This window comes from Phoenix dactylifera, unplaced genomic scaffold (assembly GCF_009389715.1).
Source record: "Phoenix dactylifera cultivar Barhee BC4 unplaced genomic scaffold, palm_55x_up_171113_PBpolish2nd_filt_p 001058F, whole genome shotgun sequence".
Taxonomy (NCBI): domain Eukaryota; kingdom Viridiplantae; phylum Streptophyta; class Magnoliopsida; order Arecales; family Arecaceae; genus Phoenix; species Phoenix dactylifera.
In genome coordinates, this window is record NW_024068407.1 from 28,470 (window position 1) to 100,558 (window position 72,089).

The window sequence follows — 72,089 nt, forward strand, 5'->3', positions numbered from 1 at the left end:
ACTAGAACCAACCGATTGTTTTCACGGGCTCACAATCCAACCCAGTTGGTTTTCCCAAAGGCTCACCAACCACAACCTTACAACGATTGTTTTTCGGGTTCACAATCAACCCAGTTGGTTTTCCCCAAAGGCTCACCAACCACAACCTTACAACGTTGGTTTTCCCTTTGGCTCACCAACAAACCTTAACACCGTTGGTTTTTCCTTTGGCTCACCAACAAACCTTAACCTCTTGATTCAATCCCTTGATTGAATCAAGTTACAAAATATTAGACTAAGAATTTAAAGCAAATACAAGCTTCTTAACTAAGCAAATATATCAAATATAAACAAATGGAGTAAAGAGAAGCTCTCAAACGAATTTTGAAGATGAAGGAACTCGGCTTCTTCTTTACTTGACCCTCTTCTGATTTGGCACGAGGTAGAGGATGATTGAGGCAGCACACGGATGGAGAGGAAGCTTTGGGATTCACTTGGATGCTCTTCTTCTCTCTATTTCGCTTTGGATGGCCCTTTTGTGCTTATGGAAGATTTCCCTTGTAATCTCTTTGAAATCTCTTCCCTAAATGTTTTCTCCCACTTCCATGCATTCTCCCCTAGCTCTCCTCTTGATTTTATAGCTTTAGAGGGAGTTCCAACAAAAATCTAGCCGTTAGAGACAAAAATAGAGCCGTTGGAATCAAGAAAAAACTAGCCGTTATGCCTCCCAGCGTGCTCGAGTCGACTCGGCTGAAGGAGGAGTCGACTCGGCTGAAACAGGTTCGATCTGTGAATAGTAGTCTGCCGGCACTGTAGCTGGGAGTCGACTCCTGAAAGTTGGAGTCGACTCGAGATCACTGTAGCGCTGAAAATCAACTTTCTATTTTTTTGTTTGTTCTCAGTCGGAGTCGACTCGTAGAGTATTGGAGTCGACTCGAGCACTGTTTCTTGAAACTCTAGAGTGCCAGAGTCGACTCTAAACTTCCAGGAGTTGACTCGAGGACTATTCTTTTGAATTTTTCTTTGAATTTGCTCCTTCAACTTGAATTCTTTGAACTTGAAACTTGGGCCAATGAATTGTAGCTTTCTTCCAACTTTTCTTGAGAACTTTGGAGGCCTTCTTGTATTCTTCCAACTTGCTATGTTCCTTGCAAAATAAATATCTTTCTCCTTGCAACACAAATATTAGTATTTATACTTCAAGGTTTTGTGATCATCAAAATCAATCTTTGAATCAATCTTTGGGTCATCAGTCTCCCCCTTTTTGATGATGACAAAATTTGGAGTATATACAATATAATATGTATTGTGTTCTAGGACTAATGCATAGCTAAGTTGCATGAAGTAGAAAACATATATATTTAAAACCTACTTCATGATAATGCTTTAGATTTAATCAGCTTAACACAATCAACATATTTCAATTTAAGCTGATTTGTATTCAATTCAAAACATAAAGCATTATGAGCATATACTCTAAGATATTTCTCTCCCTTTTTGACAACATCAAAAAGATAGTGAAATATTAAGCACAAAGATAAGAATACTCAAATATTTCTTTTTCTTATTGTACTCTGATTTGCATGTCAAATTATTGCAAGAATATGAGTCATATAACTCAAGGCAATAATATTGGAAAAAGATTAATGAGCATAGATCAGAGCCAATTAAGAACACATCGAATGTGATTTCACAGATAGTTTTCTAATCAAATGTAGGTGGAATCTTTCTTAAGTTAATTCAAGAAGTACCATAAATGATATTCAAGGAAAGCACGAATGGAAATCTAACCTCTCTTCAATAATAAGTATGAAAGCTTGTTCATTTAAGATCTTTTGCCCAATATATATTAAGTATTTTAGCACCATGAGAGCAATTTAACTAATTTTCAGAGTATAAGAGCAATATATTAAGTATGATTGCAAAGTTCTTTTATGATGTAAAAATATTATGGCATAAATACCAAAACATGAATTCATGAAATTTATGATATATCTTAGAGCATATATAAAATGCAAAGCTTTGAAAGATCATTTAGAGTTCTTTTAAAGATTTTCTTTTATTCAAAAAAAAATAAGCACAATTTGATACATAAAAATATGAATTGGCACAAAATTGAAGTTCTAAAGAGCAAGCCAATTAGAACTCATTAGTGAATTCCAAAATAGATTTTCTAAGAGATACTCAAGAAAATTCAACACATTATTCTCCCCCTTTTTCATTAAGTTAGAGACTCTTAAGATGAACTGTTGAATTGAAATTTGGTTCATGATTTATGCATAAGATATATTAACCAAATAACAAGCCTCAAGGTGTATCATAAAGATTTTCAGATTTAGATTTCAGATGATACATATTGGAGAGTATTAGGATCACTTTTTATTTGGACTTTCTTTCTCCCCCTCAATTGATCATTCCATTTAAGAGTTTAGAATTTGTATATAATGTTCAATAAAATTGTCAATCTCAAAAATATATTTTCTATAAGTTTCAACTTATTTTCATAAGACTTCAAGGTTTGAGATAAGACAACTTTTATAGAACTCATCTCAAGGTATAACCTTATTATATGATTAAAGCAAGTCTTGCTATATAAGGAGGTTCATCAAAATCAATCCATAAAAATCAAGTTATGCATCAAATTAAAGTAACTTTAGGATAAGATACTGAATATCTAAAGCTCCCCCTCAAAAGATGCATTCCTCTTTAATCATTCTTTTCTTTTGTTGAATTTCAGATTTTAGTGACAAGCGTGAATAAAACTGAAATTCTATGATATCGAGAATGTAGAGTGATCAAGAATTATTCAAAATTTATAGCAATTACTCTTTCTAATCCTTCAAGAACAAGTTATGCTTTCTCTTAATCTTAGAGAAAACGTATAGAAATATTAATCAGAAAATGATTCATTTGAAGCTCAGTTTCTTTCAAAAGCATTTACATTTTCTTTCTTTTAGAATCGTTTGAGTGAGCTGAAATATTTCTATCTTTAAGATCATCCACTCTATATATATTCTGATGGAAGTCTTTAAGAATGTAGGAGAGAAAAACATATAGATTACCATTGAGGTATATATATATTTATAGAGCTCAAATTCTTAATCATAGTTTTTTTTTTTTTTAGCAATGTATACATGAAGCACAATAAATCTTTTTAATATCAAAATAAAATTATATGTTTAAAAATATTTGTTTGCAATTAAGATCATTGAAAGACACATCATTTAGACTAATATTAGTACATTTTAAAGATAAGAAATGATATGTTTCGGATGCGTATCGGAGCAATCAACCAAGGCATCAAAATTAATTCTATTTTTCTTACATTAAGAATTTATTTAGAAATCATATTGAGTTTAAGCTTTTATACAAAATCAGATTCTGAATTACATAAGGATTTTCAATAGAGGCTTTCAAAATTATAATTTTAGATATGTATCTTCTACATTGTAGCTCATCTTAAATCACTAAGATTGAAAATACATATTTCAATAACATTCGAGCACTTTCAGAATCTTTGTATTTAATATTGAGTTTCGATACAAAATAAAGGATATTTTAACAAGTATTAGGACATTATGTATCAAAGTTAGGCAAGTAGAAAGATAGATCAAGATCAATTCATTTTGCCTAAATAGAAATATCCTTCTCTTCTTCTTTTTGTAAATCTATTTAACTTTCAAAGTTAATCGTGAATGATAAAACTGAAATTTCTTTTTAATATTACTTTTAAAAAAAAACTTTATGTAATATTTTAAACATTCAAGCATTGGAACACAAGTTAGTTTGAGGCAAGAGTGAAGCAAAGACTTGTGAGCAAAGTTAAGACATATTCCAAGTTAAGACCTATTTCAATCAACTTATCCAAACATAGGGCATTACAAAATATTGAGAACTCATAATTCAAAATATCATGCCACATGCAAAATATATTATGTGTTAAGTCATGCATAAAAATACTAAGAACAAGCATGTTAAGGATCAAAATCAATTCTTTTTAAATAAACTCCCCCTATTTAAATATAATCTTGCATTGATTTCATCCTTAAAGTGTGTTTTCAAGTGATAAAAAAAAAATTGACTTGATTCTTCTTATATACTTTCATTTATTTTGTCTTTCATTTTTTTTTTACTTTCTTATGCTCTATACTCTATTTGCTCCCTATCCGGTGGAGTTGGAAGGGGCACGAGGTACTACCACTAGCCTCCCTCTTGTGCCGTCCCTAATATGCCCTACACCGAATAGTTGGGTCAAATAGTGCCGGGTACTACCACTAGCCTCCCCATTGGCACCATCCCTATGATGAGCAATATAGAAATGTTAAAATGTTTACTTCAAACTCTCCCTGTTTAAGTGTAATTAATTGCGGATTTTATCCCTTTCGCGAGTCTCATAAATGTTCCAAATATATTATGCTTGTTTTGCTTTTCCTTAAGATTGAAGTATTTGCCTTTACTTAGATTTTACTTCTCTTGAATAATATCTATTTTCTTTTCTTTATCTCTCTCTCTTTTCGTTATTCTCAAGTAATTTACATGAAAGAGCAGAATAAAGAAATAATCTTATGTATCATATAGATGTATATCATGTAAACAACATTTTCATTGTGCTCAAGGATTCATAACTTCTCACAAGTTATTTTACATCAAAAATTTTAAGCATATACTTGTGTATTTCATGGTTATGATATAGGCAAAGAAATAATTTAGTTTGGGCAAACCATGAAACAATTTCTAAAGTATAAGTCAGTCAATACATATATAGACATGATATCAAAAATTAATAATTAAAGAATTTAATCATGCCATAATAAGATTTAAGTTATTGACTTTGCTCAATTAATGTATGAGAGAGGTATCTAAAATTACCTATTCATTCTATATTCTTCAAGCCAAATACCTACTAGATTTCTTATGTACGAACTTTTGGCTGAAGGAGGTCCTCTCTCTTGTTTGCATGTGAATGTTTATTGTATCTTACATGGAGATATCCTTCAAGTTGAAATCTCTCATTTTCTTGCTCAAGGATCCTGCATTATTAACAAACTTCTTTTCTTTCTTGAAAGAAAGTCATTAGTTTCTTCAAGATACAAAACATTCATCCAACATATTTTTTTAACTAGATGACTCAATATAAGATATGACAATAGTTGCATGTTGAGTCACTTTACTCAAGAGATTGCCTAAATATAAGCAAGCACATATCACTTGAACTAAAGAGATAGTTTCATTAACCAAGAAGGTTCAAGGACAAGCGTGTGAAGCAATAGGAAGATTTATCAAGGTCAAATCAATTTTTTATTTTCAGAATCAATTTAGCTTAGATTCTATTTGCTTAAGATAATTATCAATAAGACATGTTAGCTAAGTTTTAATCAATTTATCTTAAACAGTTGTTTCTATCAAAATTCATATTATGAATCATTAGAGTTAGATTGAAGTCTTGCACAAGGGCACATAATGAGTATACAATCTGGTCTACTGCTGTATGATAAAATAATTATTCTATCATGCTTCAATACAGCTTTAAAACAATAGATCTACTTTGCTCATCCTTTTCAAATTATACAAGATGGGGTCATAGACATACCTTCTTCATGCCAATCTTCTATAAGAGTTTTCTTGTGGACTAACTTTGGTCAATGAAGATCCCCTTTCTTGTTTGTCTTAATTTGGAGTTTGAGAAAGAAAATGTTAATTCATTCATTATACATATTTCAAACTCACTTTGTATGAGCTTAGTAAAATCTCCATATAAATTTTCATCAGTAGAACAAAAATGATGCCATCAATGTGTGCTTTGAGCAAGCAAGATATCACAGATTCATCTTTTTAATGTATAGATTTATCATTATTACTTTCTATCAAAAAGGTTACTTAAGCTTTTATATCATGCTTTTGATGCTTGTTCCAAATTATAAATTGCTTTATCATATTTGTAATGAGTGTTTTCAAATATGGTGGTTATTTAACATATATCTTCTTTAATAAAATAAGCACCTAGGAGTGCATTCTACACATTCATTTGATAGAATATAAAGCTCATAAAGCAAGCAAATGATAATGGTGATCTTTACTTCTAATCATGCAAGAATCAAGATCTATTTCATCTTTTCTTGATTTAGTCTTTTAGTAGTCATCAATTTTTCTTCATTAAGTGCATTTCTGAAAAACTCAATTTGGTTATAATTATTAACAAGTTTTCAGATTGTTATATGTAAAAGATTAACCATATACATATATAATTTGATTTTAGTATTTTGATAATAAATCATTAGTCTCATAAAGAATAAAATGAATTGATACTTCTACAACTAGAATCTTTTCATAAATGTTCTATATGCATTGCTTGATGAATGATATCCAAGGATAGAGATATCTTTATGAGATTTGGCATTATTTTCATAAGAACATATCAAGCATAACGTGTATGACTGAAAAATATGAAGGATATGCAATGGTTCATTTTTCATTTTTCAGAAGATCAAAAGGAGTTTTCATCAAAAATAGATCTAATAGAAATCATATGTATGACAAGCGGTGATGATAGCTTTTAAAAATCATTTAAGTAGATGACTATCATACACAATTGTCTTTTTCATTTCTTCAAGAATTCTATTAACCCTATTTTACTTAAGGTGTCCTTGGTGCTGAAATAATTAATTTCTGTATAAACTTTATCAGGATTTTGGTTTTCAACACTGTGCCATGATACTCTTTATCTTCACAGTTTGGAAACCTTTATCATTTGAAACACTTTTACATGATTTAGCAAATACAGAAAATATTTCAATTTTATTTGCCAAGAACACATCCAATGTAAGCTTTTGAAAACTTAGTGATGGAAACAACATCTTTAGATTTAGAAATTGATTTTTGTTTGTTTCCTTAGTTAGCATGCATAGTAAACTTTGACCTTTCAGAAGAATGGCAAGGTCTTTTGAGATTAAGTACATACTAGCATGAGTTGATTTTATATGCCAAAGATGGTTTCTTTAATCTTAGTATTCATAGTGCATATATTCAAAAGCACACCAAGTACACATTATCATATCTATGATCAATAAACAATAATGCCATGGATAAAAACTCTCAATCAAGCATATAGAGAATTCATAGAGTTATTCTTAATAAATTGATTAATCTTTTAGCAACTTATCCAATAGTGAGTAAAGTATACTATAAAATGAAGTGATTTGATTATATTTCCAAAAGTATTTTCTATATCACAAAATTGGTCAATACTTGCAATTCATATTTTAATCAAATACTAAAGCAAAAATAATGATGAAATGCAAGGTTTACTGATTTCATTATTATTATTATTATTTTTTATTATTTAAAATTACTTTTCATAAGTATGTTTTAAGTTTCATTTTTTTTGACGTGTGTCTAGAACACCCATTTATATGAAAGTTCTATTTGTTCCATGGGTATCTTGGCACACCTATGTCTACATCCTCATATTTTTATTTTGGGTACCCAAGCTTGCTTGGGTCCTTGAAAGTTAGGACATATGGTTCCTTTTGGAACCCAAATTTGTTTAATTGTAATAACTTTACCACTTGATTTAATTATGTTAGAACGATAGGTAAAGTTGTTATGTCCATTCTTTTCATGCTTGAAATATGTTATCTTATTTAATGGTTTGCTTGATGCATTGATAACCTTTTTCTCTAGAGATTTATTGTTAAGTAAAGGAGTCAAGCCAAGTTTTGATTTATCATAAGCAACATATTGGCTTTCAAACATCAATTTTAATCGTTCTGAACTTACAGTAAATTTGTTAATAAGAGATTTTGATTGGTTAATTTCTTCACTTAAGTTTTGATTTTCTTTAATTAAATTCTGATTTTTCTGAATCAATTGTTCTGAATTTAACCTTAAGCTTTCATTTTTAGAATTTAGTTTGTCATATATTTTAGCAATAGAATTTCTTTCTTTTGAGATTTCGAGATTTAGCTTTTTAAGATTTTTATTTTTGATAGCTAATTTTCTACATTCACTATACAAATCATGAAAAGCATTTAATAGTTCATCATAAGAATATTCTTCATGAAATTCATTTGGTGTAAAATTAGATTCAGATTCTACTTTATCTTCTAATGCCATAAAACATAAGTTAATTACCTCTTGTAGTTCATTGTTGCTTCTAGCTTTCAATTTTTTGCTTGACTCTTCCTTGGTCAAGGCTTTCTTGCTTTTTATCTCTTTCTTCCTTTCTTCTTGCTTCCTCTTCTTCTTTGTCTTTAGGAAGCTTTTGAATCTTTCGGTGTTCGGGAATGGATCCTTGTTTCCATCACCGTACTCTTTGTTTTTTGAACTAATCTGCCTCCGAGTCGACTCGGGCCTTGTTGGAGTCAACTCGGCTAACTTGAGAGTCGACTCGGAAATACTTGGAGTCGACTCGTTCACAGAGTCTTCAAGACTGTGTCTCTGCCTTTCAGACTGTTCTTCTCTAGGAGTCGACTCGGACAAACTGGGAGTCGACTCGGCTACTGTGGAGGATTCTGCAATCTCATTGTTAGTACGCAATTGAAGCACATGTGAGCTAATCTGAGATTTATCATAAATAATTGTTAAAGTATCCCAGATTTCTTTAGCAGATAAGCATGCAGAAATCTTATGAAATATAGATTCATGGATAGCACAATATAGAAAGTTCATAGCATTAGCATTCAATTGTGCTAAGTCTTTTTCATTGACATTTTGAGAAAGTGTGTGAGGTCCATTTATAATGATATTCCACATTTTATAGTTTTGTGATTGAACAAAAATTTTCATTCTAGCTTTCCATTGAATATAGTAAGTTCCATCAAACAGTGGAGGTCTGTTTATGGAAAGTCCCTCGGCAAATAGTATGTTATGTGGGGTTGTCATAATCTTTAGCTCTAGTCGGTTAAGACTATAATTAATAGAAGAGCACCTGCTCTGATACCACTTGTTGCCCAAGATGACAACCCAAGAGGGGGGGTGAATTGGGTTTTCTAAAAATTATGCTCCCTAATTTTTACTTTGAATAGAATGCAGCGGAATAATAAGATGTTATTTACTTAAGCTCTAGGCAATTATAAGTAAAGCAGTGGAAAATTAAGCTAGAGCGATTATACTATGGCTTTAGGGTGTAATTGATCTAAAATTAACTTATAGTTGTATGATCAATTTTAATCTATGTGTATGGTAAGGATGGAATGGAAGCTAAGCAAATTCTAAACTATCACTTATAACTCTATAGAAAACAAAGCTAGAGATATTACACAATCAAGCATGAATGTAAGGCATGAAATACAAGAGATAAGGCATCACAAACACAAAGATGTATAGTGGTTCGGTGCACCCCAGCACCTACATCCACTCTCCAAGACCTCTTGGGAATTTCACTATAATCCCTCAGATTACAGTCGGTTGTTTTACAAGCTCACAACCTAACTTGTTGTTTTGCGAGATCACAACGAACTCGGTCGGTTTTCACAGGCTCACCAACTAGAACCAACCGATTGTTTTCACGGGCTCACAATCCAACCCAGTTGGTTTTCCCAAAGGCTCACCAACCACAACCTTACAACGATTGTTTTTCGGGTTCACAATCAACCCAGTTGGTTTTCCCCAAAGGCTCACCAACCACAACCTTACAACGTTGGTTTTCCCTTTGGCTCACCAACAAACCTTAACACCGTTGGTTTTTTCTTTGGCTCACCAACAAACCTTAACCTCTTGATTCAATTCCTTGATTGAATCAAGTTACAAAATATTAGACTAAGAATTTAAAGCAAATACAAGCTTCTTAACTAAGCAAATATATCAAATATAAACAAATGGAGTAAAGAGAAGCTCTCAAACGAATTTTGAAGATGAAGGAACTCGGCTTCTTCTTTACTTGACCCTCTTCTGATTTGGCACGAGGTAGAGGATGATTGAGGTAGCACACGGATGGAGAGGAAGCTTTGGGATTCACTTGGATGCTCTTCTTCTCTCTATTTCGCTTTGGATGGCCCTTTTGTGCTTATGGAAGATTTTCCTTGTAATCTCTTTGAAATCTCTTCCCTAAATGTTTTCTCCCACTTCCATGCATTCTCCCCTAGCTCTCCTCTTGATTTTATAGCTTTAGAGGGAGTCCCAACAAAAATCTAGCCGTTAGAGACAAAAATAGAGCCGTTGGAATCAAGAAAAAACTAGCCGTTATGCCTCCCAGCGTGCTCAAGTCGACTCGGCTGAAGTAGGAGTCGACTCGGCTGAAACAGGTGCGATCTGTGAATAGTAGTCTGCCGGCACTGTAGCTGGGAGTCGACTCCTGAAAGTTGGAGTCGACTCGAGATCACTGTAGCGCTGAAAATCAACTTTCTGTTTTTTTGTTTGTTCTCAGTCGGAGTCGACTCGTAGAGTATTGGAGTCGACTCGAGCACTGTTTCTTAAAACTCTAGAGTGCCAGAGTCGACTCTAAACTTCCAGGAGTCGACTCGAGGACTATTCTTTTGAATTTTTCTTTGAATTTGCTCCTTCAACTTGAATTCTTTGAACTTGAAACTTGGGCCAATGAATTGTAGCTTTCTTCCAACTTTTCTTGAGAACTTTGGAGGCCTTCTTGTATTCTTCCAACTTGCTATGTTCCTTGCAAAATAAATATCTTTCTCCTTGCAACACAAATATTAGTATTTATACTTCAAGGTTTTGTGATCATCAAAATCAATCTTTGAATCAATCTTTGGGTCATCACTATGCCAACGCCAGAGGCATCACATGCGACCTCGAATACCTTAGCCCTATGATTAACATTATCATATGCCTGGTTTGGCGAGTTTAGTGATCAGTCAGGTCAGGAAGAGCAGCAAGAGCAAAGGCCGATGATAATGCGAGGATTGGTCGATCTTCGCAGGGGGGGCTTTCTGATAACACCGTGCACCAGACCTAAGCCCGGATTGCACGGCTTGCTTTCGGATGTGTAAAATCGAGGAGGCGCAAGACAGGTGCTTCGGTCATCCTTTTCTTAATATCTTTAAATGCTTGGGATGCCGACTTAGTCCAGGTAAAGTCTCCTTTCTTCATACAATCTGTAATGGGAGACATTATTGAACTAAAATTTCTAATGAAGCGACGATAGAAAGTAGCCAGACCATGAAAACTATGTACTTCTGCTAGGGTCTTGGGCTCAGGCCAATCGACTATCGCGCTTACTTTTTCTGGATCGGCGGAGACACCCTTGGAAGATACTATGACCCTAAGAAAGTGACGTGATCAGTCAGGAAGGCACACTTCTTAGGGTTTGCAAAGAAGCTTTCTCTCCGCAGGACATCACAAACCTGCCATAAGTGTGAGAGATGTAGCTCTTGAGTTTGACTATAGATGATGATGTCATCAAAATATACAACGACAAATTTATTCAAGAAAGGTCAAAAGATCTGTGTCATCATCCTCATAAAAGTACTAAGAGCATTTGTTAATCCGAAAGGCATTACTAGCCATTCGTAGAGTCCATCTTTGGTTTTAAAGGCAGTTTTCCATTCATCCCTAGGACGAATCCGAATCTGGTGGTACCCACTCTTTAAGTCGATCTTGGAAAAAACTGTAGCACCAGACATATAGTCCAAAAAGTCGTCCAGCCTGGGAATGGAAAAACGATACTTAACCGTGATTTTATTAATAGCACGGCTATCGATGCACATCCTCCAAGAGCCATCTTTCTTGGGAGTGAGGAGTGCAGGTACAGCATAGGGACTAAGACTCTCACGAATATATCCTCGAGTGAAGAGTTCGTCAACTTGACGTTTCAGTTCAGTGTGCTCGTTTGGGTTTAGCCTATGATGGGAAAGATTTGGAAAAGATGCTCTTGGAATGAGATCAATTACGTGCTAGATATCACGCATCGGAGGGAGTGTATCTGGAAGATCCTTAGAGAAAACAGAGTGAAACTCCTCCAACAGGGGAACTACGGCGGCCGAATGCTCGGAATTTAACTCCACATTGATAACTCTAGCCACAAGGGCGAACACAGGTGAGTGGCTTTCAATATCTTTCATTACCTCTTTCAAAGTAATGATGTGAAGTGACTCATCTTTTCATGGTGTAGCACCCTTCTTTTCATGGGCAGGATCTCTAGGTGGCAATGAATTCAGTATAATTTTTCGACCCTGAAACATAAAGCTACACGAATTCGACCGACCATGAAGGGTGATGTCCCTATCATATAACCAAGGTCTCCTTAGAATGATTTGACCTACGTCCATCGGAAGACAGTCATATCAGATCTCATCTTTATAAGATAGGAATTTAATCGGGACAAGGCATCTTTCCGACACCGAGATGGACGTTTTATCTACCCAGGCTACTTTATATGGGTAGGGATGAGGGGTAGATTTCAGACCGAGACGGAAAACAACTCCAGACGCAATGGCGTTGATGCAACTCCCGCTATCAAATAGGATCTTGCATGTTTTACCATTGATCTTAATAAGCGTGTAAAATAGGAAGGTTCTACGCAAATCTTGTTCGGTCTTGGTTTGGGCTAGAGTATACCTAACCACGTGGAGCCTAGGGTTTTAGTCATTTCAATCAGTGGGCTCATTTTGGTATTCAGTCTGAACAAACTCTAACCCGGTCTGTTCATCTCCAAAATCTTCTACGAAATTCTCGATGTTTAGTTCATAGACTTCTTCGACACATTCAGTCTCCTAGGTTCCTGCTTCCAGTTTAGTCATTAGATAGGTCTTGGCATTACATTGGGACGCGATATGACCAAACTTTTGGCACCTGAAACACTAGGTTTGACTTCTTGATGACGAGTTGGAACCTAGTATGCATTTTTCTTTATCAGTTGACGGACTTTGAGCAGGCATCAGGGACGGCCTGGTCGGTGCCTGGCTAGAGTCGGGCTGATTAGGATGGTTGGAAAATGGTCTGGATTGCGGAAAATAGCTTTGATTAGGTCGGCCTTCTAAGGGTATGGACCGAGAGTCGGTACGCCTCACTGCAGGAATTCGTAAGAAACTATCCACATCTTGAGCCAACTGATATGCTTGGCTAAGGGTGGTAATCTCTCGGAGGATTAATTCTTTCTGGATCTCCTCACGGAGTCCTGCCCGAAATCTAGAAAGAGTAACAGTCTCCTCTTCGATTACACCGCACCTCATGTGAAACTCCTCAAATCGTGCAATGTAATCGGCAACGGTTGAAGTCCCTTAAGTTAGTTTCTGCCACCGATCTATAAGGCATTTCGATAAGAGAATGGCAGATACTTCTCATTCAGTTTTTCTTTCATATCCTCCCAGTTGGTGATACGAGGAAGCCTCTGGGTCTCACGCATATGTTCAACGTTATGCCAGTACCAGTGAGCTTGCCCAATAAGCTTCATTGTAGCGAACCGTACTTTTCTATCATCATTCATTTCATACCACTCAAAATAGTTATCCATGGCTGCTCTCCAATCAAGGTACACACTCGGTTCTAATTGACCAGCAAATGTGGGGGCATCTACTCGTACGGTGCGAAGTAGTCGCTCGTTAAGATCGCGCTGGTAATCAGGAGGAAGTTGGTTCCTAGGGGGATGGGGAAATGCTACAGGTGGCGTAGTCAAACCAAACTCAGGATAAGCTGCGATTGGGGTTGACGGTTCAGGAGTCCTAGGGTGTTACACTAGAGCACGGATCTTTCGTTTGAATTCGTCTTGATCAGCTCGTAATGCAGCTAATTGTTCCAAAATATCTTGTAGAACTCTGGGGTCCATGGTGGGTAAAGGGGTCTGAGAGTCAGTGAGGAGGTACTCTCTACCACTACGGGTTGGCATGCATGGACTACTCTAGTTGGTGATGTGATATGCAATGCTACTAATGAACCCTAACTTATCCAAATGCAATGCAGAACAACCTATTAATGCAATCTACTATGAATTCGAAAATCAGCAAATTTTTACAAAAATAACTTAAAATTAAATATTACTAATTTGTATTTTGGTTATTTCAGAATTAAGATAGAAAATTAGTCACTATAAGAAATTAGGTTGCAAATACGTATTACGGTCGTTCAAAGTCCTAAAGTAATCCGATCTATGGATGTTGAGAAATATCCTGTCACTAGGGTGTGCTAATTCAATATCTGGATTTAGAGGATGAATAGGACGGGTGTGGTAATATATGTTCTAGATTTCAAAATATGACAGGAAAGTAAGTTTTCAAATATGGCTATCATGCCAGAGAACTAGAATATAATTAGATAAATAAGCCCAAGAGGAGGAAGAACCTATTACTTGTGGTAAATGCAGTAAACCAGAAGCGTCCGTTGCAGAGTCTCGAACACGAAATCGACACCGGGCGAAGTTAGCTGGAGCTGTGGACCTAGTGCTGCAGCAGAAAGGCCTTCTGGACTTCTAGGGTGGGCTGAAGAAGATGCTGGATTGGCCTGTATAGGACCTGCGGCTGATTAGGCTTGGGCTCTGGCTTGCATTTGAGAAAAAAAAAAAGGCTGGCGGCCTTGTGGGTTTGGGGTTCAGAAAGGGGCAAACTCCTGCTGTGTGGGCCTGGGATCAAAAGTGGAAAGACAAAACAGGCATGCAGGCCGTGGGCTTGAAAAGGGGGTTGTGGGGCCCGATGAGTGTCCACGGGTGGAGTCAGCCTGAGAGAAGGGAACAAGGGGAAGTGAAACAAGGGGGGCCGGTTCGGGAGAAGAGAAGGCTCGCAGGAGGGGGAAGGAGAGGTGGAGGCGGCAGTCTGGTGCAGCGGCAAACAGAGGCGGGCAGAGCGGCGGTGGTGTGTGACGGCGTTGGAGTGGCGGCGCGGCTCGGTGGGGAGGGAGAAGACGACGCTCGTAGGAAGTGGGCGGAGCTCGGGTGGTCTGCCGGCTGCCCAGCGGCGTCGCGGCTCGTTCGGGCGGCGCTGTGGTTGGTCGTGGGGAGGAGGCGCCTCTATCGGTAGCATCGCGGTTCGGCAACGGCAAGCGGACGCGGTTGGCGCAAGAGGTGCAGCTCGACGACAATGGGGAACAGCGTGGCGGAGCGGCACGAGCTCGGACGACGGAGGAGAAGGCGACGGCGGCAGAAGGCGGCACGGCAGAGGCGGCGGCGACGTCAGCGGCGAGCGGAGCTTGGGTGAATGCTCGGCGGCACGGCGGAGGCGGCGGCGGCAGTGACAGCGGCGAAACCCTAGGGTTTCCCTTCGGCAGAAACGGAGGTAAGCATTTTTTTTTTGAACCTTAATGGGTTCGGGTTAACGGGTTTGGGTTTTCGGTTGCAACCCGCTCTGATAACCGTGAAGTTGAGCACGTGCAGGTCACGTGCATTTTTTTTTTTTTTGACTTGTTGGACCCGGATTACCAGGTTGCGGGTAACGGGTTTAGAACTAACCCGTTACTTGGTTTTCTTCTTCAACCTTCCGACCGATTCGGAAGGGTGATCCGGTCGCTTTGGCGGCAACAGCGGAACGGCCGAACAGAGTGGCGACGGCGTTCGCGGACGCAGCTCCGTGGTCGGCGACAACAGGCGGCGGCTGAACGTGTACACGGTGGTCGGTGGGTGTCTCGACGGGTTCGATTGGCAAGGCCGAAAGAAGGGCGGCGATGTTTTTCTTCTTTCCGACAACGGGAACCGCTCGTGGTCCGTCGACACGCTCCGGTGTCCAGGGTCGGGTACTGCGTAGAGCTCGTGTGCCCATCGAAACCCGGGGATTCGGCGATGCTCAGCCATACACCAGTGGTAGTTGTCGCAGATGGTGGTGGCGTCGGTTGCAGGCACCAGCGGAGGGCACAGAGGCGGCGCTGCAGAAGATCAGCGGCTGGTCGGGCGAAGCTCGGAGGAGTCCGGCGGATCTGGTCGGAAAGGAGCGGTTGCGGCCGGGAGGCGGAGGAGAGCGTCGGGCAAGATGGAGATAAGGGAGGACAGAAAGTGGACGACAGACTGTCACGACCCCCGCCCCGTTCCCGGCGGGCCGCCGCGACGGTCCTAGGGTGCGGGTAGGCATAAGGCCACCAGCCACCACGTAGAACCCTACTACCTATCAATCATCAATAAATCTTGAAAAATTTGGCATGATACATGCACAAAATGATCACTTTTTCTATAGTGACATGTCAGGATTATCTCAATACATACAACAACACTACCTGTCAGAGCAGCAATCACATAATCTGTCACATAATGAACCTGGACAATATATATCAATACATCATCTCAGGCATATAACTCATCTGCACACATATATATATATATATACCTGCTTCCTAATCCATCCATGGTCAAACCCATATCCACAACAGGATCTATGACTGTAACTATGCACTATATACAATAGAAGGTTTATAATACACCAAAAGGTATAAACCTCTATCTACATTATATTATACTATACTATGGAGCGGCACAGCTAGCAGGCAACCACTAATCCTGCTCCTCTCTATACAATACCTGCCCTGCAATCAAAAATACCAAACTGGAGAGTGAGTATATAAATACTCAGTGAGTGGAGTAGAGAGTACTATGCACATGAGACCAGATATAATCATGGCTCGAGGAGAAATCTCAAGATCAATAACAAGATGAACATGATCTCAACATAGAGAATATGGAGTAAGTCATCAATATCACTACAATCAATATCAACTCATCTGAAGCATATATGGAATAATCAAGTCAACATATATGCTACTCATGAATATGCTCAACAGGTCATAGTACTGAATCATATAAATCAGGTGTCAATAGGCTGAATCATCAACAAGACAGCTATCGGGAGGTGGGTTTTACGCCCCAGGCGAACCAGCAACAACTCCCTACTGCCATATGCATACATCGAATATGACACTACACCAATATGTAAATCATCACTAGACAGCTGTCGGGAGGTGGGTTTTACGCCCCAGGCGAACCAGCAACAACTCCCTACTGTCACATGCATATGCAGGATAAGACACCATACCGATAACATAAATGCTAGACAGCTATCGGGAGGTGGGTTTTACGCCCCAGGCGAACCAGCAACAACTCCCTACTGTCACATGCATATGCAGGATAAGACACCATACCGATAACATAAATGCTAGACAGCTATCGGGAGGTGGGTTTTACGCCCCAGGCGAACCAGCAACAACTGCCTACTGTCACATGCATATGCAGGATAAGACACCACACTGATCATATAAATGCTGGCCAGTATCCAGAACAGAAATCCATCTCACATCTATATACTAAATGGCACCTCGCGGGAATTCTACATCCGCGGAAAGCCATACTGCACCTCGCGGGGTCTTACTATGCCCGGCGGCAAGCAGAATATAAGTCGTAGGACCGGCCGATCCTACGCCTAGGGCCGTGTCCCCCCTAGGAAGGGACTGGGCTCCGCCCACCCAGAAGGCTACTATGTGCACAAAGGCCGATGTTCAACCCCATCGACTATAGGTGTCCTGCAGATACTGCCAAGCCATGCATAAATGTCATAATGCACCCTCCCAATACTCTACTAAAAAAGAGCATAATCAAGACTACCACTCACTTAATCATGACCCAATCATAAACTAACATCAGGGTTAGAAGTGAGGGTCAAGGAAGTGCAATACAACTCAATATACCACTAAAAAGGCTCTACAAATCTTTGAAATAGAGGAAATGAAATCAATTTACAAAAGAAATCATTTCACAATTCGGAATCAATTTGATTACTCATCAACCTCTCGTAATTCCTCTCAATGTTCCCTCAAATGCATGTATAGAATAATCAAGCATGGAGAATCAAGATTATAGAGGAATCTACTACAATATCAGTCAATATGCACAAGTGGAATCAATTCACACTTGGCGATATTCATGAAAATGAATTAAGAATGCTCATGGTGCAAAGTACATGGCTCCCACTCACCTGTCAATCTGGCACGGCCTCGATACACCTCCAAAAATCTACAGTAGGCAGTGAAAAACTTCTTCTTCTTATTTTCTAGCTTCTTGCCCAACTGTGACATGCATTTATAATACATTTAGTTTTGTATCAAGGGGTATAATCTACGTGCCAATTATAATATAGGGGACTTTAATTAATTCAACTCCCCCATTCCCTAAATCTTTTCTTTTTATTTCCTTTTTTCTTTTTCTATTAATTAACTCGCCATTTATGTGTATTAGGGACTCCCTTGCATGAGTACAAGGTCCCCTTAGCTTAATCTGGGCTTAATATCCTATTATGGCATGAAATCCCTTATTTTCCCACTCGGATGAACAGTAACCCGGACCAACAGCCGGTTACTTCATCCTGGGTTTGATCCACTTTCCAAACTCCAAATTTGATGAAATTTTTACCTAACATTCTACACTCATAGGGGATTCCAAAGAGGTAACATGCATTGCTATCGGAGGTCGTTTGACCCCCTAAATAATTCGCCGAATTTGGGACTTCGACACAGTTTTTCCGTAGTGCCGGAAAAATTTGTCAAAATCCGATTCTTCCTCTTTTAACCGCCTCTACAACCCATATCCGACCCCTCTAGACTATATCCACCCTTTGTATAGCCTAATGTCATCAAAAGACTAGATAGGGATGGATATTTACCTTTTTCTTTTTGGAAATCGAGGTCCTTGCGTAGAGGGGAAGGAGATCTACGTTTTTCCCTTCAGCTGGCAGCGCAACCGGGATCTCCTTCCTTTTCTTTTTCTTCTTCTTCTTCCTCTTCCTTTCTTCCTTTCCTTTCCTCTCCTTCTTTTTCTTCCTCTCTGTTGCCGTCTGAGAACCCCCTCCCTCTTTCTTTCTCTGCTTCATTCCGTGAGCCAGCTCAAACCCTCCAATTAAGTCACATCAAAACACTATTTACCCTTTGTTTAATATTATTAAATTTTCATTTTGCCCCTAACACTTCAACATATCTACTGTTATGCCATTAACTTTTGATTCCTTTCCAATTTTACCCATACCACTTCAACGCATCTACAACTATGCCATTATCTTTTGATTCCTTCCAATTTTACCCCTTATATCAATTTTAAAGGACTCTTCTATCCCTTTTGATAAAAAAAATTTTTTTTTTTTTTTGGGTTATTACATCCTCCCCCCTTATATAAAATTCGTCCTCGAATTTAAAAGAGTAAATTACCTGATTACTCAAAGGGGTGAGTGTATCGCTCTTCATATTCTGCTCGGTGTGGTATTGGGAATCAAATAAATTGGAAATGTTTTACCTTCTATCTCTACCACATAGGTAGGATATACATACTTCGCTTCTATACTATCCCCTACAGATGTACTAATAGCTAAGGGAATATGCATTAATATCTTATCCTTAGCTAACTTTTTAGCAAAATAAGGGGACACAAATGAATGGGTAGCTCCAGAATTAAATAACACTCTAGCTTTAATCTTATCAATGAGGAGCATACCTGTCACAGCTACATTTAATGCCTGTGCCTCTTGTGGATTTACCGTGAACACCCTTCCTTGCCCTCTACCTACTGGAGCTGATGGCTGAGATGGTCCAACACTCTGCTGTGATGCTGGTGTCTGACCTCTGCCTCTGCCTACAGGCCCCCTACTACTAGGCCTGTCCATCTGCACAGAATGGTAGGATGCCAAAGGCACAAACTGCTGGGTGGCACCCTGCAGGCATTCTCTGGCAAAATGACCCGGCTGTCCACATCTGTAGCACACTCCCTGACCCATTCTGCATCTGCCAGGGTGCTGCTTCCCACATATGCCACACACTGGCCATGATTGGAACCCAGATTCAGTTCTGGCTATAGTGACTGGAGGACGAGGTACTGATGGTAGAAAAGTATCTTGTGATTGACCTCTTTCCCTCCATTTCCTCTTACGTGGGGTAGGTGGAGCTGAGCGTACAGACTGCTCCGTCGGGCCCTCCGAGAGATCTACTCCCTCAGATCTATCTTTACTGCTTTGCTCCTTCCCCACACTCATTTTTCTCTGTTCTCTTTCAGCTCTTTCTTCTTTGTTTCTGGTCTCCCACTGTTTTGCTTTATCAATCAGCCTAGACAAGGTGGGGACCTCTACTGCCAGTACTGCATTATAAAGCGGGGAAATCAGACCTCGTCTGAACCTTTCTATCCTGGCAACTTCAGTGGGGATGATGTAAGGAGCATACTTCCCCAATCTAGTGAACTCACGAGCGTACTCAGATACGCTCATTCCGGGCATCTGCTTCAGCCTCTCAAACTGAAGAGCCCGATTCTCCCTCTCAGTCGGAGACAAGAACTCATCCATCACTGCTTGCCTGAACTCTTCCCAGGTTGGAGGATTCCTACTATACAATCTGTCCTCCACTTGTCTCTGGTACCAGTCCCAGGCATCTTCCTTCATTGTAAGCCCTACAAGTTCTATAGCTCTTGCATCAGAACAGGGTAGTCTCCGTATCATCTTTTCAGTCTCCTCCAGAAATCTCTGAGGATCTTCACCTTCTTCCCCCTTAAACTCCGGGGTTCTGAGCCTCAGAAACTCCTGTACAGTAATCCCCTCATCATCTAGAGCCCGCCTGGCCAAACTTCTTGGCACAGGTACAAGAGGTGGGATAGATACTACTGACGGGGCAGGAGGTTTCCCCCGAGCAATCTGCTCCCTCAGAGCCTGATTCTCCGCCAGTAACTGTTCCATCAATGCATCTCTATTTCCTACCTCCCCTTGATCATCAACTCTCCGCCTGTCTGCAGGAGGAGATTTTTCTCTTTGGGGCTCGATATGTGTGGAACCCGCATCTAATGCTATATCTGGCTCCATCCTCCTTCCAGGACGAGCAGATCCTCTCCTTGGAGGTATTCTTTATATGTCTCTAAAAGAGTTAAAAAGAGAGGGCAGTCGTTACACACTGAGTCATAATATATTTTACTGAATTGTAAATGACTCATAAATTAACATACAGAAAAACCTTATGCTCCATAGTATAATCCTATACTTAATCCTGACTCACCCTATTGCTCTGACAAGACTCTTCTTAACCTTTGCTCTGATACCAAGCTTTGTCACGACCCCCGCCCCGTTCCCGGCGGGCCGCCGCGACGGTCCTAGGGTGCGGGTAGGCATAAGGCCACCAGCCACCACGTAGAACCCTACTACCTATCAATCATCAATAAATCTTGAAAAATTTGGCATGATACATGCACAAAATGATCACTTTTTCTATAGTGACCTGTCAGGATTATCTCAATACATACAACAACACTACCTGTCAGAGCAGCAATCACATAATCTGTCACATAATGAACCTAGACAATATATATCAATACATCATCTCAGGCATATAACTCATCTGCACACATATATATATATACCTGCTTCCTAATCCATCCATGGTCAAACCCATATCCACAACAGGATCTATGACTGTAACTATGCACTATATACAATAGAAGGTTTATAATACACCAAAAGGTATAAACCTCTATCTACATTATATTATACTATACTATGGAGCGGCACAGCTAGCAGGCAACCACTAATCCTGCTCCTCTCTATACAATACCTGCCCTGCAATCAAAAACACCAAACTGGGGAGTGAGTATATAAATACTCAGTGAGTGGAGTAGAGAGTACTATGCACATGAGACCAGATATAATCATGGCTCGAGGTGAAATCTCAAGATCAATAACAAGATGAACATGATCTCAACATAGAGAATATGGAGTAAGTCATCAATATCACTACAATCAATATCAACTCATCTGAAGCATATATGGAATAATCAAGTCAACATATATGCTACTTATGAATATGCTCAACAGGTCATAGTACTGAATCATATAAATCAGGTGTCAATAGGCTGAATCATCAACAAGACAGCTATCGGGAGGTGGGTTTTACGCCCCAGGCGAACCAGCAACAACTCCCTACTGCCATATGCATACATCGAATATGACACCACACCAATATGTAAATCATCACTAGACAGCTGTCGGAAGGTGGATTTTACGCCCCAGGCGAACCAGCAACAACTCCCTACTGTCACATGCATATGCAGGATAAGACACCATACCGATAACATAAATGCTAGACAGCTATCGGGAGGTGGGTTTTACGCCCCAGGCGAACCAGCAACAACTCCCTACTGTCACATGCATATGCAGGATAAGACACCATACCGATAACATAAATGCTAGACAGCTATCGGGAGGTGGGTTTTACGCCCCAGGCGAACCAGCAACAACTCCCTACTGTCACATGCATATGCAGGATAAGACACCACACTGATCATATAAATGCTGGCCAGTATCCAGAACAGAAATCCATCTCACATCTATATACTAAACGGTACCTCGCGGGAATTCTACATCCGCGGAAAGCCATACTGCACCTCGCGGGGTCTTACTATGCCCGGCGGCAAGCAGAATATAAGTCGTAGGACCGGCCGATCCTACGCCTAGGGCCGTGTCCTCCCTAGGAAGGGACTGGGCTCCGCCCACCCAGAAGGCTACTATGTGCACAAAGGCCAATGTTCAACCCCATCGACTATAGGTGTCCTGCAGATACTGCCAAGCCATGCATAAATGCCATAATGCACCCTCCCAATACTCTACTAAAAAGGAGCATAATCAAGACTACCACTCACTTAATCATGACCCAATCATAAACTAACATCAGGGTTAGAAGTTAGGGTCAAGGAAGTGCAATACAACTCAATATACCACTAAAAAGGCTCTACAAATCTTTGAAATAGAGAAAATGAAATCAATTTACAAAAGAAATCATTTCACAATTCGGAATCAATTTGATTACTCATCAACCTCTTGTAATTCCTCTCAATGTTCCCTCAAATGCATGTACAGAATAATCAAGCATGGAGAATCAAGATTATAGAGGAATCTACTACAATATCAGTCAATATGCACAAGTGGAATCAATTCACACTTGGCGATATTCATGAAAATGAATTAAGAATGCTCATGGTGCAAAGTACATGGCTCCCACTCACCTGTCAATCTGGCACGGCCTCGATACACCTCCAAAAATCTACAGTAGGCAGTGGAAAACTTCTTCTTCTTGTTTCCTAGCTTCTTGCCCAACTGTGACATGCATTTACAATACATTTAGTTTTGTATCAAGGGGTATAATCTACGTGCCAATTATAATATAGGGGACTTTAATTAATTCAACTCCCCCGTTCCCTAAATCTTTTCTTTTCTTTCCTTTTTTCTTTTTCTATTAATTAACTCGCCATTTATGTGTATTAGGGACTCCCTTGCATGAGTACAAGGTCCCCCTTAGCTTAATCTGGGCTTAATATCCTATTATGGCATGAAATCCCCTATTTTCCCACTCGGATGAACAGTAACCCGGACCGACAGCCGGTTACTTCATCCTGGGTTTGATCCACTTTCCAAACTCCAAATTTGATGAAATTTTTACCTAACATTTTACACTCATAGGGGATTCCAAAGAGGTAAATGCATTGCTATCGGAGGTCGTTTGACCCCCTAAATAATTCGCCGAAGTTGGGACTTCGACACAGTTTTTCCGTAGTGCCGGAAAAATTTGTCAAAATCCGATTCTTCCTCTTTTAACCGCCTCTACAACCCATATCCGACCCCTCTAGACTATATCCACCCTTTGTATAGCCTAATGTCATCAAAAGACTAGATAGGGACGGATATTTACCTTTTTCTTTTTGGAAATCGAGATCCTTGCGTAGAGGGGAAGGAGATCTACGTTTTTCCCTTCAGCTGGCAGTGCAACCGGGATCTCCTTCCTTTTCTTTTTCTTCTTCTTCTTCCTCCTCCTTTCTTCCTTTCCTTTCCTCTCCTTCTTTTTCTTCCTCTCTGTTGCCGTCTGAGAACCCCCTCCCTCTTTCTTTCTCTGCTTCATTCCGTGAGCCAGCTCAAACCCTCCAATTAAGTCACATCAAAACACTATTTACCCTTTATTTAATATTATTAAATTTCCATTTTGCCCCTAACACATATCTACTGTTATGCCATTAACTTTTGATTCCTTTCCAATTTTACCCATACCACTTCAACGCATCTACAACTATGCCATTATCTTTTGATTCCTTCCAATTTTACCCCTTATATCAATTTTAAAGGACTCTTCTATCCCTTTTGATAAAAAAATTTTTTTTTTTTTTTTGGGTTATTACACAGACCCTTTCGTTCTGTTTTTTTTTTTAATAATGAACGGGACTGTTTGTTGGAAAGGGTGGTGCCTGTTCCGGTTGTGGTGAAGGGGAGACCGACGAAGGCTTTGTTTTGCCTTATTTCAAGCTGCTGGAACCAGGGATCCGCACTTTGGCAGGGCAAGGCGCACGGCTCTGATACCAAGTTAATGCCGAAACGGGAGGGAGAAATGGCTGCAGTGATGACAATGTACTGTTGGGATTGTTGTACGTTGTAGCTTTAAGATGGAAACAGAAGAAGAGGGAGAAAAGAATGAGGAAGAGGAAGAAAAAGAGAAGAAGAGAAGGAGGAAGAGAGGAGGAGAAGACATGGAGGAAAAATTGTTAAACCTTCATTAAGCCCTAATCATGAAAATAGGTCCCTATATATAGGCCCTAAATACACAATTTGCATAAACCCCCTTACACAGCAATAAATCCTAATAAACCTACAAATAACACAAATAAACCATAAATAAGCCCTAAAATGCAAATAAAATAGTGGCCTCCTAGCTGATGTCCCCATCAATTCAGCTCTCTCATAATGATAAGGCAGTGTGGAAACTTGATAGAAAAGGTAACTTCACTGCATCTATTTATCAATTCTTCAATATCGGAGGAATTAGATGTCAGTTTGCTTCTTCTATCTGGAGTCTTGATGTACCTCTGAAATGCAAATATTTTCTCTGGCTCTGAAGAAAGCGATATCCTTGGAAAAAAGATAGGTTGGAACATAGGAGGTTGTGTTTTATGTCATCAAACGCAGGAATCAGTGAATTAATTGTTCTCTTATTGCTTTCTTTTCTCTACCATTTGGAAAGGGATATGTTTCTCTTGAAGTTCTTCATCCTCAAACCTTCTTTCAGGACCTTTGTATAGAATGGAGACAGAAATTTCTCAAAACAATTTCAGCCTATTACTCTTATGTTGTTCGTGGAGATAATCTGGGCTATTTGAAATAAGAGAAATACTCAGATTTGTCAAGCAATCCTCCATCATTTCTATTGCTAGCGCTGGCCTTCAAAATTTTAATCAGTGGTCTATTCTATGCAATCAAAAAAGCTACCAGCTTTCAGGAGAATTCGTAACAAAATCAAGAATATTTCTTACTCTCTTTCTATTGCTTGGTTTTTGTTGAGGTGGTTATTATTTATCCCTTGCCTCTCTAATTGATCTTGATCTCTCTTCCAAGTTGTAAATTTTTTTATCTTTAGTCATAAAAGTTGGGTGGGTCCTTTTAGCCTCCCTTTATGATCAAAAAAGCAAAAATAAATAAAGAACAAACAATTATTGTACGAAAAAGAAAGAAAGAAAGAACAAGCAATTCTAGCATTCATTTGCTCCCAAATATAACAAGGATAGGATTCTCTCTCCCCCAGTCACCGGGACCATTTCACAGTAGTCCTGATCCTGTCATCGTTGGCACTGGCAAACTGAACGGGCGTGGGAATGGTTGTGGACCATAGGAGAGTATTAAGTAATATTAGACTTCCGACCAGCCAAAGAAAAGACTCCATGGCCCAATGGATAAGGCGCTGGTCTACGGAACCAGAGATTCTGGGTTCGATCCCCAGTGGAGTCGCCGGCGTATTATACTAACCTATTAGTGCATTATTTTACGAACCTTTTTGTCACTTCTCTGCGCTCCGCCATCCGCGCCACGTCACCGGGTCACCGCACACGCGTTCACGCTATAATCCACCCCTCCACGTGCTACAGAGCTCCACGTGCTGCACACCATGTCGCTCCTAATCTCCCATTACCGTCGGATGGTGCTGCCGTTTGACCCATCCAACGGCCGCAAAAGAACAGGCCAAGCAAGTACGACAAAAACTATGCCTTCGTTCATATCGACTATAAATTAATTTACAATATAAAGTCTAACGCGAATCTTAAAGTACGAGTACTCATAGTTGGCTCCCACAGCATGATATCAGTTTTTGCTACGTGGCGGAGCCACGGAGGTAACCCGCCTATTATCCAACTCACCGTCATAGACATGCCTATCGCCATTCGAGGTGCTTGATCGGCGACGGACGGAGTATTGATGTGATGGAGGATCCATGGATGGATGCAGTTTTTTTGAGACTATGGCCGACGACTATTAGCACTAAGGTGGGGAAGGGACTTCGAGTTTCTGATCTGCTCCGGCCGGAAGAGGCAGAGTGGGATGGCGACAGACTGGGCCAGCTGTTTGGAGAGCATCTAGTAGAGCGGGTTCAGTCGATTCCCCTTTCGGGATCAGCAGGTCCAGATGTCAGGGTCTGGAGCACTACCTCTCGAGCGAGCGTTGGGATCGGAGAGGTTGCCCGGCTCCTTCAGCCAGGCTCACAGCCGGGCTTGGATTGTGGCTGGGTGTGGAGGTTTGGGCTACACCAGAGGGGTTGCTCTCTTTCTTTGGAAGGTGGCCTGGGAGCGGTTGCCGACATGCTCAGTGCTGTGTAGACGAGGTATGAGCCTTTCCCCCTCATGTCCAGACTGTGGGGTGGATGAGTCGGTGGATCATGTTCTATTCCACTGCGTATGGGCGAGAGGTGTTTGGAGTTTGATTGGGATCCCGGAGGACACCTGGAGTGGGAGGGATCTCTTCCTGGAGGAGGTTCGGCTGTGGGCTAGTGCACCTTAGATGCAGGGATTGGCTATCAGGGCGTCTTGTACAGCATACCAGATATGGCTGGACAGGAACGCCCGAGTGTTTGGTGAGCGTCGGCTATCCCTACATTTTGTGATAGAGCGGGCTTGTGCTCAGGCTGCAGAGATTGTTCAGGTAGAGCCAGCTCATAAACCTTTGACAGCTCGGGACATCTGGGGTTCCTATATTGCTTCGGCAGCTCCACACAGGGTATTCTTTACTTGGGAGCCCCCACCCCCGAGTTTCCTCAAGGTCAATTTTGATGACTCTGTCATGGATGGTGGCAGGAGGGGAGGGGCCGGATTCGTTGTTAGGGATCCGAGTTTTGATGTGGTGGCAGCAGGGAGCCGTCAGATTTTTGATATCTCTGTTCCAGGGGCAGAGCTGCGAGCGGCCTGGATGGGCCTATCGGGTACTCCGGGCGAACTCGGTTTTTCTGGAGGGTGATTCGGCCACGGTGATTAGCTGGATCTGTAGGGGCCCGGGTAGTCATGGATGTGCTCATCCCTTGCTTCGCGACATTTGGATGATGGTGGAAGAGGGGGTTACATTACAGGCCATGCATGTATATCGTGAGGCCAATGGGGCGGCTGAATGGGTGGCTGCGTATGTAGCGAGCCACTCAGGAGGCACCCTATGGGCTGGGGAGAGAGAGATGTCCGGAGCACTTCGGGACATTTTGTATTCTGACTCCTTAGGGTGTATTCGTACCCGTGATGTATGAAATGCCCGCTTTAGCAAAAAAAAAAAAAAAAAAAAACATATAATTTATCAAACTACCCGACAGCAGATGCTACGTAGGGGTGGCAATCGGATCGGGTCAGGCATAAACAGGTCGGGTCAAATACAGGTCGGGTCAGAAAACTATAAATCTGAACCCGACCTGTTTATTAAACGGGTCAGGAATTGCAAACCTGAACCAGACCTGTTTATTAAACAGGTAACCCGACCCGACCCGTTTAACCTGTTTAATAAACAGGTAACCTGTTTACCCAACCCGACCCAATCTGTTTAACCTGTTTGCCCAACCTGACCCGTTTAACCTGTTTAGACCTGTTTAATCTGTCCAACCCAACCTGTTTAACCTGCCCAACCCGACCTGTTTAGACCTGTTTAGACCCGTTTAACCTGTTTAGACCTGTTTAACCCGTTTAACCTGTTTAGACCTGTTTAACTTGCCCAACAGTTAAACGGGTTAAACGGTTTAAACGGGTCAGACATCTAAAACCCGTATTCGACCCAATTAATAAACAGGTTAAACGGGTCGACCTGTTTACGACCCAAACCTTTTTAGGCCAAACCCAAACCTGTTTATGGCGGGTCGAACACGGGTCGGGTTGGCGGGTCGGGTCATATTTTGCCACCCCTAATGCTACGTTGGAGAATCAGGATTAGTTATCTTATACCGGGGAGAAGGATACCCTAAACCTTTCTTCTTCCCTCTTCAAAGCCTCGTCTCCTCCTCTCCATTCCCTTCGTCTCTTCCTCTCTCGAGATCGCTTCGTCTCTCGAGCTCAGCGATGGCATCTCTCAAGGTTCCGGCTACCGTCCCTTCTCCATCGGAGGACGCTGAGCAGCTCCGCAAGGCCTTTGAAGGTACTATTGCCTCCTATTTCCTTTGTCCCTTCGTCTTCACTCGGGATCCTCGGGTTAGGACTTCCGATCTCGTCTCAGAAACCCTAGAAAGCTTAGTCTCACTCGGGTTGCTCCATTTTGATCGATTTTTCGTTTTTATGGTAGGTTGGGGCACCAATGAGGGGCTCATCATCTCCATCCTCGGCCACCGCAGCGCCGCCCAGCGCCGCGCCATCCGGCAGGCGTACCGCCAGTCCTACAATGAGGAACTCCTCAAGGCCCTCGACGGCGAGATCTCCGGCGACTTCGAGGTTTGATCCTCCTCTTCGGTCCCTAAACTTTCTTCTTTGTTTGCTGTTTTCCGGGTGTTGGTTTGGGCTGAGATTTGAAGGATTTGAGGGCAGAGGGCAGTGCTTCTGTGGACGCTGGATCCGGCGGAGAGGGACGCGTGGCTGGCGAACGAGGCGGTGAGGAAGTGGCGCCCCGAGAACCGGGTGTTGATCGAGATAGCCTGTGCGAGGAGTTCCGGAGAGCTGTTTGCAGTGAGGCAGGCGTACCATGCGCGATTTAAGAGATCACTTGAGGAGGATGTGGCGGCCCACACCACTGGGGATTTCCGTAAGGTAATCGCAAAGGGTTAGTAGTGGATCTGTTTTGATCTTCGGTTTTGATGCTTGATCTATGATCTGGGTTTGGTCTCTGGATGGAGATTTTTGTTTAATAATAGTTAAATTTTGATCTTGACCTTTTTTTTTTTGATATAACTTTCTGTTTAAAACGATTAAGTTGGCATTTTTGGGCAGTAGTTTATAAGTCATATTTTTGTTTTATTTATTTGATCTGCATTTTTTATGCTTCTTTTCTGACTTGTGTTTGATCTCTGAATGAAGATTTTTCACGTGATGGTTGTCAAATTTGAAATCTGATTGCTTATTTAGGGTGCCTTCAACGCCATAGGACTTTGAGAGAATATTATTTATTTTTGTTTGTTTGTTTTGTATAAAAAGATTGTTTAGTATGTGGTTTCAATGTTGCTGCTCTGCTTGAAGGTTTTTTTTGCTTGGTATTCATCAAACTTGAACTTCGGTTACTGTTTAATGTGCCTTCGAGGTAATCAGGTTTTGGTATCAGGGATTCAGTGCAAGATTATTCAATTGATTTTTGCCTTGATGCTTGTTTTAGTCTTTGGATTTTATCTCTGCGTTAAGGCTAGTTGGTCATCAAATGCAATGTCATTGGACTTTGGCCTTCTGGAATTGAGTGTAGTGTATAAATTTCTTCCCCTCTTTTTTGGTTGAAGTGTGGAGAATTTGTTTAGTAGAACTATTCTTGAAAACTAAACCGGGAGAGTGGGATTGTCCATAACTACCTTCCACCTCTTTCTTATTCTTCGCTGTTAATTTGTAGGTGCTTCCACTAAAAGTGTAGGTATGTTAGTCTGTTATACTGAGGTGCTGCTTGGTCGCTTGAATTTCAAAACGCTGGCCTTGGACCATGGTAGTTGTACTCTAGGTCCTGGGGATTAGACTTTTGATCAATGATTAATGGTATGAGAAGTACCAAAGTCATGCCTATATAGAATGATCCACAGAATAAGAATAGATAGAGCTGCAGTGGTGACTTTGGGAGTGGGGTGTTATGAAGGTGCTTATAGCAGCATTACATGGAGTACCTAGCCTGCATTGGAAGATGTTTCTGTTGAGAAGCTTAAGCAAAAAGGATTAGTAAATAGTTTGCCAGAATGAGGTATTCAATTTCAGAACTTAGTTAATCGTCTGCTCAAAACATTAGGGTCTTCCTGTGTCTCCCAATCTCACAACACATTTGGGAGGCGGTAAACTAGTGCTGTGTAATTAAACAAAAGAAAGACAAAATATAGAGCAACTACAGAGAGCAAAGAGTTTTTCTTTTGTGCGTTATTCACGAATGGTTGTTCTGTGTTTCAGCTTTTGGTGCCACTTGTAAGTGCCTACCGCTATGAAGGAGAAGAGATCAACTTAACATTGGCGAAATCAGAGGCTAGGATGCTGCATGAGAAGATCTCTGATAAGGCCTACAACCATGAAGAGCTTATCAGGATCCTTACTACAAGGAGCAAAGCACAACTGATTAAAACATTTAACCACTACAATGATGAGTTTGGTAAGCCAGTGAACAAGGTATACCCGCTTCTTTTAATTAAGCTCTTCCCTTCACAACCAGTGTTGGTGCTTATATTTGTGCCGGAATTTATTTGGTGTTCCTCTGTTTCTTTTTTTTTTTTTTTTGGGGGGGGGGGGGGGGGGGGGGGGGGGGCTGTTTTATTTCTAAATTGCACCTGATTTTCCCCCTTTAAAAAATTATGCTAATCATTAGTGCCCTTTTTTTGCAATAGATGCCTACACTCTTATTCTTTAAAATTTTCTTGCATATATTATTCTGGTTTGATATATGTCTCATAATTATTCATTCATTCCTACCTAGTGCCATATGCTTTGCTACTAATGACTTTCACCTAGGCATATCAGATCCTCCCTTGATTTAAATTTCAGTAAAATAATTTGAGACACTATTATGCTCTTCTTGCTAATAGTCATCACATCTTAATTGTCTTGTTCGTCACTTTCACGTCAATCTGTGTAACTCCTTATTGGATGATATTCTTCAAATTTGACAAAAAAATATCCAACTTTAAATCTTTACCTTCCCAGTTAGTGGACAAAATCTTCTACCTAGATGCTGTAGCCTATTTTTTCCCTTTTTTTTTTCCTCTCTCCTTGAGTTCTCCACTTCCCCACTCCTGCACCTGAGTCTGCTGGAATGTACTCTTGATTCAGGTTCTTTAATGTGTATGTGATTGAATTACCTATCTTTTGTTGCGTTCCTCGCTCAATGAAATACATTAACATGTCATTTTTTATTAGTCTGACAGCATATCTCCACGTCATCTGATGAATTCATATTTTACTAGTTATGGAAAATTTTCCGCTTAACACTGGAGTTGAGCACACTGTACACATGTAACTCGTCTGCCGGTCGGCTTTGTATTGTTTATATCCCCATAACAAGCCTGAAAAATAAACAAATGAAATCTAAACTGTTGCTCCCAGCGCATTTAATGACCAAAAATTACATCCCAACTTTTTTGTTGAACTTTCTAACTGGGTTTTAGCTTGGTTTTCACAGGATTTGAAATCTGATCCCAAGGATGACTTCCTGGCTGCTCTGCGGGCCACCATTCGTTGCATTTGCTGTCCTGAAAGATACTTTGAGAAGGTCATTAGGTTGGCCATAAATGGGCTGGGAACAGATGAGAATGCTCTTACTCGAGTCATAACTATTCGTGCTGAGGTGGACTTGAAAGTGATCGCAGAGGTTTACCAGAAGAGAAACAGCATGCCACTTGAGCGTGCAATTAAAAGGCGACACTTCTGGAGATTACGAGGCAATGCTTCTTGCACTGCTAGGGCAGGAAGCTTGAGGAGCTTGCTCCCTTTGGTGTCGTCTCCTTTGAATGAGAATAAAATCCTGGTGTAGCTGAAGGCATGTTCGGGTGTGGATAGTCTCTCAGTTTGTGCTGTAGTAAATTGTGAGTGTCAGGTCGTTTCCCTGTTTTGTGTGTGCTATGTTAATGTATGTGGGTTTTTCCCTTCATCAACATCTGTGCTGTAGGGAATTTCGCCCTTCTTTTACCCTTGGTATGTCTACTTTCTGAATATCGTGGAGTTCTCTTTAGATTTTGGCCCATTATCGGGATGTTGGTTGACCTAGTTTTTTTTTTTTTTTTTTGCTTAAAAAAATCCTTCAGACCAACCATGAATTATTTAGTAATGATCGGTTTGGTTGCCGGAGTAGCGGTTCTCTCTTGCAGGCCTTCCTATTCCACTTATCAGTGAGTTCTACGCTACTTCTTCTGCAGGTACTATCTAATTACGGCATCTCCAGGATAAATTGAAGCTGCAGCATATATTACCACCTTATCAACGGGTACCGAAGTGTCTGTTATCTATTAATTTATTTTCTAGATGGCAATTCGATGCCCTCAACGCCACCAAATTGATCTATATCCAACTTTTTTCCATCTCTCTCTCTCTCTCTCTCTCTCTCTCTCATCAGGAGGGTGGGTGCTGTGTTACCCATGTAAACTGAAAGGCTGATACTGGTGCAGCTTTCATCAGACTATACATATTTATAGAGAAGCAAATTATGTTGTCTACTGGGTTGCTTTTTTACGGCTCATCATGCGAAAGAATTTGTCTGAATGGATAGGCTTTAGCCAATTTTTTTTTTTTTCTAATTTTATTAACCCCATTCACGTTGTAAGCTGCAGTTGTTAAAAAATAAAAATAAATAATAATAATAATAATAAAGTTGCGGTGTTTGCTCATGTAAACTGAAAAAAGTCAGTCCCCGTTAAAAGTTGCACCCAAAAGCTGGCGACGGTAAGGAAAAACGGTTGGTGCAGCTGAGGCCCGCCAACTGGTTCGTACCAATCAGTAGTTTGAATCACTTGCAGTGGGGTACGGTACCTTGGTTTGCATCCCGCCTTTGTAGCACAATACATGCTGTCAAACTTATCCAATGTTTCTAAAATTAATTTTTAGTAAAAGTAAAAATATAAGCATAAAAAATAAATAAAATTATTGATGGAGAGCAGTTTAGTGTGCCATGAAAAGGGGAGGCCAAATTCTTCGGTGAGCCTCTGTTCAAAAGTTTGGATGGTGTTTTAAGTCTTGTACAGAATGGAAATGAGGTTTGTTCTTTTGGGCAGCCGAGGTAGCACAAATTCACCCAATCTAGAAAGATTGCTATCTTATCCTATTTGGATCAGATTTCGCCTAAGAAACTTTAAGTTAGGATCGCAAAGGGTTAGACTTATAATTTTAAATCAGTTGGGTATGTGTCAAAGTTTTGACCGGTAGAGCTCTGTTCGGATCAAAATAATTTAGGTAGAATTGAGTTATAATCTTAGATAAGAATTTTTTGATGATTGATCTTTTCCTCGATGCTGATTATTTAAATCATTTTGAAATCTAGCCCGTAAAAACTGTTAATATTGGATTTGACAGGCTAATTTCAGTTAATTTAGGATTGAGGTCAAAAAAATGTGACTTGAAATGATCCGTGGATGGGTATAAGTCAAAAGGTCCGAATCTGATGTCAAATCAGATTAGGTAGGCATCAATGTTTTGTATGTTATTGTCCTTCCTTTACCAGACTCAAATGTTATCCGACTAACTCATTGCCACCATAGGGAGCACCTTGTCATAGTCTTGCATTAATTGACGAAAGAGCACAATATCAAATTACAAGCCCGGGCCAGTTCTCCACAAATACCTTAAGCTTTTGGGGTCGTGAATCCACAACAAGAGATACTAGAACCAAGTCCAGTTTCGCAATCCAAATACTAAGGACCGGGTCATTGGTGGGCCTCCCGTCTCGAGTTAGTGTAAAAGATTGTATTCACACATCGATTGATAAGGGGATGCCGTGTGACATCTTGCTAGTTCTCCATCCAACAGCTTAAAATTTATGAGCTATGCGTGTGACATCTTGCTGTACATGGCGGACTTTGAACAATACACTAGAGAACACTTGATTACACTTATCTGAAGGTCTATATATAATATATATTGGTAGGAAGGAGGGCAAAGTCACCATTACAATCTCATAAAAAGAACACCAAAAACATGAAGCAGACTTAAAAACTAGTGGTGGGAAGGCATCAGTCCAATTAGAGAGATGTTAGATACCCAGTTGGCCAGCAGATCGGCCACCTCATTCCCCTCTTGATAAATGTGGGATCATAGACCGCTACACCGCTCCTTTTATTAGTTGATGTGGAACTATTGCAATCTCCCTTATGCAACATCGTGACCCCTTTGTTATGAATCAGCTCGTACTTGAGAGGGGAGTCCATCGATGGCCTGTGTCCTATACAACCTCATCAGGTTCTCCTCGATCTTGGAATCTCTTAGAAAAGGGACTGCATGAATGATAAGGATTGCGACGCATGTTAGACCTAGCTTTGATGCCATCTGTCACGGCCCTGACTCGAGATCGCGAGCCGGGGGTCCGCGCCAACCGCCGCACATCCGTAGGAAACTCTTCCCACGAGTATGCAAGGCATCTTAACCAAATTCTCAATATATCAAATAATTCAACTAAATAAATGCAATCTTATTCCATTAACTAACTCGAGTCATAAAGTCTCACAATTCTAAATACGCCAGCGGAACAATAAAGATAAAACATCAATTTAAATAAATCCTAATCTAAGATAACTTGTACCAACAGTTCTTCTATTTACTCTTCCATTTTGCAACCCTGATAGGTTAGTTATCGGAAGCTGTAAAATAACAAGAAATTATATAATGAGCTAGACAACCCAGTACGCAATACATACCTTAACTAGACAATTCATATAATAACATAAAATATAAATACAAATTACGATGAGTCAACATAAATAACATAATCAATTTCTTTTCAAACACAAATTTATTGAAATTCGTATCTTTCAAATATCCATATACATAATTATAAATCTGATTCAAAACAAATCACATTCAACTCAACAGTATTTAACTACGACTACACTTATACCCTGTGGCTGGCCAGAAACAGAACCGCACTTATACCCTGCGGAGTGAGCAAGAATACTGCACTTATACCCTGCGGAGTGGGCCAGATACCATACTTATACCCTGTGGTGAGGCCAGAATTGCCAATGCATAACCCCCAATTGCAGGGTCCAAAATATAGTCAAGCTGAGAGTTCCAAATTTGATGCACATCAAAATTCATTTGCAACATAATAGATATATCATATTCCAATCTAAATATGCATATACGATGTAAAAACAATAAATATATCCAAAAATATTATTCTAATTCACATATCTATTTTTCATTCAATCATCATCTCGTAAAATTCATAAATCACATATAAATTCATTAACAATTTATTCGATGCAAAAATAATATTATATAAATGAAGAGTCTAGAGAAGGTAGTTCATTACTTACTTCGAACACGATCCACAACAAATCCAATTAATCTCACAAATTCCTCGCAGAACCTAATATTAAAAATCATATTTTCTTTTTAAAATTCATCACAATATATATATATATATATATATATATATATATATATATATATAAACTTAAATCTTAACATCCTTCCATGACCGATCCTGCAGAAGTGTCTAGCACCTCGGGTTGGGGTTCGGATTCGGGTTCATACCCGTAAACCACCCTCCTCCCTTTATTTTATTATTATTATTATTATTATTTTCTTTCTTTCTTTTTTCTTTTCGTTTTTTTTCTTTTTTTTCTTTTCTTTTTTTTTCTTTTCTTTTCCTTTTTTTTTCTTTTCTTTTCTTCTCTTCTTCTCTAAAATCTTCTCTCCCGGCTTCTTTCTTCCTTCCCCCCTTTCTTTCTTCTTCTTTTTCTTTCTCCTCCCTCCTCTTCTCCCGACTTCTTCTCCCCCCCCCCCACTTTCTTTCTTCTTTCTTCTCCCGCGAAGGAAGGTCGGCGAGCTCGGAAGAGGCCAAGTTGAGGCCGACGGCGCCCGCAACGGTCGGCTCTCTCCTTCTTCCCGCAGAGGAGGCATGCGGACGGCGAGAAGAAGAAGAGCCCTGCAACGGTCGGCTTTCTCCTTCTTCCCTCTCTTCTTCTTTCTTTCTTTGTTTCTCTTTTTTTTTTTTTCAAATGGTATAACAAAGAAATGAAGGGTAGAAACCCTTACCTCAGCCTCGGCGAAGATTCAGTGGCTTCTTTCCGGTGGCAATGGAGAAAGAGGAAGACCCATGCCGTGGCTTCTCAACTCTCTCTCCCTCCTCTCTCTCGCCCGACAGCCCAAGGAAGAAGAACCCCCAACCAGGAGGGGAATTGGGTGTGGCTGCTCTGCTTTGGATGGCTTCAAGGAGAAGGAAGGAAGCCCTAAAAAAAAACAGGCATCCCTGGCTTTCAGGATGAATTTCTCCCTTCATCCCGCGCCCTCACGTGCATCGCACGTGAGGCCGAAAGCTTGGCTGGGTCGGTCAAATGGACCAGGCCCAGTTCCAGGGTCTCACACCATCCTTCATGCTTGCAAGTCAAAAACTTAATTTATCCAGAGGAGAACCGTCCAAGCTAATGAACCCATGTGACACCCATTTTATTAGTTGACTAAGGGCTCCTACATAAAAAGGCGTTCAAAAGACAACTAAACAAGAGCCTAGAGCCCAGATCGTGGGGTTTTTATGCAGTGGAGTTTCGCGGGCTATCAGGGGGCATTATTGTCACTTGGAAGCAGGGATCTTTCAGATTGGACTATTTCATGTTTGTGAACAAGAGGTTATCATGGTGATCTCGGAGGGTGATAACTCACCTTGGGTCCTTGCTGCGGTGTATGCTAGCACTGATTTCAGGGAGAGACGGAGGCTATGGGAGGAAGCATCGCAGGTGATCTGTCAGGGTTATCCTTTGTTGATTGCTGGTGACTTCAATTGTATAGTTGATCCCCAGGAGAAGATGGGAGGTAAGCCGTTCTCTTATGAGCGGAAGGTGAAGGAGTTTCAGGACTTTTTGTTTGTTAATGGATTGATAGATCTGGGGTTTGCAGGTCCTAGATTTACATGGTGGCAACAATCAGCAGGGTGTTGCTAGAGTTTGGGAGAGATTGGACAGAGCCTGTGCGACAGCGGGGTGGGTCCAGAGGTTCCCGGATCATCGAGTGAGGCATTTACCCAGGATTGCATCTGATCATTGCCATTTACTGGTGTTGTACTGATGTATATACCCCGGTGCATCCCCCATTCAGATTCGAGAAGTTGTGGCTCTGCTATCCGAGATCATGGGAGATGGTGAGGGAGGCTTGGAGCATCCCTGTTAGGGGTGACCCCATGTATCGGGTTTCACGCGGACTGGAGTTGGCGAGGAGGCGTCTGAGGAGGTGGAACAGGGAGGAAGTGGGGAATATTTTTAGTAGGATTGAGGAGTCAGAGGTGGCCATTGCTAGATTACAGGCTCAGGAGGTTCGAGGAGGGGGGCTTCTGGATGCAGAGGTAGGGGAGCTCAGATCCTTATTGGCGTTGCATGATGCCCTCCTTAGGCAGCAGGAGATATTCTGGAGACAGAAGGCGAGGGTACAGTGGATCATGGAGAGGGATAGAAACACCAGATTTTTCCACCAGGCGACAGTGATTAGGAGGCATCAAAATCGGATCAGAGCTATCAGAGGTGAGGATGGGCAGTTGTCGGAGGATCCGGATGTGATCCAGAGGATTCTGGTGAGTTTCTTTAGGGCCAGGTGGACAGAGCATTCGGCAGGTGCGAGTCTAGCTGATATTCCCGATGCCAGGGGATGGGGTTACGGAGGAGGAGACTTTAGCTCTGATCAGGCCGGGTGTCGGAGAGGGAGATTAGGGAGGCGGTGTGGTCCCTCGGGGGGGACAAGGCCCTGGGGCCAGATGGATTCCCACCGGTTTTCTTTCAGAGATATTGGACGATAGTTGGTCGTGATGTGACGGAGGCTATTCAGCAGTTTTTCAGTTCAGCAGTGATGGCGGATGAGTGGCAGCAGACTTCATTACCCTGATACCGAAGCGGTCGGACGCTTCGGAGCCAAGTCACTTTCGTCCGATTAGCCTTTGTACGACTCTGTACAAGGTCACGACGAAGATTCTTGCTGTTAGGTTGAGGGTGTTCTTTCTAGGCTCATTAGCCCAGAGCAGGGGGCTTTCTTGGAGGGGCGGAGTATATCTGATAATGTACTCATTGCCCAGGAGTTTATGTTTGATCTTGGGAGGGCGCCAATGAGGAGAAGCTTGATGGGGATCAAGCTTGACATGGAGAGGGTCTATGATAGGATGAGGTGGGACTTTGTGCAGCAGTCATTGCAGGGATTTGGGTTTCATGAGATATGGATCAGGTGGGTCATGGGCTGCATTAGAGCTCCTTCCTTTGCTATTTTGGTGAACGGTACGCCGTCGGGGTTTTTTGAGTCATCAGGTGGGCTGCGCCAGGGGTGCCCTCTTTCCCCACTGCTGTTCATTATCTGTGCGGATGCGTTGTCTCGATCTCTTCGGCAGGCGGTGGCTAGTCAGGAGTTGGAGGTTTACAGACCGGTGGCGGGGGCCTTTGCGATCTCTCACTTGCTCTTCGCTGATGATTGCTTGCTTTTAGCCAGGTCGTCTAGGCAGGGGGCTCGGGTGATCAGTCAGGCCCTTCAGGATTATTGTGCTGTGTCGGGTCAGCAGGTCAACTTGGCCAAATCATCCGTTATGTTTAGCCCGAAGACCAGAGTGGCGGTGAAGCAGTCCATACTGGAGATCCTGGGGGTGGGTGAGCAGGCGGGTACGATGACATACTTGGGGATTCCGCTTTGCGGACGTCGGTTGAGGGCTAGGGACTGTACCTCTCTTGAGCTCAGCATCAGACGCAGGTTAGAGGGGTGGCAGATACATTCACTTTTCATGATGGGTAGGATCACCTTGGTTCGCTCAGTCCTTACATCAGTTCCCATCTATCTATTGTCCCATGCCATGATCCCGGTGACAGTTCTGAGATCTCTTGAGCAGCTTTTCAGAGAGTTTATCTGGGGAGGAGCAGTGGCAGAGGCGGTATTCATTTGCTGGCATGGGAGGTTGTATGCCAGCCGACCAGAGTTGGTGGTTTGGGGGTGCAGTCCTTGGTGGCGAGGAGGGAGGCCCTGGCGGCGAGGCATGTTGCTAGGTTTGTGTTGGAGCCCGAGTGTATGTGGTCCTCTTTGATGAGGGCCAAGTATGGAGGGTTGGGACTTGGGGTGCGACCTGGGCGTCACCACTCTCCGGTCTGGAGGGAGGTGTGTGTCAGGGCTATGGTGGTGCTACCGGAGATCAGATGGGCCATCGGGACGGTCGCTCTATTGATGTGTTGGAGGATAGCTGGGTGACCGAGTGGCCGATCTGCCGCCTGCCGACATTGGTGGACTCGGCGAGGTTATCAGGGCGCAGGGTCAGTGATCTACTGGACTCTGAGGGGGGCTGTTGGAGGACGGGGCTGATTCGGGAGGCATTTGGAGAGCAGTTGGCGGAGTTGGTTCTGTCTTTGCCAGTCCCCACGGGGGGGGAGTCTGATAGATTAGTGTGGAGGGCGACGGGACGGTCGCGAGTGCGGGTCAGAGATCTTCTCGCTCTGTTCAGTAGGGAGCCAGGTCGACAGATTGCGGGTGGTTGGATATGGAGGCTACGGATTCATCCCCGAGTGGCACTCTTCATCTGGAAGGTGGCTTGGGGATGCCTTCCGACCAGGAGTCTATTGGTCCGGCGCGGTATGCGAGTACCTCAGCATTGCGAGGTATGTGGTGATAGTGAGGAGACCATCGAGCATGTCCTTCTGTCGTGCCCCAGGGCCTATGAGATATGGCGGAGGTCATCGGCTCCACTACCTGTCTCGGTGGCTTCAGCTCAGAACCTGTTGCAGCTATTGAGAGATTCCATGAGGTGTCCTAGATCTGTTGAGGATGGGATTCTTAGGGCATACCTGTCCTACCATATTTGGTTGGACAGGAATGCTAGTATTTTCGAGGGGAGGCGATCGCCTCCGTGGATGGTGGTAGACAGAGCAGAGCGTCATGCGAGAGAGATTATCGCGACTTCTGTTGTGATTTCCTCTGGGATAGACAGGGACACCTGGGGTACTCACGCTATTTCAGCGCCACGTTTTGCCCTTGTTTCTTGGGTACCCCACCCCCAGGCTATCTCAAGGTAAATTTCGACGGTAGCAGGTCAGCGGATGGCGTGACTGGAGGGATCAGCTTTGTGATCAGAGACCATCATGGGAGGATGATTGTTGCAGGTGGGCGCCGGACTCCTGGGCTCACTGTTGTTGGGGCAGAGCTGCGAGCTGCCTGGGAGGGGTTATCTTATGCTAGGCAGGTGCTTGGTGTGGAGCGGGTGTTTCTTGAGGGAGACTCTGTGGTGGTGATTGACTGGATCCGGGGGGTGGACAGGTATGGTGATGGTCACCCCCTTATCCGGGAGACACGCAGGATGGCTCAGACGATGGGCGGCTTTCAGGCTTTTCATGTGTTTAGGGAGGCGAACAGGGCTGCAGATTGGGTTGCCTCTTACATCGCCCGGCACTCCGGGTACTTTTTGTGGACGTTGGATTCAGATGTCCCTTCTGCTTTGTTGTCTTTACTTTCACGCGATTTAGATGGGTGTACTCAGGTTAGACTTATATGAATGAGTAACCGCTTTTTACCAAAAAAAAAAAAAAAGAGACCGGAGAAGACCCTCTATTAATAAAGAATTTAGGTGCACATATGTTACAAACAAATATAGAACTAAAAAAATATAATTAATTTTTTTTAATTATTTGGATTCTAGTATTTTATTTTTATGCAGATTTTTATTAGAATTTTGGATTGCCTAATGGTTATGGTATTAGAACATATTTCGCATTACTAGGAATACAAAATACTGAGTTGATCAATAAATTAAATTAAAAAAAGGACACGGGGGAGTTCGGTCAAAACAAGCAATCACTCACAACAATGATGGTTTCGGCATGCGGTAACTGGGCGAGGTTGCAACGACGCTCGGGGAGAGAGTAGGAAGCTCGGCGGGATAGGAGAAGGAAATCTAAAAGGGATTGTAATTTACTAAACAAGATAGAAATCTAAAACTGATTGCATTGAGCTTCCATGGTTGCTTTAGACAATCTAATGCCTGCAATGTTCATTTTCGGAAGAGCCCTACTTCGGGATATGTACTTTTGGATAGTAAGCACACACCAATGATGTTTGTTATGAACTTTATCTTACAAAAAGAAAAGAGCAAGGCAATCTCATGATAAATAGCTACCACATTCATATTTTTGCATTCTTAGATAAAATACTATTTTAAGACTATTTACATTAATTGCTATTTCTTGTTATAATGGTGAATAATAAATGTTTAATTATCATTACTTCAATTCAAAATAATTTCATTATCGTATCTTACTTTAAGATAAACATATCGCTAACAATGTCCAAAATGTGATGGCAAGGCGAAGGCACTTTCATGGTTTTTAACGATGTCAAAACAGGAAGCGAATACGTGAATTTAGTGCAATTTGCCCTATAAATTTCAGCATCCATAAAAATAGACACAGATATGGACATACTGATATCCAAACAATATGCAGTCCATATTTCAGCAAGATGGGTTGATGATAATTTATCAAGGTTTTTATCTTTTGTTCTTTACTTTTCCTTTTAAAAAGGGTTGGAGCTGCGACATGGGGGCTATAACCATGCATCAGTAAACAAAGATAATAAAAGAAATAGAGAAGAAATAAATACATTGCTGGCAGAAGAGACGATACAGGCTTCCGCCCATGGGTGAGTAAACCGGTGCCAAGATGATGATCATGCTGCAAAGACCAAATCTGAGGTAAACCAGAATGGTATCACCTAAAGATGGCACAACCAGAACCAGGATTCACGTTGCGGAGATTGTTGAATGAAGCCTACGAAAAAAGCAAGTCTGTGGTAAACCAGCCCGGACTCACGTTGCAGAGTGTTGAATTCAGCATATGAAAAGCAGCAGAAACAGTTCAACAAAACGGAAGGAGAGCATTGACAAAAGTCATGCGATTACATTGGATTCATATTCATGTATATGACAGTGGGCAGGCTATTCGGACTTCCCAGCTCTGACAAGTTCATGGCTGAGGGTAAGCTATGACGCCCTGGACGAGTACCATAAGAGCTTATGATTCCAGAATAAACTATGTCTGATAAGTACAATGATTAAAATAAAATCTAAATAAACAAACCATTAAAAACAGGAAAACTAATCAGTCTCCGTATTGAATACCAAATAGTGAAGATTTGAGAAGCAAAATATAGGGAAAGAACATTACGTGGAACAATCCAACAACAGCTAATATCTTATAATATCCAGAACATCAATGTCTAACATCGGCTTGAGCCAGGACTAGGGAACCGTACTGCTACTACATTGTACAATTGCATATGATGCAACTGTTATAAGACAGGAGGATAATCATAGTTCTGGTCATCAAAGTCACAGCAGACAATAATACAGTCGATGCACAATATACCCACATTACATACGTACCAAGGTAGCTGGAAGGAAAATTGCTTCTTTTTACAACACTACACCCTCACGCATAACTAACAGCAAAAGGACACCAAAACTTGACAACGGGTATTCTCAGACTCTTTCAGTTGAGAACACTTAATCAGGAGGTTACGTTGATAGTCTATTAGTGAACAGGGGACAACAACACGGCCCTTTACCATCCAAAATGCACATCACTTCCTCAGCATTGTTCGGGAGAAGATCCGCTTGCAATATGGGCTGGTTCGAAGGATTGCAGCATGAGGACGGATGGCTTCGACCAGTGCAGCATGGAGAGATCCCTAGAAAGAAAACATTGACATTAGAGGCTTTATATCAACCCACAAAATTATTATTTAATATCAACAGTAAGCTGGTGGCAGAAACCTTGGAATTCCCAAGGGCAGATTGAATGACATAATTTGCATAAGGGTCCTGCAGTAACTGATCAAATCGAGAGACTGAAAGCAATTCCACAATAATTTGTGCTCGGTATTCTTCTCCAAAAACTTTGAGGCACTTTTCCACCACATTGCTGCTGAACTTTTGTGTCGAGAGGTTTACATAATGTCCTTTAAATTGGGATGCCAAAGTTGCAGTTGCTGATGGACTTTTTAGGTCTAGGATATACTGAACAACGTAATTTCTGAGGCACAAAACAGAAGCATTATAAGTATGAGGATGCAGTGATACAAAAACAACAGAGGACCCTAACTTTAGCATCTACCTAGGATAAAAATTAGTATGGTCAAAAATGTTGCATCATATAAAAAATATATAAAAAGAGATCATATAAGGAGAAAAGCTTAGTGATTATGGATTTTTGAAATTTGTAAATGGTTCCACAAAAATAAACATTTGCTGGATTAATACCTACCAAATTAATTTCTTACAAGATGCTTGGAGTCAAAATGCACAAAGAATTTCTAAATGAGAAATTCTTGAAACCTCTGATGGTAGACTTTATGAAGCATGTCAAACTACTATTCATTTGTTGGTGTCATCATCATTCTGAATTCACAGCCAATGTTATGAAATTCCAGAGCCAGATTCTGATAGCTACCTCTCTAGGTCAGATAGCAGGCCATCCCAAGGCATTTTCGTATGTCCATATTTGAAAGCTGTTTCTGAGTATCCTCTTAGATCTAAAGCGCCCAAGTATCATATATCATCCCTTTGGTTAATGTTTCTTTTACTATTTAGATTTCTCTGAAGAAATTTTTCCAGCATGTTTTCTATGCCTGTCCTCCAACTTTCATGAGATAACCTTGCTTTTCCATCTTAATGACATTTTGAAATAGATCTCAGATAGAATTTAATCACATTTACTCCATATAATGTCCAAGGAATGACTTTAACATGTAACTAGTCTAAAGTCCTTAACTTCGACCTTGATTCATGACTAGTATGCTTCTCTCCAAAAGTAAGCTGGAAGGGTAGGGAGAAGAAAAGATGATCTGATCATTGAAGGAAACACATTATCTTACAAGCACAACCACTATCTAATATGACAAGATCATTAGGAAGTTGGCTAAGACATAATCTAATATGACCTTGGACCTTAGTTTCCAGGCTTTAGGACCTAGTATCGACCCAAAAATACCAAACCTAATCTCTGAAAATTTAATAGATCCTGAACCTGCACATGAAACAGCAGCCAACACCACTATAGCTGGTGTTGATGCTAGTGCATGCTAAGTCAGTATCGATGGGCACTGAAACAACTCAGAAATATTGAGGAAAATTGGTTTTCTGTAGACAATAGTGTTAGGAGTAGTTTCAGCAGCAGAACCATAATTTCTGGATCATCCAGCAGTTTCTCACTTCTCAGGTAAAATGCTGTAACTCTTCAATCCAAACTTAAATCTTCATATCTTCTTAACACATCACGAATTTTACTTGATAAAGTACTGAATAACTGTGTCTTATCTTCAGATTTAAGAAATTTTGCCCTTGGTCAAGCTCCCTTCATAGTGCTAATGCCTGACAAAAGGCTGCTTCCACTTTCTGGAACTTCGAAATTCCTCTATGCCACACCCTCAGAATGTGCAAAGCATTTTAAAGTATCATCCATATCCATCCCCAGAGGAGCTAGCCACTTTTCACCTCTCAAAGCATAACTCTTCACATAGTTTACAATTACATGTATTTCCTAACATTAACATAAAACTAGAATTAAAAAATTAGTTTAAAAGGAAGATTTTGTAGCGTAAGAAATTTGGGAGAGGACTGGGAATAAATTCTTAAGATCACTTCCATATGTATTCAATTTGCACCATTTCTAGAAAAAACAGCCATTTCAATTGAAAATACTAGGAGAGGCCCGTCTAGGACAAACAAGCAGATACTCAGGTACTAGAGAGAAAATGCATATACATTCTTCAACTCAAAATATTCTCCAACTCCACACATCACCATTCTATATTACATTTAAACCAAGCTTATATTTATATACTTACAGAAAAAGAAACCATTACGGACTGGGATTAAAGCATTAATTGCATACATACTAATTAATGTAAAAGGTGTCTGGCATTAGAAAATCTTGACCAAATGATATTTTGGAAGATCACACCACTACTTCAAGTTTGATGAGATGGGTCCTTATTCAATTTATAAGTTCAAACAAGTCCAAGAATGAATTAACAACTCAATATATAACCATAGTTCCAGCAACTGCCTTTCAGAAACATGTCAAATATTTATCTCCACATATATAATGACTCTATGTAAGAAATAATTTACCAAATTCTATTATACGGAGTTGCAACTAATCATTGAAAAAAATTCAGTTCTTACAAGTATATGCTCAATACCCAAGTAGGCTTACAAATTTGATCATGATCAAGTGTTTTTTGGATTGTCTCATGTCTTTTGATTGGTGTTTATCCCCACAACATTGATTTTCTTACATATAAAGTATTTACTTGTTACTAATAAAGTCTAGCCACTATTCTTCCTTAGATCCCTTATTTCACTCCGATCGTATCATAGATTAGGATCGACGCAGAGAAAATGAATGCATTTGTACACTATAAATAAAATTTAAGTGGAATAGATGGAACATTGCATCATGCCACACAAGGATCGTTGAACCGTACCAGTAGGCGTACCGGTCGGCCACCGGACTAGTTCGGACCGAACCAAACCGGTACCACTGGTTCAGCCTGGTTCAAGTATCCACTGGTTCCAAGCCAGTACTGGCCGGTTCAGGCCGGTACGGGCCAGTTCTATTTTTTAACGGTACCGACCGGTTTACACCAATTCCTAGCCGGTACGGGCCGGTATCATTTTTTAATGCCAAACTGGATGGTTTGGTACAGGCCGGTTCAACATTGCTTGATGCCACATCACATATAAATGCTTTTTCTCACACTAAAGGAGGGGGGAATTCAACCGACTGGCTTTCACTAGTTTGTCAATTTTATTTTATTATGATCCATTTCGAAAAAATACGGATCGTGCCAAAGATTAAAAACTAATCTTATTATTTTTTTCTTTCTAATTTTTTGAGGATAGTTAAAAGATCAAAGCCAAATTATTCATAAAGAATGTCAACTTAACAAGAAAAACCTTCATACACTAAAAAGTCAATTTTTCTTTTTACAGAAGCATAGAAATTTCATTATTCATAAATGATATAAGTGGACAGTTTAGGTTTTAGAGCAAGAAGTAAATATGAGATAAACAATCATGCACTACAAACTTGATAGCTTCAGAATCACATTATTTGATTAGCTAATTGTAATCATAATACTATGATAGAAGAATATCACAGATAAGGAATAAATTAGCACAGTGCTGATCACTACTGCACATGGTTCTAATTTACCACAGCCAAAAAAAAATTCATATCACAAAAGATTGAAAATAAAAATAAGGAACATATTATACATGACTATAGTACTACTCTTAGGTTTTAGACCAGAAAAGAATAAGAGATGAACTATCAAGCATAGCTAGGTTGATGGTCTCAAAGTCACATTCTTTGATTAACGAGACCACGATCACAAGATTATAATAAAAGAATATCTAGGAAAGATAAATGAATTAGCACACCACTCTGTGGAAATATCACACATGGTCATAGAATTAGAGGCTTCTTCTAAGCATGATTTGAATTAATTACCAGTTCAGAAATATAAGAACAGCCTTATTCTGCTAGTAGAATAAACAAGATGGATTTGTTTCAACACTAAATTGTACAAGTGAACATTCTTCAGAATAAAAGCTTTCTGTGGACCACGACCACTGAGCTCATGAAGCAAAGAATTCAAAATGTATTTTAATAGGCAAAAAATCAACCTGGAATGTGCAGACCTCTATATGTTGTCATAATCAAGGTTTGCCGTACCGATACCGGACCCTGTATCGGTGCCACACTATCATAGTGTCGGTACGGTACGGTACGATACAGCATACCATCACTCATAATATTTGAAAAGGATAAATGCAATCAATTACAAAACAATCTTTAAGTAGGAAACAAACTTCTGATTTCCACATAAAATTTTTAATTAAGAAGTCCCAAGTGGATGGTAGAAACCTAGCAAATTTTTCGTTCTCATCAACCTCTCTGAGCTGGTGTTAATCAAAATATTCACTATAAAAATATTCTTGCTTATTGAAAGAATTGTTGATAAAAAAAACAAACCATCACAAATTAGAAATATACGTGAACAACAATAAGCTGCTTTGTTATTAAATAATAATTACCCAAAAGCATCTTGAGCAAGGAAAAGCCCATTAGCAGAAATTTCAGCAACTAGCTTTGCTTGATGTTCTCCAGTGGCATGGCCTATGCAACGTTGCAAGACACAACATCCATGACGATGAGTCGCAATGTCAACACAATGCTCAGCAGCAGCATCAAAAATAAACTGTCACAAAGAAAAACATAAAAATGGTATGACATGAAAAACAACAAAAATGGAGTTTTTTATGTGATAATACGGAGTTGGTTAAACTTAAAAAAATAAATGATTTAGTACATACTAGATGAAAGTATAATAAATTTACAAATCAGACTTAAGATGCATTATTGATTTGATCAAGGACTACTAGTGGTGATTTTAGCAAAATTTTAGAACAAGGTGAAAGTACATTTGTGAATCACAAGCAATTTCAGAATTCTACAGCTTGTGTTTTCCTCCCAAGATAGTTTAAATTGACATATGCCACTTGTTTATGTTTAGACTTTAGAGGCAGTAGTTTAAACCAAGTTTCTTTCTTGGAATGCAAACACAGTCTAAAGAGGAGAGTATGGCAATGATCATCAAAGTGGAATACAGAAACATGTATCACGAAAAGGAAAAGATGAGTAAAGAGGCAGAACATTTAGTAGTTATCATAAAGGGAGAGCCAATATGGTTACTTGTATGGACAAATGTTTGTGGATGGCAAACATAAATCAAGATCTGGTCCTAGTTTACCGGCCAAAAGCATTGGGTGACCAGGGGGTCATCAATCTTCGTGTCTTCAACCTATGTCTTCTCAGTAAATGGTGGTGGCGCTACTTCCATGAACAACACCAGCCATGGAGAAAACTTATCAGATCTCTCTATTTCTCAACTTGCCTGCTCAGCCAGGCCTCTTATTACAAGGACCTAAAGTTTGCATCATATTCATAAAAAGGCATCATCAAAAAAGGAACCTGATTCAGGGGCTTGTTGTTAACTCACCGAGCTTGGTATCCCAGCAGGTGGTTTTTTATTTCAGAAGCTGGCTGGGCCTTTACAACGGAAAACACCGGCAGGGCATAGACAAAGTGCTCGACACCCTTAAATCCATGTAGAGCCCTCCACTAGACACAACGATGAGTATTTAAAACCTGGATGACCTTATCCCATAGTATTCAAAACCTTGATATCAATAAAGATACTCTAAAGTGAAACCATAAGATGGAACCATGACTAACACATCAATTCATGACCTTGCCTTAGTTTCACCAACACATCTTCAATACACTGCACATCTTTTCATGCCTGATTGTATATCTTGAAACCTTTTTGATAGTTGATATGGGGAAACCAAAGCTATACTCATTAGCACTTCGATCTTATCTTGTTTTGTATCATTTGTACATTGAGTATATCTTGATACATGTGGATTAATCCTTGTATTATTTTCAGCTTTTTTAGTGTACACACGAATTATTAACTTTTACCTTAAAATCCAAGAATCTTCTATTCATCATTTTGTCCTCCCAAAATATACCATAATTCAGGTTCATATTAGATTGTTCATTAAGCCACATGTTTACAGCTTATTTTTAGCAAAAAGTAATGTAATTAAAATCCTTCAGATGTTGTAGCTGTCTCTTTCAGTGGGTTGGAAGCCATGTAAGGTTATTCATACAACTTCAACTTCCAAGACGAGCATCTAAAATGAGTTTATGTGAAAATTATGTTTCATGGTGCATCAGAATGTTAATTACTTAATCTTACTATCATTAAATGCTACAATGAGTGATAGATTGTCCTTAGCTAGAAGTACTTTTATGTCTAAATAGCTAGAAGTTTTCTAGTTTGTTAGTGTGCTACTCAAATATACAGATATGCATCTATGCATCTTACCAATTTAATTCAAGATCCGGCAATGTCATTTCTAAATGCATCAAGATTAAATCCACAACTAATGGTCAAAATTCCATAGAAAGCAAATTGTTGAACATGTGCATTTCCAAGCATAAGGAAAACGGATATCAACAATAAAACAGGTATGAATTGATAGATGCAGCAATGTATTCAAAATAAAAGTTTTACCAGGAATATTAAAAAAAACAATAACACTCCGTATTCATATAGCTTAATTCAGTGATAACCTAGGTGTTTGGTACCAGTGGATCATGATTAACTAAGTTCTCCATGGAGTTAGACAAGCTGTTATTAGTATCTTTTCGTCAGTCAATCTATGCCCTTCCTAGTACCATCAACATATTTGGTGCAATAGGATCAATACACAAAAAGCCATTAAAGCAAACTTCACTAAAATGGTGAAACCAATGAAAAAAAGAAACCATTAAGATTTGGAATCAATAATGATGATCCTCAAATGTATATAAGGGATGGTGTTTGTCTTGAGTGATATTTGAGGCAAAAAATTCACCAATAAGGAAAACAGAACATTCTTTCCCCAGAAAAAAAGTTACTTGTACAAGTCAAAACATCAATCAGATTGTCGTAGAGGACACCCTTCCAAATAAACTTGAGCATTTTGAAGGAGATACTTCAAATACAATTTAATTTAGGTCAAGGGATAAAAATAGTATCCTAAAAATTATTGTTGACAATTACAATCAACAGCAATATATTTGATGCAGCATATTAGAAATTCAGATCTGTACAAAAAAGATATGGTAACAAATAAAGCACAAGCATGGGATGTCAGTTTAAGATCCTCTTGTCTGTACCACAAGTTTCTAATTTTGAATGGCAAATAAGTTTTGTAGGAGAGCACAAACCAACTATACCTCACTATTCCTTTTATTGGACTCCCTTGATTTGTAATTTTACAAGCATACTAAAGGCACTCTACAAGTATCTTTCACAAGGTAAGAACTTTGCTAGTGTAAGTTTGGTAGTATAAGAAGGAAAGTACTTTAAACCTTTGTAGCATCTTTTATAATTATTTCCTCATGAACTCTGAACCTCTTACACTTAGTCTTTCCGCTCAATCTATCTATACCTTCAGTACAAGATTAAAGTTTGAATATCTTAGTAACTAAACATGCTTTCATGCTTTCCCAGAGAAACGTTCATAAGAGGCAAATGCCATCTAATGAGTAAATATGTTCAGAAGCAGCAGAAAAGGGCAACTTTGAGAAATATGATAAATGTATTTAGGTTATTAGCCTCATACGCATGACATGACCACTCTGAGTGCATCATTCCATCCTAAAATGTAAAAAGTTAGACATTTTTGCTTGCTATAGTGTTTCTACTGATGAGATAAAAGTGCAGGGTTAGTTCAATGTGGCAAAACATCTCACACGTGCTGAAGTGCATGAGACCTAAGAAATTCAGAAGAAATATCATAAATAAACAGGAAGCAATACAAAAATCTACCAAAAAATCATGATTTCCTGGTCATATTACAGAATATTTTGTATAATGGGCCCAATCTAATTAACTATCAAGGGAGCAAGTCTTCAAGAGTTTTACATCAGAAGAAATGGAAAAAGCAGTATGTAAGGAAATTTGTACTTGAAGAAATGCATTTCATACAAAGCCATATATCTGCAAAGAGAAAATAGCAGATGTAATTTGACCTCTTACAATTTCATGAAAGCAGGAAAGAGAAACAACTGTTGCGCGCGGTTACATTATGTATATCATTATGCATTATCAATTTCTTGAATAAGGACAAAGTATTCAATAGTTCAGTAGCAGAACAAATGGAATAACAATGTGTCCTAATTCTGTACTCAAGTCTATACTAAATGCATTTAAGTCAAATATATTTAAAGAGCAAGAGTAGACAATGACCATATAGAAAAAACAGCAGGACACCTTGACCCAACAGTAAGAGTTACATAACAATGAATACCATAAAACTCATCTAAATGTGACAATAAACAGATTAAAATCACTCATGTGCATTAAAAAATCAGTTATCTTTTTATATTCTCCCATGCATAACAATTAACACAAATGCAGTTTGAGAGCAAGAGTAGGCAATGACCATATAGAAAAAACAGCAGGACACCTTGATCCAACAGGAAGACTTACATGACAATGAATATCATAAAAACTCGTCTAATGTGACAATAAACAGATTAAAATCACTCATGTGCATAAAAAATCAGTTAACATTTTACATTCTCCCATGCATAACAATTAACACGAATGCAGTTTGAGCATGAACTAGAAAGCATAAAATGCATTCAACCAACAGTTAAACTAACATGAAGAAAAAAAATATATACATACCTTATTGTCTTCCGGTGCGAGAGATTGCAAGCAACGCTGGACCACATGATTGCCATTCAAGTCCTTGATAAGGTCTAGAAACCCTGGTTGAAGGGCAGAAATCACCAGTGCAATTTGCGGCGGGGTTTTGAGGGTCTCTATCAATTTCTGCACTGCCCTTGTCCTGGAACAACATAGCATCACAAAACACCAATTAGATCAAATTAAAGTAGAACTTTGCATGATTAAGGAAGGATATCGAATCACAAGTAAATACAAAATAATATGAGCCAAGAGCAATACCCATGAGTGTTCAACGAGATCCTGATGAGCTCAGCGGGGTCTTTCGTGAGCACAATAAGTATCTTCATCCTCTGATCCTCAGTGCAAACTTCCAGCAGCTTCTGCATGAGATAATTCCCAAAAGGGTTCACCATGAGCTCGCCCACATGATTGATGATCGCATTAACAATCATATCCACTTCGTGAGGCTTCCCCTCGTCAAACTTCCGCTGCAGGATCCGGCACCCATGCTGGTCTTTTGCAATGTTGTAAATATACCATTCAAAATCCAACAAATAATCATGTTTAAGGGGCGAAAGCTGCGAGCACGGACGCCTCGGACTGTGGACACCATCCACATTGACAACAGAGCTCCTCCTCATCACATGCAGCCAGTCATCGAGCCGTGGCAACTTCTTGTGCTCCCTCTGGAACTCCCTTCTATTGTCCCCCACAGAGGGCAGCCCCTTCCCCTGTATAATTAAACTATCCTCGCAGCCAAAAGCTTCAACATTTCTGAGGTTTCTTATCTGCGGTTGGGACTGCGGAACGCAACCATTCGCCGGCATCCCTGCCTCAGCCCCCCCATTCATCACCGGCAACCTCGGTGAATTCAAGAAACCGACGTTCCAATTAAGATCGACTCCGCCCTGCTGCGGGAAGGCTTCAGCAGCCGAAGCCCCGTAAAGAGCCGTCACCGGATTGCCATCATAAACTCCCCCGTGGTGAGAGTTCTGGCCCAACCCATCATTGCTGCCTAGCTGCAAGTCATTCAAGCCATTCAGCACGTCCTTCCAGTTCTGTTGTAAATAGAAGCCGGTCGGGTAGGCAACTGGGGCGCCGGACCGCCGGGCTTGGAGCCACGAGTCAAGTAAATTAGAGTAATGGCGCTGGTAGACCAACTCCAGAAACCTTCGCTCGTCGTCAAACGGCATCGTGCTCCGTGGAATGGAGTGGCGAACAACTCTGTAATCCTCTTGGAAGGGTGTCCACGCACTGGCATTGCCGTAGCCGCTCTGGAGAACATTAGGGTCGGCCGGGCCGTTCCCGAGCCGCCCGATCCCCGCCTCCCCGAGGCCGTTACCGACATGCATGGAATCGAGGCGATCAAGAAAGCCGAGCTCCTCCATCTGCTGGTGGCTGCCAGGCACCGTCGAGCGGCGCAGCCCGTCGTCGCTGGACATCGAGCTCGACCCCGACGATGACGACGCCCCTTGCGACATCAACCAGTTGCCATGCGCATGCCCATGGTGCTGCGGCAGGGCGGCGCCGACATACATGTCATAAGGCACCGGCTGCCCATGCCAGGGGTTGTCGCCTGCGGCGGCGCTACGATCGTCGGTGTGAGTAATGGGGAGGTGATGATGATGATGGGGCGATGTTGCATGGGGGATCTCGTCCCAGAGAATATCCATCTCCTTCTCCTTCTGCTTCTCCATCTTCATGGCTCGCCGGTTTTTCTTCAGGAATTCGAAGAAAAGCGCCGAAAAAACGACGAAAGATCGAGAAAAAAAGCGGAAAGGTGATCAAGATGGGGAGAAGAAAGGTTTCAGAAGAAAATCCAATCGATAAAATACAAAATTAGCGGATTTGGGGATGGGAATTGGGATGGCATGGGGGTTTTTGAAGATCGGAGAAGGAGAAAGGTTTAGAGAGAAAGAATCTTTCGAGAGGGATCGGGAGAGAGGGGGTGGTGTGGCGGTGAACGTTTCGGTGTGGAAGCGGCGAGGGGTTTGTGAGGGAGCGTTGATACACGGGGTGTTTGCTGCGGAGGCGGCCGACCATTAGAGACCGGAGAAGGGAGAGGCGAGGAGTAGAGAGGAAGAGACGCAGGGGAGACGAAATTTATATGTGTGGGTTTATGGGGTTTTCTCTTTATTTTAATACTAATTCTGAAACTTTTTTTTTCCCTGCTTCTACCTAGAGTTAAAGTTGGAGTGGGAATCGGTAAAGTTAAGGTAAGTTTACCGTCAGGTCTGGATTTTGCCCCTCAAGACTCGAGAGACAACTGGTGTTGCCGTGTTGAATTTGAATCGGAACGAAACTCTAGCCTTTGAATTTGAGTTCATGCAAGTAAAGTAAATTAAATTATTTATTTGAAATAAAATATTATTTATAATTTATACTTAAATTAGAATTATTTGTATTTCAAAAATTGAATTTGAAAAGAAATAAATATATTTATTTTAATATTTCAAGATAGCTGAAGTACCACCAAGCTTTTTGCTAGGCCACATGGGCTAAGCTATAATAAATTAATATTATTACGTGCGTAAATATTATTGCTAATAATTTAATGAGTCTTGATATAAACTTCTTAACATAATTTAATTGACAACTTAGATTTCATTATTCAAAATATTCAGTAAGATCACAAGAACACATCATCGAAAAAATTAGGAAAATAAAGGCGTCTAGAATGATTTTTGGAAGTATTTAAATAATTTCCATAAAAATAAGTTAAATATCGTGTAAATTTATGGAGATACCACTAAGATGGCTATTACACTTTTCATCCCATCAATATGTTATATATTTTAATAGCAACTTAAATGTTACTGTTTGAAATATTTTGTGAGATCTCAACGACACTTTAATCAAAAATCATCAAAATTAAGGTTGTTTGAAATGATTTTCAAAAGGGGCTAAATATCTCCACCATAATCTTCTAGTTCTAAGCTATCTATTTCACGCACATTTGATCGATATCAATCGAGATGATATCAAGGAGAGAGAATGATGTATTTTTACTAGAAAGTTAGTTGTTACCTTAAATCTCTTAAAGATATATTTCTATCGTTAAATCAAGAGTTAGTTTCTCATAATATCTTAAATTTCTACATATAATATTTACCTACTTAATCTACTTAACAAATAAATATATAAAATTCAGATATTAAAAATTTACACGCTCAATTAATTCTTAACGTTTGACATTAGAAAATTTGTGTTTATTGTATGCTAAAGCAAGTACATAGAAAAAAAAAATTCCTCCTATTTTTTTAAAACCAAAATTTAATTTTTTTTGATAAAAAATAAATTATATTAAGTTCCGCATCGATATATAGCATAGGACAAATTACGTTTTTAACAAAATCGGAATATTATATTTATTGTATAAAAAAGCTTTAGATATCATCGCGAAAAGTCTTGAAAGGGAAAAAAATATTTTTCTCAGATATTTTAGTTTAGTTTGTTGCAAAGCATCCCCAGAAATCCGCCCCCACCGCTAGCTCCGCTGTACAGAATCAGCAGCTCTCATATCTACCGTTTGCTTTTAATCGGACGGTGGGAAGGGAGGAGCGGGTCGTACGTTCCGAGCGTGAGGCCGGTGGGCCCCACGCGGGAAAGGGCGCTGCGGGCGACGCCGCACGCGGTGAGTTCGGAAGAGCGCAACGATTTGGACGTGGACACGTGTCAGGCTGGCGCCTACTGCAATGATGGCGCGTAGTAGGGCTGGTCCGCGATAACCGAATATAACTACCCGGTGGGGGATGGGGAAGAAGGAATACCCCCAAAAAAAAAGTTACTGCACATGCTACTTTGGTGCAATTCTTTTGGGTCTATTTCCACCAAAACATCTTGGTCTAGGGCTGATATGGCTTCCATAAGAAATATTCAATGTTGCTTGACATGCAAGGTTTGTAGATTTGACCTAGACCTTGACTTTGACCCGATCTGACCTGGTTTGATTTGGATCTAAGCGACTAGACCATTTTTTTTGTATTGTGCGGGGGGTCTACAGTTTAGACTTTAGACATAGTAGCTCAATGAGGATGGTCTTCCCTCTCTCTCTTTTGTGGGATAAAATAGGGATGGTTGTAGTGCTGCGACTTTGATTTAAATAAAGTGGCACAACTGCATCAGAAATTAGGATAAAAAAGAAAGTTGAGTTGAAGTGTGTTAGATCTTTAGATTATTCAATGTGGTATTTGTTACGCATTGCACCTAATAGTACATTCCTATATTGTTGAGCAGATCAATCTTATGCAAATGTTGTGAATCCCTGTGTAAGATGAAAAGGTACTTAACACACATTGGATCTATATAATTTGCTTTGAAATCGAGGCTGCTTAGGACCATAAATTGAATTGTCTTTATAAATACATTGCAAACTTATACAATTGAGAAAAGAAAAGTAGGATTGACTACGAGTTTTGATCTATATTAAAAATAAAGAATTTATGTAGTTTGATTTTGAGATATAAGTTCTTAATCAATAATGTTCTATATCACAATGGGATCTCTCCCATTGTGACTCTGAGCCAGCTTCAATCTTACATTTTAATTTTTTTCCGATACCAAATAACCATCGTATACACATTCTTAGGAGCTTACCAAGTCCAATTTCGTTAGCATTTTCGGTTCTCTCTAAAGACATGTACACCGCATATGTATATTAGTGCAAATAATGTCGACTCAAAATGAGCTCAGTATTCCAAAAGGTTTTGTTAACTATATTATTTTATTTTGGCCGAATACTAGTGATGTATATTTAAGAAAAGCAAGAGTCTCCCAACTAATCATTTTAAAACTAGTTATCACTAAAGAGTATGCGCATTGTTAATCTAAAAAAGAAGATATCCATAAAATATTACTTAATACTACTTACATGTTTTTTTTCTAATAATATTTGTTGACTCATTAGTGATAGTTTGTGCCTTGGTGTATATGTACTGATATAAGTCCTAACTTCAAGAAAAAAAGTTAAAAATTGAAGAGTCAAAATCTCTCCCTCTCGCCCTCTCTCTCTCTCATACGCATGCTGGTACCTTATTTTAATATTTAATTTGTAGAACTTTAAGTTCATGAGCAATCACTTAAGTTCACGATAGATAACAACATTTATTTGTTAGCTTTGATTTTGAGTCCATGAAAGTAACTAAAGTTTATGAACTATTTTTTGATTTATCTGGATTTATCTGCATATGTGGATAGGAAATTAATTTATGTGTGTTCCACAAAGATCCATATCTAGACAAGCATAGATATTTGGGACTCAACTCTGTAGTGAACAAATCTATTCATTTTCCAATTTCGGGTTAACTCTTTTATAGAATAGATTTACTTCAGTTTAAACATAGTAGATTTTAAGTTTTCGATTAATTTATAGGTGCAATAACTATATAGATTACTAAATAACTATTCTACTTTTAAGCTTAAATGCTATTTAACAATGTATATGATGTAATTATTTAAAAACAATTCAAGTTAAAATCTAGTTCATTATATGAAATATCAGGAAAGATCGCAGGAGCCTTGTACAATAACTTTTCAAGTAGGAGAACTTCAAAATCTTTATTAAGTGGATAAATTTTTCCATGGCATCAAGAAAATAATGAAAAATAAGATGTGATTCTAGAAGATGTTAAATAGCTTCAATCAAAGTAGAGGACAAGCAAAGCAACTAGATATCTGTTCAATTATTCAATGCAATATTAGTTACTTATTACACCTCATGACATTTAGTGTGTACATTGTAAAAAAATAAATTTTGTACATGTATCACACATATGTATCACATGCAATCGATATTGCATTGGAAGACAAAAAGTAGTGCTTAACATAAACTGCACAAACTCTTCTTTCAAATTTGAGGTTAAGACAATTATTTTAAGTGTGCAATAATTGCAATTTGTCATTTAAGTGGAAGCTTGATAAAACCTCCAACAAGTTATAAAATTGAGGCAAAAAAGAAACATGAAATGGAGTCTGAATTTTAAATGTTGTTTGGTTGTCAGGATCTAATAGAATAGGTTAATACAAGAACCTAAAACAAATAATTATATAGATTAATTGTTTGGTTACTTTCCGTGAAACTAATCTTATAAAAACTAGTAGGTCATGCAACTTATAAAATGAGTTTTGTCACAACAACTTTCCTCTTTTTTTTCATAAAACTTGTTTTATGAAAATTAAGTTCCTTGATTATATTTTTGAGAAAACACGTAGATGTTCCATCAATTGATGTAAAATGAAAACTTTACTTATTTTGATTTCAAAATCTAACCAAAAAAAAAAACATATACAAGCCATATTCACTAAATTAGCTATAAAATCTCATTAACTTCTTTCTTTGCGAGTTTGGAGCCTCTTCATATATTTTTAGATTCAAGAGGGATTGTTTACTAGTCAAGAGCATCCATATATGGTGCGAAAGGCTGTGATTGAGTGGGACCCACATAAATGTACAATCCATGTTTTGCTCCGGGCCATGCTCAATTATGGCCTTTCGCACCATATATGGATTGTCATGATTGGCAAACAAGCCCTCTCTAGTCCAATCATGGATTGGAGAGGATACCAACTCTGATCCTAATTACTTTCAATAAATCTCATTGACTTCATTATTTTGTTTTAATCTAGTACTTACAACATGCTATTTAAGGAGATATGAGTGTCTCACTTAATTCTCACAAGTCTATTTACCATTCTCCTTCTATTGCCAACGCGCGAGTATTCTATATGACTATCCTTATCCTAAAAAAGATAATGATAATTTTTTAGTCGACATTAATTACTTATACTTTTCTTTTCTAAAAATTTGCATGTCCCTTTTGCTTGAACTTCTAATATCATAATTCATGATTCAAACATATTGGAGCATATTCTAAATAAATCGTAATTTCAAGAAGGAAAAGAAAGTTAAAACTCAAAGGATCAAATAAAACTCTCTCTTTGTCTCTCTTCCCTGGTTTACATATAGGCACACATACATGCCTTTTTGATGTTTACATTGTAAAATCTTATTTTCATGTGCGATGGATTTAAGTTCTAGATAAACTAATATACCTATTTTTCATCCTTTCAGTTTGAATTCATACAAGTTAAACTGTAGTTTTTGGATTTTTCTAGTTTCTTTTTGGATTCGAAACTCTTAGTTTGTATAGACAACAAAATTATCTATGTTTAGAAAGAATTGAATTTGAAAAACTTAGAACTATGCATTTGCAAGTTCACTTTGAAACTAACTAGATTTGATCATATTCCAATTTTAATTAGTTTCCCTTTGAAATAGATTTGGTTTAACCTAGACAACATAGGCATCAAGTTTATTGCTATTGTAGATATGCCAATTAATAGAAACTATATGACTAAATTTTTAATTTGTTGATTTATTTTTAAAAATATGATATATTTTAATAAAATAAAATTTTAATATAATTAAAATTAAAATTTAGATTTCATGGTTTGAAATATGCTAAAAGATCACACGAGCCTTTTAACAAACTTTGGCTATTTGAGATCTCCAAATTCTCTATGGATGGCTAGCTTTCTCTATAACGTATCAAGCAAATCACGAAGATTAAGATCCCACAATATGATATCATAAGAAATTAAATATCTTCCCCCAAAATAAAGGAGAAACAAACATCCTTGACATGTGCTTAGACCTTTATATTGTTCAATGGAGTATTATCTACACATTGTAATTAAGATGTACAATATATAATATATAGCTAGCAAATTTTGGACATCTGCAATGCAAATGTGGTCCATCTCATGTTTCTCAAAAACATGAGGCACATCTAATTGTATTGGAGATCACTTGCTTGATGTATGATATACCATCTCTACTTTCGAGTTTGAGATACTTAAAACTATTATAGTTTGAATGCACAAAAATCTTAGTTTATTTCATAGATGGAATTTTTATGAAGCTAATTCAAACTTATAAATTGAGAAAGAAGGAAACATCAGCCACAATGTAAGTTTATTATTTAAAGTCTTAAACTATTTTGGTTTTAAAATGAAAAGTCATAGTGAGTAATAGGTAAGCCAAGTCAACTAAAAAATGAACGTACTACAAACTAGTTGATTTATAATTTTGTTCTCAAGTATTTGTAGAACATACACTTAAAAAGAGCATGAGTCTTCCACTTAATCCTCCCAAGTATATCGATATTCTGCTTCTTTTAATAGTATATGAGTGCTTTCTATAAGTATAATTCCTTCTAAAAAATAGTATCACACTTAACACTAATTTAAATATTTTTTTTTCTAAGTTAGATATTATGTTAGTGGTGAGATTATCCTTAAATTTGGGTTTCGCTCTTCAAGAAGCTCAGTTGATGTTGAACGTGAACCAAATTGGAATTTTTTTGCTAGAGCATGGACAATTGAGACTTAATTCTACAACTAAAGCTCCTTTCTAAACAGAATAGGTAGAGGGGCATAAAGTTTTTTTCGAGTCCATACAAGTTGATTGTAACAAACTACATTAGCATACTAGTGTATGATTAAATATTATTTTATTAATCCAATAATACTAAAACATTTTTAATATAATAAATTAAAATTTTATATTTTATTATCCAAAATATTTGGAGAGATTTCCATAGTACATCATCGAAAAACTATGAAAAATAAGGTTGTCTAGTATGATTTTTGCAAGAGGTTAAACATCTTCTACCAAGAAAATACCTTCAAAATTTACACACCACATCATGAGGACATCTATTAGACTCGGCGTTCCATCCTCTTTAAATTTTCTAGATTTAAACAATCCATTTCATGCATAATAGTTTCGATCAATATGATATTAATTTAATGCACAAGATGAAATGAAGGAAAGAGAATGGGGTTTCTTACTAAGGCGATGGTCATTCTATAAAATCCCCTCTACCTATATTTCCATCATTAAATTAGGAAGCTAGATGCCCATGATATCTTAAATTTCTCGTATAACAATTTACTTAATTATAATCTATAAATATACATGTACAATAAACTTTCAATGACAACTTCTTATCCCAAAAATAAGCATGTTTGATGACAATCCTTTTTGTCATCGTTAAAATTTTAGCTATGGACGACCTCGTTATAATAAAACTCTTGCCACAAAAATTTTCGTGGTAAGATTTTGGCTTTAGTGAGGGCTTCTATTATCAAGAAAATCATGTTTTCTTGTAGTTTTAATTTTAAAATATAAAATCACAATAAATAATATATAAACTAAGTGAACTCACTAATGAACCTCATAGATAACAAACTAGTTGATTTAATTGTTTTGTTTTAGTAAAGTATTTGTAAAATACATTTTTAAGGGAGAATGAGTCTTCCACTTACTTCTTCCAAGCTTAATCAACATTCTACTTCTTTTAGCAAGTATGATTATCCTATATACACATCCTTACCTTGAAAAAGATATTTATAATATGACACTTAACATTAACTAAAGAAGTAAAGGATCAAATGAAACTATCTATTTCTGATGTCCATGTAGATATATCCATTGTTTTGGCATTAACAAAGAATTTATGTTTGTGTGTAATGGATTAAGCTTATGATAGAAAAATGATTATTTGTTTATGTTGGCTAGAAACTTTTCTAATTTGTTTAAAACTAGAATTGTCTATTGATTTCAATTGGATTTAAGCTCACTAAAAAATTTTGAATTTATTTGTATATTGGTAATTAATCCAAATTATGAATTTAATAATTGATAAAGGTATGGTTGGTGCAAGAAATCATTTGACTAAAGATTGACATTTGGACCTAATTTTGTATGCATTTTGAAAAAAAATAGTACGAAGCTACTTGAAAATCTCGAAGGGCATCCGTGGAATATAGTAGAATATAAAATGAGTTATGAAAGTTCAAATTACATGAAATTATAACTTAAGCTAGCTTAGTTATGATATGCAAAACATAAAGATGTATAGAGATCGTGACAATTGCAAAATGGCCTATTAGGATAAAATGGTCTGTCATTTCATTTTTTTGGTTTTTATTAAGTATATACAAAGTACATGAACATGCTCCCTCCAAGCGAAGGCTATTCTTTCTTTATTTGGGAGAAGATACATATCCAAGGCAAGTCATGCTTACATTAGGATAAGATATACCTAATTAATATTTTGTTTATTGTATAGAATATAAGAGATTGAATTTTCAAATAGATTCTCTTACCAAATTTTATACTCAAAATACCATTAATTTTTAGTTAAGAAAAATAAGAATTACTTTTCAAACCAAGTTGAAATACTTGTTTTGGCAAATATGTTCTAGCAAATATTGGAATTGTGATGAGTAACATTCGCAATTCTAACTGCATATCTCATCCTTTTCTCCTTGCAATTCCATATCCCCATTTATATTTTTCTCTCATTCCCTGAGCCTTTATTTTCTCTCTCATAAGATCCCCACATTGTTCTAGGCATTTCTAACTTTTTAAAATCTAATCATGTCAAATATCTTATCTTATTATAATTGCTATAGTTTTGTCTTGATCAATAGTCAGATTCACCGCTCCTTATATCTCTCCCTTCCTCTTTCCTATGCAGACTCTCTCTCCATGCTACTCAATATCATTGTAAAACCCTGATTTAATATATATTTATACTATAATATTAAATGAGAGAGAGGAATATGCAATTTTAGATTTTGTCTATCAAATTTTTAGCCAAAATAGCCTTACTTCCTTTCTACATGAATATCTGCAAAAGAAGACAAGTAATTAGTCAAGGTATGCCTCTATTTACTTCTCTATTACTTATCGATATGGTTTCTTTTAAGCAACGCAAACCATTTGGCTCATTTTATTAAAAAATAACCTTTATCCATCTCTAATTCACATTCCTAACCAATTGGACTCTTTTTAAAATTAAAATGAAAAAAAATATTGGACTCTTTATTCAATCCATATATTTTATCTCTTATTCTCCAATTCTTTGAACTCTTTTTAATTAAGTGACAGTTTCAAAATCAGAAAATGATCCCTCTTGATTTTGTCTGTTGATTTTTATATAGAAAATAATCCACCTATTTATCTTAAAAATATATTTCTCACTTCATTAACTTTTTCTTCTCATTAACTCACACGTGCTTTCTCCTCCTTTCTCGATCTCAGTCAGATCATATCTCTATTATAAAACTCCAAAACAAGACTAAACTGTCTTTCTTTAATTCAACTCCCAAACTAGGGCTGAAAATGTATCGAATATGGATCGAATATTGATATATCTATATTTATATCCATATTGTTCAACGAATACAAATATGAATACGGATATTAAATGGATATCAAAATTAATATCCATATTTATTCTAAATGGATACAAATACGAATCGGATAATAAGCATATCTATATTTGTTATAAACGGATATGGATACGAATCGGATATTAAACATATTCATATTTTCTTATCCGAATATGGATATAAATAAGATACTTTTTTGGATATTAATGTTTGAGCAAAATTTAATGATAAAAACTAGCAATAAAGACATGATCATAAAAAAAAAGATTCAATTAAAAAATATAATTTTAACAAGTATTTATCAATAATAAAAATGATCAATTTGATAAAAGATATATGCTAAAGATTGCTTGTCGCTAAAGTAGACAGGATCTATGGCTCCTCAAAAGCATCTCACAGCTATCGTCAGTTGCAATCACCAGATGAAAATTAGGATGAGATCTTCAAAACCCTAGTTGCTTGAAGTCGACGAAAGAAAAAGAGAGACGAAGCGGACGAACAAGAGGTTTGAGCCTTTCAGGCATGCGGGATTATTTAAAGGATTTTATTTGAATTGGATATTCTGTAATCATGTTACTATCTTAAGTGACGATCATTCGATATCTAGATTTCTTTTAGTTTAGATTTGGTTAATAACCTAATTGGTTCCTTAATTCAACTTAAATTTCTTATTTTCACTTATCCTTATTATACAGACATCCGAATCCGGATCCAAATCCAAAAAAATCAGGTACATCCGCATTTGTATCCATATCTAGAAGATTTTTGAGTTGACCATCCAGATCCGACAAGACCAAAAAAATAGTATCCGAATCTGACCCGAATTGGATATAAAAAACTATGGAAGTCAATCCAAGCATGGCAAACTCACAAATAAGTTGGACGAATTTCTCAGCCAAACTATGGGAGTCGGCTAACGCCACTTATTACAATTTTAGAATTTAACCAATACATCTATCGATGCCAACAAAGTTGATAGATGAACAAGCTATAATGGCAGATGATATTCTGCAATACAAACACCGCTTTATCAAAATTTAGCTCTTGTTACACATGTATCAGCAACACATAACTCATCTGGCATTACTTTATCAAGACCATGAATATGAACAAGGCCATCGCCCACTTGAAGTACGGTGCTGGTATTTATAATCTTTACTAATCTATTATATTGTTTGATGCATTCACATATTCCTCCATTACAAGCAATAAAATCCAGTGGATGGTTTGGAGAGCTTCTAGAGTAAAGAAAGTTGACTACATCTTTAAATAGGTCTGCGCGTCGAACTCTTTATGATATATGAATAAGCATTTGCATGATTCTTGGTTGTTAACAAGGTGTACCCATATAGCTCACAACGGTGTTTTTTGTTGCATCAAAAGAAGACAAAGATTTAATCTGTGAAACCTCAAAATTATCGGCAACTAAAGCTTGATACCTAATGTTGTAATCGTTTATATCTCTTTAGTACACTAGATTTTCATACCCACTGGTGACCTGAATTCAAGCCCTCTAGAAATCGCCTCACTTGATTAAGAGCCCAGCCCAAACAATAAAGTAGTTATCTGACAAGTAGCCGCAGAAATGAGATTCTTCTATACATAAAGGTTCCCGAATGTTACTATAGAACAAGCAGTATAACAAAACCAATATAACACACAGAAAAATGAAAAAATGCCGACATATATATACTGGCGATAGATAGAAGTGCCGGTAATTTATTTCCAGTGCCAAAATTTGCCAAACACTTCTAAGTAGTGTCGGTAAGAATTAAACATCGTCGAAAGCAAATAGCAAGACGATAGCATATGTAGTTTCGATATGCAGAGAATAGCAACCAAAACAGGCATACCAACCACAACAAAACACTCTAACCTCCCACATAGCCAAAAGGCACTTTTATATTCACCCATACCAACCAAAAGTGCTCTGATCAATATAGCATTTACCCTTGAGATTGAGATACACCAATGCAAGAACCAGCAACAACAAAGTACTCCACCTCATAAAGGTCAGCTTAGGAACAGTCATCTACACACAAGATTTGAATGGCAAAAAGAGCACAGTTGGTCAATCCCCCTAGATAGTCGTGAATAGCCATCCATTCTACACACAACTTCCTCGGTAAACAAGTCAAAAGATAAAAACCAAAAAATTCCGCATCAAACCAAACAAAGGATCCTCCTTTTAGAACATCAAATATGGAAGGATCCATAACGAGGGCAAGACATCTTCTCTACCTATGATAAGAATATTTGATTGTTGAAAGTGTATCGCATGGATAATAATAATTATTTGATAAATATTATTTAGCATCTTTGTGGATATTAATTTGGGGCGTGATGGAAGCCAAATATCTATTTGTGGTAACAAAAGTAATCAAAAACAAAAGAACGCATATGAATAAAAACAAAATATGATTAAGGAATGCAAAAATCTAAACATGACTAGAATCGTATCAGATATGGATTCGGATTCAAAAATGTCATATATTATTGGTTTAAAAACATTCGATTCAACTCTTCTGGATTCCAATATTTCAAATAAGATAATAAAAATTAAATTATCCTGATATTATATTTATATCATTATTGTATGGTTGTTAGAACTCCAGGTAATGAAAAGAGATCCCGGTGATATAGATTGTACTTAAGAGAGAGAGAGAGAGAGAGATCGAATTATGTGCATTCATATCACACTTTGCATCAATAGTTATTTTCATCAAATGAAAAGGGAGGTTTTACCCTCCCAGATTTTATTGATAATTCCTATTTACATATTTACAATTTATATATTATGTACAGAGGGGGTGACAGATGTAGAGGGGGTGATGACTTACCATGCAAAGGGAGGAGACTTCTACGGTGTCTTTATGTGCACGTATGAGCCATGCTTCCTCGTTTGAAGAAAAGAAGTCTTTTGGCTACATTCTCCATTCCCATCACGTTCCTCCATTTCTTGAGACTTCCCTTTGTCCTACTGCCCTTACCATTTTAGCTATTCTTGGTCTGTACTTGCACTCGATATTTTGCGTCCGGCTTTCAAACGCCGTTGTGGAAGAAATGCTGGTTCTTTGTAACTTCCCTCCAAACCTGGGACGCGCTGTTGCAGTTTGGAGTTTCGAGTTGGGAAGGGCATTTGTTGTCATGGAGCAGTGTGTTGATGAGCCTTCTCCATGCTTTGGTATGTTCGGCGAAAACCCTCCACAGTCTCTCAGGCTTTTTGGTCTGCATACTTCCTTTTCCTTCCAGCTGATCAGGCAGTTTCCATCGCTACTTTTTTTGTCCCCTCTCCACAAAAATAAAAAGCCTCTTCGTTCTTGGTTTATTCTCTGTCACTTCTGAAGGAAGTTGCATGCTGGACATCCAATACTATGGGATTGAGCTAAATTAGCACTGAATTTATTAGTATTATAATTCGGTCTCCAATTGAGAGAACCTTGTCTTTCCAAGCTGCCAGTTTCCTCCCAAGTTTTACGATTAAGAAGTCTCGTTAAGTGGACGGCCCAAGTAGTTGCTGCAACTTGGCCAAGTTGCTGCACTCACTATCAATGATTCCTGTTGGGGGAAAGAGTGGACCACCCCACAAGTATAATTAAAACACCCAAATCCGACAGCAGCCGAGCTCATGCAACCGAGCTCAGAAGGCCGAGCTTATGAAGACCGAGCTCATGCAGGTCGAGCCCAGAAGGCCGAGCTCGTCGTCCACGCACTGCGGCCATGCCCTGCAGCAGTCTCACCGCACCATACTTTGCTTGCCGGCCACGCCACGACATATCAACCAGGGACCATACCCTGCTACGACTGTCAACCATTAAATGCGCACGATCTCCACGGACCTCCAGCTTACTCAAAATCTCAGGCCATCCACGGCAACTCGCCGACTCACTCAAATTCATCTAGTCACCCACGGCAACTCATTAATTCACACGATCATGCCCAATCATGACGGTAACTCATTAAATTCGTCTGGTCACATCACAGGTAACCCAGGCACCCCTCCTATAAAAGGAGAACTTCTCCCCTTAGGGAGGGGGCTAACTTCTGGCTATGACTTCTACATACAGTTCATCTCCTTCTCCAAAATTAAGTCCCCCTCTGACTTAAGCATCGGAGGGCCGGCGCCGGAAACCCCGGCCACCGGCTTTTTGCAGGTCCCCGGGAGGACGCCGCCCGCCGACGTACCGCCCGCACCGGAGCTCCTCCTCCTCGGCTAGCTAGTGGTCACCCCCGGGTCCAATTTCCAGCAATAGTTGGCGCTAGAGGAAGGGACCGAGTTATGGCCATGAAGTTGAGAAGCAAAGGAGCCTCCAATGCCTCCCGGCGTCCCCCACCAAGCCCTGGGCACTCTGTTCAAAACTCACCACCAAAACCTCCAGCGGATCCAGTCCTCCAAGTCCAACCAGAGTAGTTCAACCTGCTTATTCAACAAGTCCAAGCACTCACTGCGGCCGTCCAAGGCCTACAACAAGTAAAAGATCAACCTCTACTCCCTCCTCACGAGCATGAGTCCTCGGGATGCCGCTCGCGACGTCATTTTTCTGTAGAGCGTCGCCACCACCGAAGCTTTCATCGAGCTCGACCCCTAAGCCGGGAGGGCTTGTCACGCATCCATTATCCTGAAAGTTTGTGCCGAAGCCTGACGCCTCGAGTACGGGAGCACCCATCTGAGGCAGGGTCTGCTCCATGCCAAGTTGCAACAGGAGCCCCACTCGAGCTCGGCAGAAAAGTTGAGAACTTGGAGCGGCAGATACAGATGCTTCAAAACCGAGGCCCGAAGCGAGACGCCGACCTTGACTTTACAACAGAGTCTCCATTCCCTCAATGGATCATGGATGAGTCAATCCCCCAGAGGTTCAAGATGCCACAGATTGAGCCATATGATGGCTCATCCGATCCTCTGGATCATTTGGAGAGCTACAAGACCCTTATGACACTCCAAGGAGCCACAGATGCTCTACTCTGCAAAGCCTTTCCAGCAACTCTCCGCAAGGCAGCTCGTCTTTGGTTCTACAGACTAAAGCCCAGCTCGATTCTCTCCTTTGAATAGTTGGGCAAGCAGCTCGCCACCCATTTTACCGCTAGCCGGCGTCAGCACCGGACCTTGGACTCCCTCTTTGCCATCAAGCAGAAGGAGGGAGAATCCTTAAAAGACTACATCAATCGCTTTACCTCGGCCACATGTGAGGTTCGCGATCTCGACCAGTCAATCGCTATGTCAGCATTGAATACTGGGGCTCGGTCCTACAAATTTCTCTTCTCCATTGAGAAGAACTTTTCTGCCGACTTTCTTGAAATGTTGGCCCGAGCTTGCAAGTACGCCAAGTCTGAGGAAGCCATGGCCTCTCGGCTGGAGGCAGCCGAACGACCTGCCAAGATGCAAAAAAAACACCAGGAGGAGCACTCCCAACCAAGCAGTAGATTCCCCTGGCATGAGAAAGAGCCTCCTTGGCCCGAGAGCCTAGCTCGCCCGAGGTCTCCCCTCCAAAAGTTTCAGACATACACTCCCCTCACATCCACCCGAGTAGAGATCCTCATGGAGATTGAGGGTTAGGACTGCCTCTGACCTCCATTGAGGATGCGACCGACAGAGTCGCGGAAGTACTCAAAAAAGTACTGCCACTTCCACCGAGATCGCGGCCATGATACGGAGGATTGCTACGAGCTCCGTGATGAGATCGAGGCACTTGTCCGCCGAGGTTGGTTGAGTTGTTTTGTCCGTGATCAAACCTACAGAAGAGATCCTAAGGAACAAAACCCAGTGCCACATGATGAGCGGAACAATAACTGACCTCTTGCAGGCATCATCAATACCATCAGAAGGCGGGCGAGTAGGGACACCTGAAGCATCGAGCTCGGAAGAAAGAGCTTCCTCAAAGCATCCGTGCACTGCGAAAGTTGTTTTTTCTTTTCCGATGAAGACCAAAAGGGTGTTGAGCCCTCTTTATGACGACGCTGTAGCTATTTCCTTCATCATTGCAAGGTTTTAAAAAGTATTTTAGTACATAATAGAAGCTCGGCTGACACCTTATTTTGTAATGCCTTCCGAAGGATGAGCACTCCTCTGGCTAGATTCACAAGAGATTCCATCACAAGAAAGTACTATGAAGTTAAACCTTCTCATGGTCCGGGTCAGCTCGGCCTACAACGCAACTCTTGGCCAACCAAGGCAACGACGAGATCGGATCCAGCCTGTCCAAAAAAAAAAAAAAAACTCTTGGGTAGCCATGGATCCTGCATAATCATAGCTCCTCGATATCGAGGGAAAGCGGCGCGGCCTAGAGCTCAATGCGTACCACTTAACGGCCTCCAACGACTCCCAACCAGTGTTGAGCCAAGTCCTGAGGGACCTCGAAGCTTGGGAGCTGTTAAAATGTCTCCAAAAGGTACCTCCATCTCCAACATCGCCCTCCCTCGTCTATGTTCTCGAGCTGATGCTTACCTTCAAGCTGAGCTCTTCCGTACTCGAGCTCTTCTGTACTCGAGCTCATCTAAGTGCTTGAGCCCTTCCGTTCTCGAGCTCATCTAAGTGCTCGAGCCCTTCCGTCCTCGAGCTCATCTAAGTGCTCGAGCCCTTCCGTCCTCGAGCTCATCTAAGTGCTCGAGCCCTTCCGTCCTCGAGCTCATCTAAGTGCTCGAGCCCTTCCGTACTCGAGCCCTTCCGTACTCGAGCTCATCTAAGTGCTCGAGCCCTTCCGTACTCGAGCTCATCTAAGTGCCCGAGCTCTTCCACTCTCAAGCTCATCTAAGTGATTGAGCTCTTCCGTTATGCTCATCTAAGTGCTCGACAACATTTCCTACCTCAGCTCCGAGAATAGAAGTGGTTCGTTTTGTTTCTATACGAAATTCGACGATTTCCTTTGTGTTCATGTAAGCGATTTCTGATATGAATTCGGCAGGTCGTCCCCCCTTCCTACGGGTTCCCCACCGACCCAGTGACACATTAACTACACCCCTTATAAGGATCCCAGCTTTAAGTCAATAAAGGCAGGGATACGCGATTTGAGTTGTTGGGAAAGAGGCGGATTGAGGCGAAGACAAAACCTTTCGGAAAGGCAAGTCAGTCTAGTGCTCCTCCATCGTCTTTCACTACGCCATTTCGACACCATTTCAACGCCATTTCGACGCCATTTCGACGCTATTTCAACACCATTTCGACGACATTCGACGACATTTCGACGCCACTTCGACGACATTCGACGACATTTCGACGCCACTTCGACGACATTCGACGCCATTTCAACGCCATTCGACGCCTCTTACGACAACACTCCCTGATCTGAGTGGGGGCACCCTGCTGAGTCGACCACAAGCCAAAGAAGGCCACTGAAGTCAACCTCGGAGCAGAGTCGTTTATCTCGACTTGGACAGCTCGGCTTAAGGCCGTTAGCTCCGACTGCAGGAGAGGTACACCCTGCTTAGCACATACATCTCCATAGACATTTGGCTATATTATAGGACGATCAACGACTGGATTACTTCCTTCGCCCAAGCCAAAAAGCAGCTCAAACTCGAAAGTCGGGGGGTAGTGTTGGAGGAAAAAGTGGACCACCCCACAAGTACAATTAAAGCATCCAAATCCGACAGCAGGCCGAGCTCATGCAGCCGAGCTCAGAATGCCGAGCTCATGAAGACCGAGCTCATACAGGCCGAGCCCAGAAGGTTGAGCTCGTCGTCCACGCACTACGGCCATGCCCTGCAGCAGTCTCACCGCACCATGCTTTGCTTGCCGGCCACGCCACGATATATCAACCAGGGACCATACCCTGCTACGACTATCAATCATTAAATGTACACGATCTCCACGGACCTCCAGCTTACTCAAAATCTCAGGCCATCCACGGCAACTCGCCGACTCACTCAACTTCATCTAGTCACCCACGGCAACTCATTAATTCACATGATCACGCCCAATCATGACGGTAATTCATTAAATTCGTCTGGTCACATCACAGGTAACTCAAGCACCCCTCCTATAAAAGGAGAACTTCTCCCCATGGGGAGGGGGCTAACTTCTGACTGTGACTTCTACATACAGTCCATCTCCTTCTCCAAAATTAAGCCCCCCTCTGACTTAGGCATCGGAGGGCTGGCACCGGAAACCCCGGCCACCGGCTTTTTGCAGGTCCCCCAGAGGACACCGCCCGCCGACATACCGCCTGCACCGGAGCTCCTCCTCCTCGGCTAGTGGTCAACCTCGGGTCCAATTTCCAGCAACAATTCCCAGTTTAACCAATATGCTCTTCTTCTTCTTTTTTTTGATACATCGGCGACTCACACAACGGATGTAGGTGCAGCTCATAAAGCCAGAAAAAGAAAAAAATACATAGGTGATGGGACCGGGACATGATTGTCCCAAACAAAATTTTCAGAGTTATGAGCCGTAAAGGATGCCACCCAATCCGCCGCACCCGATAAGGCGCACTCTCCCTAAAATCTACGGGTGTTGTGTATCAGCTGCAACACGACCGAAGTCCTGGATCCACTCGATCACCGTGGCTGAGTCATCCTCCAAGACAATACGCTCTGCGCCCAGCACTCGTCTTGCATAAGAGACGGCCTCCCATGCAGCTCTGCTTTTAAAGTTGATTTTTAAACCTGTAAGGAGCTCCATCCAATATAGAAGGAATTGGACATCTGTGGCACCTTGTTTATCAGCTCTGCACATGATGACCATACCGTCGGCGAATTGCATGTTTTGTTTTTGGGGCGGCCCAAAGCCTATGATTAAGTTGCTATTGGCGGCCACTTCCAGCACTTTGTGGAAGTATCTGCTACAAGGATGAAGAGCATTGGTGATAATGGATCGCCTTGTTTGAGACCCCTTCTTGCTCGCAGCCATCTTGTTGGTTCACTATTGAAGATAAAAGGCAAGTTTGCTTATTTGTAGGATACTCGATATCCATGTCCACCATTTAGACCCAAAGCCACATGATGCCTTGAGAAGGTACAAGAGAAAACTCCATTTTACGTTGTCGAATGCTCTTTCAAAATCCAGCTTAAGAAGGAACCCCTTAATTTGCTCTCGAATTTCTCACAGAACGAGAAGATCTCCATGACGCTTGTCAAGCAGTCCGAGCTCTGCTTTCCTTTGATGAAGGCTAACCGGCCATCTGAAATTAGTGCATCCAACTGCTTGGAGATGGTCTGATACTTGGCGCTTTGGATAACACTTTCATAACCTCATCATCAAGCTTATTGGCCGGTAGTCTCTTATTGTTGTAAACACTTCTTTTCTTGGGGATGAGCGTGATGAAAGAAAAATTTAATCTGGAGATATCTATTGCGTTGCTGTAGAGGTCATTGAAGAACTTGCGGAGGTCATCCTCACAGTATCTTTGGTAGAAGGAAGCTGAGAACCTATCTGGACCTGGCGCCTTCCCTTTTAGCAAGCTGAGAACAACATTTCTAGCTTCAGATTTATTGAGGAGGAACTCCAGGTCAGATAGATCAATAGTTTGATTTGGATAGAGGCTCTTCCAGACTACTGAATTGTGTACACATTTTCTGCTGGACTCAAGTTCTGCATAGAAATTAAGGAAGGCTTTCTTAACGGTTTCTGGTTCTTCTATGATCTCGCTCTGATGGATTATGCAGG

General features: G+C 40.0%; 2 protein-coding genes and 1 non-coding gene across 3 annotated transcripts; 2 read left to right on the plus strand and 1 right to left on the minus strand.

Moving 5' to 3' along the window:
• Positions 1-25,540: 25,540 nt before the first annotated feature.
• TRNAR-ACG lies at positions 25,541-25,613 on the plus strand. Its single transcript has one exon. It is a non-coding gene; the product is annotated as a tRNA-Arg (tRNA).
• Positions 25,614-28,085: 2,472 nt separating this feature from the next.
• Positions 28,086-31,952, plus strand: LOC103710539 (annexin D1-like). The gene is given in 6 exon segments (XM_008796304.3): positions 28,086-28,259; positions 28,404-28,549; positions 28,643-28,861; positions 30,185-30,397; positions 31,404-31,634; positions 31,636-31,952. Coding segments are annotated over 6 exon segments (948 nt in total). The 5' UTR covers positions 28,086-28,183; the 3' UTR covers positions 31,699-31,952.
• A 10,147-nt stretch (positions 31,953-42,099) lies between these two features.
• LOC103711269 (pumilio homolog 4-like) lies at positions 42,100-53,353 on the minus strand. Its single transcript, XM_008797357.4, has 5 exons — positions 51,530-53,353; positions 51,248-51,410; positions 47,034-47,197; positions 42,705-42,963; positions 42,100-42,619 (listed from the first exon to the last, which is right to left on the minus strand). The coding sequence occupies exons 1-5, from the start codon at positions 52,951-52,953 to the stop codon at positions 42,512-42,514; spliced, it is 2,118 nt and encodes a 705-aa protein (XP_008795579.4). The 5' UTR covers positions 52,954-53,353; the 3' UTR covers positions 42,100-42,511.
• Between the last annotated feature and the right edge of the window lie 18,736 nt (positions 53,354-72,089).

Coding starts and splice junctions, on each gene's coding strand:
- LOC103711269 (XM_008797357.4), bottom strand. CDS start 52,953: ATGAAGATGGAGAAGCAGAAGGAGAAGGAGATGGATATTCTCTGGGAC. Junction 42,964..47,033: donor CTTGCTCAAGATGCTTTTGG/GTAATTATTATT, acceptor TTTGTGCCTCAG/AAATTACGTTGTTCAGTATA. Junction 42,620..42,704: donor CTGCCCTTGGGAATTCCAAG/GTTTCTGCCACC, acceptor TTTTCTTTCTAG/GGATCTCTCCATGCTGCACT.